The 51645-nt window shown below is 42.5% G+C and overlaps 6 protein-coding genes across 6 annotated transcripts; 2 read left to right on the top strand and 4 right to left on the bottom strand.

The window, feature by feature from the left end:
* Positions 1 to 4578: 4578 nt before the first annotated feature.
* LOC132593133 (olfactory receptor 5A2-like) lies at positions 4579 to 5502 on the top strand. The gene has a single exon (XM_060282198.2). It carries the CDS (start codon positions 4585 to 4587, stop codon positions 5500 to 5502), a length of 918 nt encoding a protein of 305 aa, XP_060138181.2. The 5' UTR covers positions 4579 to 4584.
* Positions 5503 to 13673: 8171 nt separating this feature from the next.
* LOC118094526 (olfactory receptor 10A4-like) lies at positions 13674 to 14660 on the top strand. The gene has a single exon (XM_060282134.2). The coding sequence runs from the start codon at positions 13674 to 13676 to the stop codon at positions 14658 to 14660; it is 987 nt and encodes a 328-aa protein (XP_060138117.2).
* Positions 14661 to 17562: 2902 nt separating this feature from the next.
* On the bottom strand, positions 17563 to 18435 carry LOC132593120 (olfactory receptor 6M1-like). Its single transcript, XM_060282133.2, has one exon. The coding sequence runs from the start codon at positions 18433 to 18435 to the stop codon at positions 17563 to 17565; it is 873 nt and encodes a 290-aa protein (XP_060138116.2).
* Positions 18436 to 23689: 5254 nt separating this feature from the next.
* On the bottom strand, positions 23690 to 30114 carry LOC132593119 (vomeronasal type-2 receptor 26-like). The gene is made up of 5 exons (XM_088655831.1): positions 29647 to 30114; positions 29013 to 29044; positions 28093 to 28282; positions 26232 to 26358; positions 23690 to 24597 (listed from the first exon to the last, which is right to left on the bottom strand). The coding sequence occupies exons 1-5, from the start codon at positions 30112 to 30114 to the stop codon at positions 23690 to 23692; spliced, it is 1725 nt and encodes a 574-aa protein (XP_088511957.1).
* A 4770-nt stretch (positions 30115 to 34884) lies between these two features.
* On the bottom strand, positions 34885 to 35832 carry LOC118094525 (olfactory receptor 10C1-like). Its single transcript, XM_035135040.3, has one exon. It carries the CDS (start codon positions 35815 to 35817, stop codon positions 34885 to 34887), a length of 933 nt encoding a protein of 310 aa, XP_034990931.1. The 5' UTR covers positions 35818 to 35832.
* Positions 35833 to 42328: 6496 nt separating this feature from the next.
* LOC132593118 (vomeronasal type-2 receptor 26-like) lies at positions 42329 to 51235 on the bottom strand. The gene is made up of 5 exons (XM_060282131.2): positions 50948 to 51235; positions 48874 to 49203; positions 45654 to 45881; positions 44698 to 44824; positions 42329 to 43227 (listed from the first exon to the last, which is right to left on the bottom strand). Exons 1-5 carry the CDS (start codon positions 51233 to 51235, stop codon positions 42329 to 42331), a joined length of 1872 nt encoding a protein of 623 aa, XP_060138114.2.
* Positions 51236 to 51645: the final 410 nt, after the last annotated feature.

Raw genomic sequence — 51645 nt, 5'->3', positions numbered from 1 at the left:
AAACTGCGGCCCTCCAGATGTTTTAGCCTACAACTCCCATGATCCCTAGCTAACAGGACCAGTAGTCAGGGATGATGGGGATTGTAGTTCAAAACATCTGGAGGGCCGAAGTTTGGGGATGTCTGGTTTAAAAGCTAGAGTGCTTTCTCTGAACAAATACTGAAATGAGTTTTTTCCCCCTCTTCCAGCATATTCTAGCCTTAAGACTCTTAAATAAACAATGAGCAACTTTTATTAGAGCAGTGTCAGTGAACAATCTTTCTCCCCCCCCCTTTATTTTTGGAGGACTGATGCTCATTCTAATCAGGTACATCAACTTCTGCCAAGATATACCACCTCAAAGAATCAGACATTTATGCTTCACATTCTGTACTGCTCTGCTGGAGAGAAAGTCTACCAAGCAAATCAATTCTTATCAGTGCCTGCATGCCCCCTTGATGCCTAAAAAAAGTGCACTGATGGAATGTTTTGACAAACCTGTTAATACTCTCCCGGGTATTCATCATAATCTGAAATTCTTCAGCATACTTAGCCTAGTGAATTCCAGTTATAAAATAAGGAGGAAAAAGAAAATCATACCTAAACTGTAGTAATACTTTCACGGAATTAACTTACTTCTGTGCAGATATGTTTAGGATTGCACAGTTAGTATACAAATACAATAGAACCCTTAGTAGGGGGTGTACAAATTTGTTAATTTAGGTTTCTCTTGTTCCATACTGAACAAAATTGGGACACTTTTTGGGTCCAAACTCCCATGGAAGCCAACTGATTTGTGCAAGAGCGCAAGACAAAAAAAGAAGAAGAAGAAAAACATTTTTTGGTCCAGCACTCTGGAGCAAGCCTGCTGACTCATATCAGAGCACTGGACCAAAAAGTGGGATTTTCTAGGATCTGATCAGAAGCTGGGATGGCTTCTGTTGTTCTGGGCTATCCTGTTCCAAATGGGTCTGTTGAGGGGTATGTTCTTGTTTTCCCAGGCTTTTAAAGTATTCACAAAACTTCACCACCATTTTGATGTACATTTTCCCCAATATACAATCCATATTTTTGCATTTAATTTTGCCTAATATACACATTTATACTAGGGCTTTGCAGGAACAGCCCCCTCCCCATTCACACTGTAGCCCTGATATTAGCTCCAATATCAGGGTGATTTGCCCTGAGCCTATCTGGGGGCCCTGCACCCCACCATAGATCCACCCCAATGCAATTTGGGTTGGGTAGGGCTAAGGTATTTTAAAGAGTATTTCAATCTGTAGAAAAAGTCAGGGGTGGTGCATGCCACCCAGGATGTGATGCTGCATGGTGGCTGTTGTGAGCAGCTTTCGTTGTTCAAGTAAGCTGCTCGCAAAGGAATAGCAGCCAGTACTGTGCAGAATTTGTTAAGCAGGCACCCACCTCCTGAGGATGTTGAGTGGAGGCACTGGTGCTGCAAAGGGTGGGCATTATGTCAGGCAGGAAGGGAAGCCATGGCACTGAACCTACTTTCTCCTGGGTAGGTCTTTGCCTTTTTTCACATGTTTTTGTGTCCTGGCCACCTCTCTTCCCTACAGGGCCGTCTTAAGCATAGCTGGCGCCCTGGTGCCGTGGTGCGAACTGTCCCTCCGGCGCTCCCCCCCTCCCGCTTCCAAGCGCAGCTGCCATGCTGGCAGAGCAGTGCAGCGCCCCCTAGCACCTTGCGCCACCCAGCCTTGCCTTAGGGCCGCCCTGCTTCCCTATCTGTTACATCACTCCCTGTCAGGCATGAATTGTTCTGAGCCAATCCAACTGTGCCTGTAGAAATCCATGTGTATTGGTACCCAGCTCATCAGAGGGGAGAGGCCCTCTGATTATGCCCAATTTGGCTAGGGCCTTGACCAAATCCAGCCTTAATTTTTACAGTTCCTAACTACTACTAATATTATACACTATTTCTATTTTTCCTTCAATAACTGATGCTCCTCTCAGTCTATCAGAAGGCCTTTGCACCATAAACACTTTTATAATGTTTTATACTTAGATGTTTTAATATATGTCTTATATTTTGTACATTGTCCACATTAATTTTTGTAAGCTGCTGTGAGTCCCAGATGTGGAGATAAAGGGGGTAAACATTAAAAAAAAGATATGTCTAGGAAGCAATCTCAAAGCATTAAAAATGCTAATAACTGAAATCCCAAATGTTTGATTAATCTTCAGGGAAATGGTTCCCCATCCAGAGGTTACTTAACTCTTCTTCCCTCCTCCACTTGGCTCAATCTGAAGGCACAGCCTTTGTGGGTTCCTTGTTGATGTAATGCTCTCCATGTAAAAATAGTGTTGTGGAACAATCCTGATGAAGTTTGCACATAGAATTGTGATTTGATGCAGAACCTATTTATTTTTCTTGATCATATCACTGAAAAACCCATCCATCAACTTTGTATAGAACACTACTTCCATGGTAGTTTGCAATGGGAAGGAGACACATGAAGTAGGTAAGGATAATTTGTGTTGTCTGATCAGTTATTTATGAAAGAGAAAGTATGAAAGAGAGATTCTAATATTGTGAAAGTACAATTGTTGGCAAGGACAGATGGGAGTTGTTTTCCAAGACATAGGGAAGGCATCATGTTTTGTTATTATATAATAATCCAGTGCTTTTTTCTCTGGGGGTACTCAAGGGTATATAGTACCAGCACCTTTCTCGCCACAAATTCTAAAAGTGTGACACTTTAAACAAAGCACTAAATATATTATTGTTTTAAGTAAGATATATTTCTATACTTACCGTGTTTCCCACATTTTAAGACACCTGGATCATAATAGGGCAATGGTTTTTGATATGAATTTTACAGATGCTGTACAATTGGCTGTGTTTATTTCTCCATTTAGAAATCATGTTTCTCTCTCTCTCAGGACTGATGCTGCATTAGCCAGATGCTGCCTGAGATCACAATTGGCTTTATTAAATGGCTGTTAAGTACTTCACTTTGATGCCCAGATCTCTTTGAGGTCCTAACAAATATACTCATGGCTACCGTAAGGTTTCTATCTTTCAGAACAAAGGCTAGGTGATAATAGGAAGTTGTCTTTCTCTATCTCCTTAATCTCCTCTTTCATATGCATAACATTTGATGCCTAGGAATGCAAGTGGTCTGGGTCTCTTGGCAAAACAAGACGGGATGGAATGTCAGTTTTTTAAAAAAACCGCCCGCGTGTCTGCGAGAGCTCTGCGCTTTCCTCGCTGCAGTTTTAATTTCAGTTTGCCTGCCTCGCTGCTGTCAAGAGGAAATCAACAGGCAAAAGGGAAAACAGCCTTTGCATTCACTGATAGCAAAGAGGCTACCGGCTGAGAACAGGCAATGTAGCAATTAAGGAACAATAGTAGCAATTAAAGAGCAATTGAGCCAGCAGGAAAGCAGGGTGAGATAAACTGCCCGTGCTTCCTTTACCCACAAAATTTAAACTTGTGTGCAGGGAGAAGGGCAGCGTTTAGCAGCCCATAAACAGCGAGAATGGAAAAGTCCTTAATCCCCAAGGCACGGACTGCGCCATCAGCAGCGATCCAGGTACAAAATCCTTAAAGGGGCAGCTCCACAGACAAGCAAGCGGCATAGAAAGAAAAAGAGAAAAGGCTGCTTTATGCCTTCGATAAAAGCAAGGAGACACGTGGGAGAAGAAGCCGTCAAGGAGGGGGGGAAGCGAGAGGTGGGCGCTGCGTGTGTGTGTGTGTGTGATAGAGGGGGGGGGGGGGAGAGACGCGCAAGCGGAGTCTCTCCCTGAAAGGGAAAACAGCCTTTGCTTTCACGAGGCAGTGCCTTCAAATTGCCCATCTTTTATTCCTCGAGCCTCCATCTCCTCCCCACCGCAAATGCCATTTTTGTCCTCTTCACCAAGTAGAGCTCACACAGCTTGGCTAAAAAAATATATTTTCGAATCCTTTTATTTTTTTAAAAAAAGGTCTCAGAAACAGCAGCCAGCAGCTATAGCTCTTCGGTGCATTTTTACAAGCTTTTAAAAGAAATACGCGTCTGTGGAGCGACAACAAAATGGGGAGAGGGTTTTAAGGGGGGGGGATTTGGCTGGCAGGAGTGGATTTATGAGACTAATGAACATTTAGTCAAGTCACCTCAACATTCTGGGCATCAATATTAGAGATATAATTCGAATTTTGCCTAAATAAAATTTTGATGGGAACGTAGATGGCACATTCAGATGGTAACACTAAGATTTGTTGTGGCAAAAATGAGAAGAAACCATTTGTGACAATGCAATGACATATACAGAAAAGAGCTAAATCCAGAAGCAATAGTAAATGTGGATTTTGTGGTGGTCTTTATTGCAGTCAACAAACTATATTTCTTCCTATGCAGTTTAGCCCAATTGGACACAAAGTGGTATAAATAATGTGTGAAACTCAGCAACAGGTTGTTCTTCAGAGCAAAGAGCCAGAAGGAGGTTGAACGTTGTTGTACTCTCCTCAACATATATGAGCCTAATGAACCCATTTTGTTGTTTACCTGCTTTGCACAATTCCTCTTGAATGTATTAATTTGTCTTCTTCCTCTCCCCCACCCTCTACATTTCTTTCTAGATCATAGGCCTGTTGTGAAAAGTGCAATGGAAAACCAGACCATTGTGGATGAGTTTATTCTTTTGGGGCTTTCTGATGATGCAACACTCCAAGTTTTCCTGTTTCTGGTTTTCTTGTCCATCTACCTAATAACCCTTGTAGGAAACATGCTCATCATGCTGGTGATAAGGACGAACCCTCAGTTACATACCCCAATGTATTTCTTTCTTACTAACTTATCCTTCCTTGACATCTGCTATTCCTCAGTAACAGTTCCCAAGATGCTTGAAAGCCTCCTAGCTAGTAAGAAGACAATTTCTCTCAATGGCTGCATCACTCAGATCTTTTGCTTCATTTTCATGTTTGGAACGGAGATCTTCTTACTCTCAGCAATGGCATATGACCGCTTTGCTGCCATATGCAACCCACTGAGGTACAGCACCCTTATCAGCCACCGTGTATGTGTCCAAATGGTGGTAGCTGCATGGATATCAGGCTTCTTGGATTCCCTTGTTAATACCCTCCTTTTAACTGGCTTGCACTTCTGCGGTCCCAGAAATATTAACCATTTCAGCTGTGAGTTGCCTTTGCTGCTGCAGCTGTCTTGCAGTAGTACCTTTGCCAATGAAATGGTGATTCTGACCTTCAGCATGGCACTAGGGTTTGCCTCCCTCCTTCTAATTGTAGCTTCCTATATGCGCATTATTAACACCATCCTCAAGATACGTTCGGCGGAAGGAAGGCAGAAGGCATTTTCTACTTGCGCTTCCCATCTCACTGTGGTCCTCCTGTTTTGTGGGACAGCATTCATTAGGTACATGAGACCTGCATCTGGGTACTCAGAGACATTAGACAAACTGGTGTCCATTCAGTACAGCATCCTCACCCCCATGTTCAACCCTATCATATACAGCCTAAAAAACAAAGAAGTGAAGATAGCTTTAAATAAGCTCCTAAGAAAGTGACCTTGGCCAAGACTTGACAGTGATGTAGATTTTCATACTATCGTGATTTTCATACTACCCTGATTTTTAAAATGAAATTATGTGACAAAAACCTATGCACACTTTTGTACATTTGAGGGGACTGGGAAGGGGGAGGTTTAGCAGAGCCAGAACAATTATTTTATTTATTTATTTCATTTATATACTGCATAATTGTAGAAAACAAACCTCAAAACGGTTTACGAAAAATGAATGATTTGCTAGTGAAACTATTGATGAATGCCTTCCCCCAAGCTAGGTGTTGAGTAATCCTGATCCGCTTGTTTGGAGGTTCTAGCAGGGGAGTACAGCTATCGTATACCCTTGACCGAAGAACGGTACACTCCTTCTATCTGGGAAGGTCGTCCTCTTCCACCGAGCGCGCAGCTTCGGGAGGGACGCACATGGAGCAGTGAGGGAGGAAGGGGACACCCGCCTAGCCAGCCAGATCAGCCAAATCAACCCTGGCGATCAATGGGGTGACAGATGTCGCAGCCAGATCGCCCTCACATCCAATTGTTCTCAGCAGAGAAAGGTGCTCTTTCTCCAGCTGAGGGAATTATTCGGTTTGAGGAACTTATTAACATCTTAATAGCAGAACTGTCCCACACGCACTCGCATAGGCCTCCAAAAAAAAGAAGCCCCGGTGATTGGACCGACAAAGAGACTTTAGCTATGAAAGCCGAAATCAGGAAACTTTACAGAGAATCCAGAGAATCGGGCAGTTCCCGCCTTCCTGACATCTATTTCTCTAGAACTCAACAACTAAGGGAGTCCATCCAGCTTGGCCGGTTAAGATATATCAGGAAAAGCTGGGAAATTTTACTCTCAGCCATACAATCTAGAGATCATAAAAATTTTTGGAAGGCCGTAGCAGATCCCCCACTGCAACAGAATGAGCAGCTAACCTTAATTCCATCGGGCACATGGATAGATCATTTCAAGTCAGTATTTTTTGACAACTGTATCCCACCGGACAGGCAAGATCAGAACACTCTCGCTTTCCTAGATGAGTGGCCTCCAGTATCCATGTCAGAAATTATAAATTTAATTGATCAGATGAAGATAGGGAAGGCCCCTGGCCCGGACGCCATTCCATCTAAACTGATTAAATCTAAACCGGAGTGATGGGCTCCGATATTGGCTGATCTGTTCACGTTGGTCGATAGTTCAGGAATTATGCCCAGTGCCTGGCAACAATCCATAATTATCCCTATTTTCAAAAAAGGTGACAAAAAGCTGCCGGCAAATTATCGGCCAATAAGTCTTCTCTCTATCATCGGGAAATTATACGCTAAGCATCTGTTAAACAGACTAACTACCTGGCTCGATGACAATAACATCTTAGGCCCTGAACAGGCTGGGTTCAGGCCAGGTAAATCGACCCTACGAAACTGCATGGTGCTGTCTCACCTAGTCGCTAAATCCATGCGATTCTATAAAGAACATCTACATGTGGCCTTCCTGGATATTCAAGCGGCATTTGACACCATCGACAGGAGGTTGCTTTGGGCCAAATTGGAGGCTATGGGCTTAGAACCCAGACTTCTTTACCTGATCAAAAAGCTTTATACCAATAACACCTGCTGCATAAAAATCAATTCTGGGAACGAAATCACAACACCAGTCAGTATCAACAGAGGAGTAAAACAGGGCTGCGTACTTGCTCCTACGCTTTTCAACCTTTTTCTCAATGATCTAGCCCCATTACTAAAGCAGCTGGATGCCCACACTCCAAAACTCCAGGCCATAAACATTCCCATCCTCCTGTACGCGGACGATATGGTTTTGCTCTCGCGGACCAGAATAGGCCTTAAGCGACTGGTAATTGCCTGCATCGAGTACATGTCCAAAATGAATTTATGCTTGAACTTTGAAAAAAGCAAAATCCTGGTGTTTGGTAACTCATGCAAGAGTTATAGCTGGGTTTTTGGAGGCAAACCCATCCAGCAGGTCTTTAAATTTAACTATCTAGGAATCACCTTTCACCACAGGCTCCTCTGGTCTCCACATCGAGGCGCGGCGGTGAACACCAGTAAGATATCCACGCAGGCAATTACGTGATTTTTTACAACAAGGGGCAACTCGCATATCCCTTCTGCGCTCAAGATCTTCAATGCCAAGACCATATCACAACTGCTCTACGGCATTCCAATCTGGATCCCGGGGTTCACCCAGACAGTAGAGCAAGTGCAATCAGCCTTCCTCTACAAGATTTTCTCTGTTCCAAGATGCGTCCCATATGCAGTTTTATGTTTAGAGGGAGCTCAACACAAGGTGGAATCTGTCGCCTGGGCAAGATTCCTTATATTCTGGCTAAAAATCTGCCTTGACCTTGACAGAGATCCCTTCCTCCAGGAAATGCTTTCGGACACCTTCCTCCCCCCAGGGATACAACACTTCAACAGGAAGGTACAGCAACTGGGGCTTTCAGTAGAACTCCTCCGCTCAATGTCCTTACAATCTGCCAAAGCCACAGTCCTAACTAGGTTGTGGGACATTGAGAGACAGGATCTTATAGCGGCAGCAGGAACAACATGTTCCCCCCTTCTTTTCCACCTCCCGTGGGCTCATGAAACAAAACCTAATTATCTTGACTTCCTACTGAACCCACAAGAAAGAAGGGCATTTTCGTTGGCCAGGTTCAACGCAAATCCATCGAACCTCCTGTGGGGAAGATTCTCGGGGTAGGGCAAAGGATGAGAGGATCTGTCCGTGTCATGACCCTCAGGTGGAAAGCCTTCTACATATGGTTTTTCATTGTAATCTTTACGCCGACCTTCGTCAACAATTCCTGGACCGGCTCGGCATCCCCAGAAGGAGACCAGAGCGGGAAATCTTACAATTCCTTTTGCTGGGGAAGGACCAGGCCCTCAGCATGATGGTGGCTCAATATCTTAATTTACTATTTTCTCGTCGCTGTACTCTGCAGTCGTCTGAATTATTAGAAGCCCCATTGTCGTGAGAGCGGATAGCGGATTACTCCCTTCTCTCTCTTAACACAGCGTTTGCCACAGTGACAGTTTTAATCTCTTATTATTTTGTCTGTGAGTTTGTTTGATGCCAATAAAGGTTTTACTTACTCTTACTCCTGATCCGCCTTGTCTGCTGCCTCCATCCACCTGCCCACTAGACCAACTTGGCACTGCGCCTTAGCTGCCAGGGCTCTATGTCCCCTCAAAAATCTGTGTCCAGGGGCATGGCTCACCTGCTCCCCCCCCATGCTATGTTTCTGGGTAGAGCAGCAGCAGTAGCAGCAGCTGGAAGTGGCTTGGAACTAGTCCAATTTTATGTCGCCTCAACTTGCAGTGGTACCACTGTATTCTGCTCTAGTCAGACCTCACCTGGAGTACTGTGTCCACTTCTGGGCACCACAGTTCAATAAGGATACTGACAAGTTGGAACATGTCCAGAGGAGGGCAACCAAAATGGTCAAAGGCTTGGAAACAATGCCGTATGAAGAACGGCTTAGGGTGCTGGGTATGTTTAGCCTGGAGAAGAGAAGTGTAAGGGGTGATATGATAGCCATGTTCAAATACATAAAAGGATGTCATTTAGAGGAAGGAGAAATATTGTTTTCTGCTGCTACAGAGAAGCGGACACAGAGCAATGGATTCAAACTACAAGAAAGAAGATTCCACCTAAACATTAGGAAGAACTTCCTGACAGTAAGAGCTGTTCGGCAGTGAAATTTGCTGCCAAGGAGTGTGGTGGAGTCTCCTTCTTTGGAGGTCTTTAAGCGAAGGCTTTTCAGCCATATGTCAGGAATGCTTTGATGGTGTTTCCTGCTTGGCAGGGGGGTTGGACTGGATGGCCCTTCTGGTCTCTTCCAACTCTATGATTCTATGCACCAGCATGCTTTACACCAGCTTTTTCCATCTAGGATTGTTCCTTTAATAATATCTGAATTCTTATACAATGGGAATTTTTGTCAACGTGCAAAACATTTATGAAATGCTGTTTGATTAATAATTCTATTGTAATAATTTCAATCATAATTTTTTAATTATTTATACACCGCCCATCTGGCTGGGTTTCCCCAGCCGCTCTGGGTGACTTCCAACACAGATAAAAGCATAATGAACATAATAGCATCAACAACTTCCTGATACAGGGCTGCCTTCAGATGTCTTCTAAAAGTTGTGTTTTTCTTTATCTGCTTGACATCTGACGGAAGGGTGTTCCATAGGGAGAGCACCACTGCCGAGAAGGCCCTCTGCCTGGATCCCTGTAACTTCACTTCTCACAGTGAGGGAACCACCAGAAGGCCCTCGGAAGTGGACCTCCGTGTCCAGGCTGAATGGTATATTGTTCCTATCACAATTCCTTTGAGACTGGTTAGCATTACAGGAACAACATAACAGGGGGAAAAAATAACCACCCCCTTTCCTTAACATGGCTATTTAGTTTTCCATTCTGTGGTCCCAATAAGGTCAATCACTTTTTTTGTGACGGTCCACCGGTGTTAAAAGTATTCTGTGCAGACACTTATCTGTTTGAGCTGTATGCTGTCACAGGGATTATTTTAACTGTACTATGCTCATTTATCCTCATCTTGGCTCCTATGTTCATATCATCACTACAATCTTACGAATGTCATCAGCCGAAGGCCTTTTCCACTTGCTCTTCACATCTTGTTGTGGTGATTTTGTTCTATGGCACAGCTGGGTTAACTTATTTCCCACCCAAATCCAAATATTCTCCAAACACCGAGAAGTTGTTGTCCTTATCGTACACCGTTGTCACTCCCATGCTGAATCCCATAATCTACAGTTTGAGAAACAAGGACGTGAAAGAAGCCATGAAGAGACTTTTGAGTAAAAAAACACTGCAATTGCAGCATAATCGCATGGAAGACTGGAAGGGTTCCAGGGATGAAGTTCAGTAGTAGTGCATCAGTTTTGCATGCAGAAGGGCACAGGTTGAGACTCCAACAATGACAAAAGGGGATAACAGAAACTCAGTGTCTGAAATCTTGGAGATCCACTCATAGACAATGTAGACAATATTGAACCAGATGAACTAGTGGTTTGACTGCATATGGCAACTTCCTATATTCCTCACTCACCTGCACGTACCCTACAAAGGTAACAGACTGAATTATTCCTTCAATCATTTCTTGTTGTTGCATTTTAACTTATCTCCCTGTTTTGAAAATATATTTTGAGAATGAGATATAAAGTTGTAAGTGACCCCTTCTGCTGTTCTGTGATTGAGAATCTTGACAGAAAGTGTCAATAATTCAGCCGTCCTGGGGGCCAGCTGTTAGACAGGTCCCACAGGCCAACAATGCTCTCACAAACGTGATGAACAACACACAAGTCAGTAAATAAGGCTAAACTGCTTTATTTACATATAAACAAACTGGGAGCTCTACATCATGGCTCCCTCTCTCTGGCATCACAGCCAGTAAAGAGAAAGAACAAAGGAACAACAGTTCCAAGAAAAATATCCTGTCTACATCCCTTCCACTCTGTAGGAATGAAAACACATACAGGCATATGATACACAATAACCCTATGACTGCAGGCGGGGAATGAATCCTAACAGAAAGTACTGTATTTATAGAAACAGATAAATGTTAGGGCTGGATCCACTAAATTCCTTAGCCTGCCATAAAGTCAGGCATAGCCAATGCCCTGCTGACATTGTTTAGTTCCAGTTCTCATCAGCCCCAGCCAACATGGCCAAAGGACATGGAGGATGACAGCTGCAGTTCAACATCTGGAGACAAGCCCTGCATAAGTGTACAGCTATTGTGAATGCAGCTCTCCACTCATTGGAGGGCTGCCAATAGGGAAGGAGGGAGCAGGATGCACAGGGAAGGAATTGGGGATGATATTTAGTTTAGTCTATTGTTATGGTTCTCGATGATGTGAAAAATGAAGACTTTGTGGTTGTTGTTTAAAATATTTTGTGCCAGTGTTTGTCAGCACTGCATATAAGAACATGTATGTGTTAGGTTGGTTGGTTTATGTATTTCCTATATATGAACTTCAGTGCTTAAGTTCTTTAGATTGTCTCAAGGTGTTGGATCCAAAGATTCTTGTCCTCTTATGAAACACACTTCTTCCAGTGGAATGATCTTCCTTGGAAGAAGCCCCTTCTGTTGGAGAAAAGCAGCCTTTCAATACAACCCATTATGGGTTGCTATCACAATGAAGTGATAGTTTCCTATAAAACTGATAATTTATACAGCACACTATCTATATATATAAAAAATGTAAAAGGTCCATATTTGTGTTTTATGACCTTTCTCCACAACCGCTTGACTGATTGCGTTGAAATTTGGACACATCGTCACATATGAATATCCGAGGGTTTGCATACAATTTGCGTAGACAGATGTCACACCTATGGCAGGTAAAGCAGGTAAAACCCACTGTTTCCGAACACAAAACTCAGACAGCCGGAGATGCTGGGAGCACAGGAGAGGTTGCACAACAGCGGCCTCTAGCGGTGGGTACACTGGTACTGCAAGTAGGAAAGCTTCCCTCTCCACAACATCTCGGCTTGGCTTTGCAGACTAGACTGAGTAGAGGTGGGAGCTCTCCTGGGTGGGGGATGGGGAAGGAGGGGGGAGGAGAGGTCATGGGTCGGGACAGGATGGGGCCAATCACAGGGATGAGCCACAGCAATGCGTGGCCAGGCCAGCTAGTGCCATGCTAAGAACATAAAATCATAGAGTTGTGGAGTTGGAAGGGACCCCAAGGGTCATCTAGGCCAACTACCTGGATTGCAGGGTCTCACGTTGCTTCCACATTGTGGTCTGAGCCTGTATCTTGGATACTATTGAGGTGGTGGGAATACAGCCCTCTAGTACTGATGACAAAATGCATAGCTGATGAAGATAGAAACGTATATCAGAATTAAAATTTATCTACACTGTTAATCTACTATTGTAGATAGGGGAAACAGCATATTACTTTAAACATGTTCTATTCCACCCACAAAATGTCAGTAGGGAAAACATCCCTGTTAACATAATTGTATCTGTGTTTTCTGAAAAGTAAAAATTGGTTTAATCAGATATTAATTAGCATTAACTACTCTAGGGAGAATGAAGAGGGGACAATCTAATCCCAGGTGTCACACAAGGAAATTAATATAATAAAACTTGGTCACCAAAGCACAAATCTTTCATAATCTGGGTGGCTCCAAAGCTCCTAAGATCCTGCAGGTAGGTAAATAATTTATTCATTTTTACTTAGCAAACCTTTGTCATGTAGCTGCTTTAATCAACAGGACATTTATTAGTTCAACTTTAGTGTATTCACATACATGTCTGGGGTGTTGTTTTTTTAAATCACCTATTCCAATTTAGGAATAAGAACAAAAGAAGAAGCTTGCTGGATCAAGCCAATCTAGTCTAGCATCCCATTTTGACTGTGGACATACTGTGATTCTAAACTTTATATGGTTTATAAAGTTAATTTAGAATTAATTAATTTATTTTATTATTATTATTATTATTAGTATTAATTTAGAATTCGCAAAGCTTCCTTTCCATTGCATAATGTATTCTGTCCACTTGTATTAGCCTGCATTCATCATTCTACATGATGAATGGAGAATTCACATAATTTCAGAGTAAACCTCCATAATTTCAGTCCACCTCCAGCTCCTCTCCAGTGCAGCACTTTTGCACTTTCAGCACCCCAGATAAATAGCATATCATCCTATATGATATGTTTCAAATTGATTTTTCCCAGCCACAGTTAAACATGTAACATATTCCATCTAACAGTTTGTCAATGAGAGAGTGAACAACTCTCCTACTCACACTATAGTATTTTATTTTATGTGAAGTTGCTACAAGAAATTGTTGTGTGGTGCAGGGTGTTGGAGAGGGAGAAAAGCATTGAGAACAAAATTAGCACATTAAAGAAAAAAACACTGATTAACAAAGTTATGGACAATTAGACAGAGTAAGTCAACCTTTAAAGACTGATGACAGTGCATTTCCCCTTATCTTGCCTTAAACTGCCCATATTTGACCTGTCCATCCTTTATTGCTTTCTATATCATCTACTAACAGAAAGGAACAAGTTCAATGGTTGAAGAGTGGTAGAGAGACACCACCATCTCTTTAGAAAATTGCTTATAGAAGAAGGAACACCCTGACAGCTTTATCTGACAGTGTTCAAGACATGATGACACAGATTGAGAAAAAGTTAATCACCCAAGACAATTGGACCAGTGTTACAGAATTCATCCTTATTGGCTTTTCCAATCACCCTGAGCTTCAGGTACCTCTTTTCACCCTCTTCCTTATCATCTATGGAATAACTTTGTCAGGAAATGTCCTCATTGTTCTTGTCACAACCTTGGACCTTACGCTTCAAAGCCCCATGTATTTCTTTCTCCGGAACCTTTCTTTCTTGGAGATCTGCTTCAATTTGGTCATTGTCCCAAAGATGCTGGTCAATTTCCTGATAGAGAACAAGACCATTTCCTATGCTGGCTGTGCCACACAAATGTATTTCTTCTTCTTCTTTGGTGCAGCTGAGTGCTGTCTTCTTGCTGCCATGGCATATGACCGTTACGTTGCCATCTGCAATCCCTTACGTTATCCAGACATTATGAACAGAAGGACCTGCTTTCAGTTAGCTGCTGCATCATGGTTCTCAGGCTTCCCTGTCTCTACTGTACAGACCACATGGATCTTCAGTTTGCCATTTTGTGGACCTAATAAAGTCAATCATTTCTTCTGCGACAGTCCCCCTGTGCTAGAGTTGGCTTGTGCTGATACTTACATGTTTGAAATTGAAGCTCTCACGGCCACTGTGCTCTTCATTATGTTTCCCTTCCTCTTGATTCTCCTCACATATGTTCGCATCATCACCACTATCCTGAGCATGCCTTCAGCAGAGGGACGACATAAAGCCTTCTCTACATGTTCATCTCATCTCGTAGTGGTTACTTTGTTTTACGGTACAGCTACATCTACCTATTTCCGGCCCAAATCCAGTTACTCACCAGATACAAAGAAGATCCTCTCCCTCTCCTATACAGTCATCACACCCATGTTAAATCCAATCATCTATAGCCTGAGAAACAAAGAGGTGAAAGGTGCTTTGAAAAGGACATTGTGCAGGAGAATATTTGCCCAGAACACAATATTATTTGTTGACCATTAACATAGATCTGGCATGTGCATGACTTGATGGCTATGATATAAAATGGTGATTTAGATGTATGAATGGGCTTTCTTTTATCAGCTTTATATCTTATATAAATTTATGTTATAATTATTTTCAAAGAATATCTTCATTTTTTAGGAAAATATATATCCAACCACTTGAAGAGTACAGGAATTACATGGGGAATAGAGCATGTAATGAACTTTTACTGTAAAATATTATTTTTTATTAATCAACTCGTTTTCTTGTTTACAATTATTTGCCAAGACTTGTTTCTTTCTTAATTTCTTTTGATTGAAGTCATTCGGTTGGATGATAGCATTGATGACAATAAGAGCCGATCCCATGAAACTGCTGTTACTCTGTGTGCAGTATAGATATTAGGGCTGTACATTCTACCACCTGTTCAGCATGGGATAATGCTTAATTCCTGTATCCCATATCTCATCAGAAGGAGTGACCCTACTATTAGGCAAAGAGAGGTGTCAACCTCAGGTATTGAATGCTGGGAGGCAGGGAATGGCAGTGGTAACTTAAGATAGTGGTAGCACGCTCAGAGAATATTGGCCCTACCAATTTCCAGACTATCTTCAAAGGCAGTCCCATGTAGAATGCATTGCCATTGTAAGTCCAGCTTGGAGGTTGGCACTGCATGAATAACCATGGCTAGCCTATCATTATCCAGAAATGACCACAGTTATCACATCAGCCAAACCCAGGCATAGGCCTTCCTAGCCACTGAGGTTACCTGTCCCTCAAGTGACGGAGATGTTTCCAGAAACACCTGCAAGCTACATACCTGTTCCTACTTGTTTTCTATTTTCTGGGAAAAAAAATTATATTCATTTGTTTGTGATGAATCCCCTTTGGTACATATCAAAGTATGCTGGATTTGTGTGGCGATACCCCAATCCCTCCCAGAATAAATAAAGACACAGGACACACTGCATAAGGTTAATGGGCGTAAAAGGCCACAACTTTATTGATTACGGGTGTAGAGAGGTATTGGCTTAGGCATTGGATCTAACCGTCTATATCCGACTCCAGCCCGCTCTGCTGGCAGTCTGTGAAGGGTTAACCACCGTTGGGTGAGCCCTGCGATGCAGATCAACTAGGAACTCACCCTGGGGCCACCACTAGGGGGCGTGCCTTAGGCCCTCACCTACCACGGCTTCAGACATGGCCACGCCCCTGGACTCCTTAAGGGGGTACCCTTCCACATTTTGGGGGAGGTGATGGCAGCAACCTCCCTCCCCACACCTGTAACCTTTCAGAGATAATCCAATGCCTACCGTCAAAAAACCAAAGTTGTGACGAGTTGCTACGAGGTAGGCAAAAACCACCAGGCCAGAGCCAATTTGCCAAGTGGGAAAATTCCTACCAGGCCCCTCAACAGCGACCAACCGAGGTCCATAGCAATGTCAAAAGGAGAGCCTTGCCTAAAGGGAGGGTGGGCGGGAAAACGAAGCAGCTGGGGGGTCCAGGAAAGAGAAGCAGACTCCGGGCCGCGCTCGCTTAAATCAGCGAGCCACGCCCCCTTGGAACGTCCGGATTGGACGCGCCAAGGGAGCACCCGCCCGGGAGCTAGCCAATGGGCCTCATGGCGCCCACAACCCCCCCTCCTTCTACAGCATGTTTACATGGGACTCTGGCTTGCTAAGAGGGCCTTTTCCAATGTGAACTGAGAGTGTGTTCGAGTACCCAGCTGCCATTTCCATACAGTTGTGCATTGAAATTTGGTTGGTTTGTTTCCAAGCAAACACACCAAGCTTGCTAATAACCTCATTGCCACCTCTCCCCATCCCCTAAACCTCCTAGTAAGATGTAGAAACATGGGTGTGGGTGGGTGTGAAAGTGCAAAGGATATCAAGTTGAAGAGTGCCTAATGCTTATAAAAAAGAATAATTTTAAAATGAAAAACAAATCAAATTAATATACTGTATGCATCATTAATAACATTCATAAAATCAGCTCCATTTCAGTTTAGAAACTCAGTGCAAGACTTGAAGTAGCTTAGAGGAAGTTACTTGTAAGGTAAAGGTAACGGGACCCCTGACCATTAGGTCCAGTCGTGACCGACTCTGGGGTTGTGGCGCTCATCTCATGTTATTGGCCGAGGGAGCAAGTGTACAGCTTCCAGGTCATGTGGCCAGCATGACAAAGCCGCTTCTAGTGAACCAGAGCAGCACACGGAAATGCCTTCCCGCTGTAGCGGTACCTATTTATCTACTTACACTTTGGTGTGCTTTCGAACTGTTAGGTGGGGAGGAGCTGGGACCGAGCAACAGGAGCTCACCCCGTCACAGGTATTCGAACCGCTGACCTTCTGATCGGCAAGCCCTAGGCTCTGTGGTTTAACCCACAGCGCCACCCATGTCCCAAGTTACTTGTAGACCCCCTTTAATTATTGCATCGGATAATGATAGGGAAGAAGAAAAAATGGCCAAGGAAATTGATAATTGCATATTCCACTATTGATTCTTTTGTTATGGGCATGTTGGAGAACAAGTCAATGATTCTTAATACTTGGGAGCTACTTTTTAGTTCACTCTGTCCTGTTCACTTCAGATTGAATATGATGATTACCAGTGTTCATACTTCCCATATATTTTGACACTGTTCTCTGCTCAAACAACAAATAACATGCATCTTTTGAGAGAACTTTTTTTTAAAAAAAAATTATTTTGTTGAGAAAAATCTGAATGCAAACGCATTTTATTGGATATTTCTATTTAGATTAAAAAGAAGCTGTAGACTGATGTGGCAATGAGATGGGTTGGATCACACACATGCTAAAGTTACATAGAGCGGGAATAGACTAATATGCCCATCCCTGGATGCAAATCCACCCGTCTGGTGCCTATGATGTTCCATTTTCACCGTTGCAGACATAATTTTCTCAGCGACTGAATTCACTGGAGAAATCAAGCTTCTTCTTAGCAATCTGCACTTTGAGGATTATTTTTTTCAGTGCTGCTTTCATATCCTTATTCCTCAACGTGTAGATCATAGGGTTGAGCATTGGAGTAACGACACTGTACACCACAGCTATGATTTTGTTCAGGTCAAAAGATGAACGAGTAGTTGGGCTTACATACATGAAGATCACTGTCCCATAATAAAGAGAGACGACAGTAAGATGGGAGGCACAAGTGGAGAAAGCCTTGCGGCGCCCATGTGAGGAAGGTATTCTCAATATGGTTATGCTAATGTATATATAGGAGACAACAGTGGACAGGAACGTGCTCAGAATCACCACAGCAGAAAGGAAGAATACAATCTTCTGTGTAAGAGATGTGTCTACGCAAGCCAGTTTTAGTAATGGTGGAATATCACAAAAGAAATGGTTTATCACGTTGGGCCCGCAAAAGGGTAAATTCACCACCACTATGGCAGCTACCATAGGGGCCAGACAGCCTCCTGCCCAGCAGGCAACCACGAGAAACACACACACTCTTTTATTCATGATTGTTGAATATCTGAGCGGATAGCATATGGCCACATATCGGTCATAGGCCATCACTGCAAGGAGGAAGCACTCAGCTGTCCCAAGAAAAAAGAAGAAGTAGGACTGTAGCAAACAGGCAGCAAAGGAAATTGTGTGCACCCCCATCAACAAGATAGACAGCAGCTTAGGGACTGTTGAAGATGTATAGCCAATGTCCAAGAAAGAGAGGTTTCCCAGAAAGAAGTACATGGGGGTTTGAAGGTGGCTGTCTGTCTTAACTGTTATGATTATGATTATGTTGCCAGTCATTGTAAGAAGGTACATAGCAAGGAAGAGAAAAAAGAGCACAATTTCCACCTTCCTAGTATTAGGGAAGCCCAGAATAATGAACGTTGTCACTATGGTATGGTTCAGAGGTTCCACAAACCAGTATTCTTGCATCTACAAACAACAAACAAACAAACAAACAAACAGTATTACAATGTCTTGTCTTCTTGTTTTTTAAAATCCCAAACTATTTTTTTTAATCCCAAACTATCACCAAACTATGCAAGACACTCTTGGCTTTGTCCCTATCCTCTTCTTTCATTAAGGTGCAAGCTTGTTCACAAACACAGAAAGGGTGTGGGTGGGTATTGATAAACTATTGAAAATATCTGAAGAAGTGTGCTTGCACACGAAAGCTCATACCAAAATATAAACTTAGTTGGTCATTAAGGTGCTACTGAAAGAATTTTTTTATTTTGTATTGAAAATATGAATTTGAAAATGGAAATAATAAAAAGTTAGAACAGATGCTGCAATCATAGAATTATAGAACCAATTTATAGACAAAATGTTCCAGCAGAATTTTGCAAAGTGCAAAATTTCATAGGGTTTATTTGGGTTTTTGTGTGGCTAAAACAGTTAAAGATTTCTTTTTTTTACAGCTGAAAACAACATTTCTGGATGTGGCATTTCTATGAGAAGCCATTGCACAGGATAAAAAAAAAACCAGGATCAAAAAATATTCTTATACGCAACTGCAGTCGCAAGAATATTAATAGCCACGTATTGGAAAAGACAAGATATACCAAAAATTGATGAGTGGCAGGAAAAATGATTTGGATATGTAGATTTAGCAAAATTAACCAATTCGATTAGAGGCGGCAGTAAACAGAATTTTGAACAAAATTGGGGGGGGGGGATTCGGAAATTATATGAAGCAACAATGTCCCACATTAAAATCCTGGATTCATTTCTAGAGACCAGTACTGCAGGTAAAGATTATAAAACAAAAGGAAACACAGGCGAAACATTGGGTGAGGGAAGCAGTAACCAATCAAAAGCTTAAAGAGACCAAGATCAAGGCAAGAGGAAGTACATGGAAAAGGAGGAAAATTTATCTGTTTAGGAGAAATATTAAGTGTTTTTTATTTGGATGTCATAGAGGAAAAGACTAGACAGGAAGGTTTAGTCAAATTATGTATTAGATATCAATTACTTTTCAGATGTAAATTTGGAAGTATGATATCTGTATGAATTTTTATATTTTGAGTTGATTTGTTTCAATTTGTTTTGTTATGATTTGATATGTTTTAATTAAAATCTCAATAAAGTTTTTTGTTTTGTTTTTAAAAAGAGAAGCCATTGCACAATGGTAGAGCACCTGCTTTACCAATTCCTGATCTCTCCAGGTGGTGCTGGGAAAGAATCCTTTCTGAAACTGATTGGCAGTGTATATAATACTTAGCTTGATAGATCAATAGTTTGACTCCATATAAGACAGCTTCCTATATTTCTCTAATGGAAGCATGGAGATAATATGAAGTTTAACCTAGTGCAAAATAGTAATACAGATGTGGAAATTATTTTTGAAAGTGGGTATACAATTCTTTTTGAAAGTGGGTATACAATTGTAATAAAATAAATTAATAAACTCTTCAGTAGCACTTCAGTATTATTGTATCTTCGTTGGCAAGAAGCATTTTCATTTCCATCTCCTCTCCAATAACTGAAGGCTGGGATACAAAATCTGTAGCTGAAATGTTATGCAAATAAATTGAAAGTCAAGGAGGAAGAATGTGTCCAAAGATACTTTTGTTGAATTGTTGACAGGTTTGTTTGTTATTAATAATATTCTCAGGCTGCAATTCAATGGCACGTTCAAGGCATGTATATTGAACTGAATAGGACTTTGCAAGTAAATCTGCATAGAATTGTGCCATAATTCTAAGCAAGTTTATTGAGACACCAGAATATTATCAGTAGAAGTGATGTGTTGCAATTTTTAAAAAAATGTATTTGGGGTGACATAATAAAACTAAAGATGTCTTTAGGAACAATCCTATGCACAAGAAACTGGCATAAAGTAAGCCAGGCATAAGTTAAACTGGTGTAGGTTTTACCAGATCCAAACTCTGTTCAGGAGATGGGCTCCTGCAGGCTGACCCTGCCTAAGACTTGCAGAGGGGTTTAGAATAGGGTTTAAGTTACACCACCCTATCTGCCGGCTTAACGTTTGCAAGGTTGCCATGTCATATGAGCCTGGGATCCAGCCTCATCCTCCTCACTGGTCCTGGAATGCCCTGGAATGCCCCCTTTTCACTATTTATGTTGACTTAAGATCTGCTGGGCTTGGCTCACCTGGGTAGATACAGCAGTGTATCTCCAGCTAAGCCAGGAATGGGGAGTTATGCTGTCATTGCCTTGCTATGCTAGGTAACCCTCAGCTCAGCCAGACAAGTGCTGGATTCTAACCCCACTCATCCCAGGATATATTACAATATAATTCTTCTCCTTGGTTCATAGATTTCAATAGGAGGAAGTTAACCATACACTTATTTTGGCTGGACTGCATCCTGAGTTTCTTAGCCTTAGGCAATTTGAATGCCTAACATTTACTGATATGTTTAGATTAATTTTATTATTTTAAATAAATAAATAAATAAGTCCATCTCACAGGACTATGAAGGACAAACATCTTGATGGAGTGGGGGGGGGGCGACAAAAGGAATAATGAAAAAAACAGTGTGTCTATGTTTACATTGCAATGTAACCGAAACAAATTTCAAGTATGTTGGGAAATGTACTTGGCCAATAATAAATGATGATGATGATGATAAAAATGAAATTAAACCCCAGATCTGAGTCATTGCAAACCAAATTAACACACTGAAACAAAAAATGCAACAGACTTACTGTATAGTACAGGCTTAAAATTGTCACATGGAGTTCAGGGCCTGTTTTTGTCCTTTGTGTCTATTGCCCAAAAAGAAATTCATAAGCAAGGACTATTGTAAATTAATTCAGATATGTTATAATAGTTGTTTACAACATGCAATGAAATAAACTATAGGAGAAATCATCATAAGCAGTGTACTTTTATTCCAAAGCAGTGATCACTGCCTGTGATATCAATTATTAGTAGGATTAGTATCTCCAAGACTGCATGTCTCTTGGGTTTTGAACAATTTAGCCTAGAGAGAATTAAATGTATTCATGTGTTTTTAAATGACGAGAAAACAATATCTAGGCAAGCAAGTAAAGGTTACCGGTATCTTTTCAAAAAAACCAAACAACCCAAAGTTTAACCCAATGTTTTCTTCCCAATCTATTCAGACGTCTCCTGTTGCTTTCAAACACCACTTTCCCCCTTTAATTGTCTCTCCATACTCATAGTCTCAAAATATAACAACAAAATACATTATTTATGAATAAAATAGATCTTAATTCAGGCAAGTAATAGTATAGGCTCAACAGTACAGTGGTACCTTGGTTCCCAAATGGTTTGGCTCCTGAACAAATTGGCTCCTGAATGCCGCAAACCCAGAAATAAGTGTGCCTGTTTGCAAATATTTTGGGGAAGCCAAACATCTGACTTCCGCGGCTTTCAGTTGAGTGCCGGAAGCTCCTGCAGCCAATTGGAAGCCGCGGCTTGGTTTTTGAATGGTTTTGGGAGTCGTGAACAGACTTCTGGAATGGATTAAGTTCGAGAACCAAGGTATAGGTTCAGCAGCAGATAAAGGAGTAGGAGACAAGAGTTCAGGAGCCAAACAAGACATTCAGAATTTGAGAGAAATAAGAGAGATGTCCCAACAAGCTTTTGAAGATGAAAACATGGTAGGCATCCTACTCTCACCTACGAAGGTTAAGCCTGATTCTCAGTGAAAAGACTGCACCATTCCCTTATGTTTCCTCTATAGTCCCTGTCATCTTCTTCTCAGCCAACCCTAGCAGCCAGTTGATGCCCTCCCCTCCTGTCACCCGTGCTTTTTTGGGGTTTTTTAAAAAAATGAATTTAAAGAGATTTTCAGCAGACTTCTAATAGCAAACTCCTAAGGCCTTCTCAGTACTGGTGCCCTCCCTATGGAACATCCCTTCAGATGTCAAGGAGATAAAGAACTACGTAACTTTTAGAAGACACCTGAAAGCAGCCCTGTATTGTGTTTTTTATGTTTGATATTTTACTATGTTTTATATATGCTGTAAGTCACCCAGAGTGGCTGGGGAAACCCAAGCAGATGAGTGGGGTATTAATAATAAGAGTAATAGTAATAATTATAATGTCTTAGAAGTAAGTAGAATTGGATTCAGTGTGGCTCACTCTTAGGTAAGTGGGGTTTCAATTGAAGCCTCAACTTGAAATCCTGTATTGCAATGTTTGTCGACATTGGTTATAAATCTGCTCTAATAGGATAACATTGTTAAACATAAGAAATGAATTAATTAAATTAAGGTGGTGTACTCAGAATAAACCCACGGAAATGAATGAACATGTTAGCCTTGTCTATTAACTTAAGGGGTCCACTCTAATTATAACTAGTATTGAATACCTTCAGTTTTCAGCAAAAGCAGTCCCTATTTCTGAAATTAAAGGGCCTGCCTTCACAGACACCTTTCTCATAAGGTAGATGACCAAGGTGCACATTTAATTGTCATCTCCTGTATCTTCTTCATCTCTACAGTGTGGTTTTAGGCTGATACAAAAGGAGATCCAACAATATCATAGATGTGGGTGGAAATCATATTTTGACATTGAATATCCCCCCCCCGGCAGTACCAAATAATGCCTATTGTCAATTAAGCAGATAGTCAGGAAGTATGGCACTGTAAATGAAATGAAATGTACTTGCTGTTCTCACAGTTTTTATTCTGAACACGTAATTATTCTCAGATAAGCACATAGGAGGTTATACGGGTCAGCACAAGCACTATATAGTTCACTTCTGGGCAATGTCTTGTTAACTTGCTGCTCATTGCTGGAAACAACTGGTATCACTGCAAAATAATTCTCTCTATGGTTCAATAAAACTAGGGTTGCAATACGTCCAGGAAAACATAGACATGTCCAACATGTCCTTCCATGTGGATTTTTACATTTTAAAGGAGATGTCAGGGAGGTTGGGGGCTCAGGTGGCTTGGGCAGCTAGGGCTTGGACTTGGGCTGCTCTGCATTTTGCAGCTGCTGCCAGCCTGAGCTGGGGAAAGAGGTGCACAGGTGGAGCAACAGACAAGTGCACCCGCACACCTCTTTCCCCAGCTCAGGCTGGCAGTGGCTCAGGCTGTTCTCTTTTTTGCTCTTCAAGATATGGCAACCCTAATGAAATTCTTTTTTCCTAAAGAATTGGTCCCTAGTGTTCATTTCTGGCTTCAAAATAATGATATACATTTTAGGGAGAAATATGCAACCCAGCAACCCAGCACTTGAGGCCAGAATGGAGAAGATCTCCACAGCCACCATGTATTTGCCTTTGGTACTTAGATAGGCTGGAATGAAAGATATCCAGACACTGCAGAAGACCAACATGCTGAAGGTGATAAACTTGGCTTCATTGAAACTGTCAGGCAGTTTCCTGGCTAGGAAGGCCACCGTGAAGCTGACACTGGCCTGAAAGCCCATGTAGCCCAGGACTGTGTAAAACATGGCATCTGAGCCTTCATTACATTGCAACACAATCTCCTCAGGCTGTGTGATCATATCAAGGTCCGGGAATGGGGGAGAAGTGAAGAGCCAGAAAGAACAAATGCCAACTTGAACAAGAGAGCCAAAAAGGATAAAATAGTTGGATAGTCTTTTGCCCACCCATTTCCTCATCTTGCTTCCAGGCCTCGTGGCCATAAATGCCACAACCACAATGATGGTCTTAGCCAGGACACAGGAAAGTGCAAGAGAGAATATGTTTCCAAAGGTAGCTTGTCGAAGAAGGCAGGTCACCTTGCTGGGTCGTCCAATGAACAGCAAGGAGCAAAGGAAGCAGAGCAAAAGGGAGATCAGCAGAAGGTAGGTAAGGTCCCGATTGTTGGCTTTGACAATGGGGGTATTCTGGTGTTTGATGAAGGTTCCAAGCACCAGAGCTGTGAAAAGTGCAAAAGAGACTGCCACAGAAGCCAAATTGATTCCTAAAATGTCATCATAGACTAGACAAGTTATGACTTTAGAAATACATCTGTTTTTATTGTTGTTTGGATGTTCATCCTCTGGACATTTTTCACACTTATCTGCATCTGTAAGAAATAAATATACTGTCTGAATAACAGGTACATACCTCTTTTAAATGTCTTATGTAATATGGCCAACCTGCTCCATGTGATTGCATGCTTCCTATTTTTTGGTGCCTCCTTGCTCTGAAAGCAACCCAAACCAAAACAGAGTGCTTTCTGATGAGTAAAACACTTTGCAAAGGTGGTGGAATGAATGCAGGTAGGGGGAGCCTGTTGCCTTCCAGGTTTTCTTAATTGATCTACAGCTTCAACCATTCCTGACCATTTACCATATAGTTACTGCTGATGGGAGTTGCAGTCCAACAACATATAGATTAATGGGTCAAAAACAGCACAGAGCTGTTGTAGAAGTATCACGCTTGAATAGGGTTGCCGTTTTTTTTTTTTAAAAAAAGCAAAAACCCAGACACATTTGTAGGTCGGCCATGGTGCGAGGTAGGAGGTTGGTGGGCAGGGGGTGATTGGCGGCAGTGGGGTGAGTGAGCGAGCGATCGGCAGTGGTGGGGTGAGCGGGCAATCAGTGATCTGCCTGCACGGGACATAACCCACAAGGTGACCTGGAGGGCTGAGCGCACTCCAAGCATGCATGTGATACACTGTTGGCCTCCCACAGCCCTGCCCACTCCCGTGCACCTTCCTGGTGCCCCTGCCCTCCCTCTCCAAGTTTCACACCTGCGCCCGACCCTCCTTCCTTGGCAGAGCTGGCAGCTGTGGCACTGTCAGGTGGCGCATTTATTTATTTTAATAGGTAAATAGGTAAAGAGATCAATAGGTAAAGAGATAAATAAATACCCTGTTTCTCATATTTTAAGACATACCTATAAAATAAGCCATAGCAGGATTTTTAAGCATTCAAGGAATATAAGCCATACCCCGAAAATAAGACATAGTGATAGGCGCAGCAGCAATGCTGGCCATGGCAGGAGGAGGAGGAAAAAAATAAGACATCCCTTGAAAATAAGCCATAGTGTGTTTTTTTGAGGAAAAAATAAATATAAGACGTGTCTTATAATATGAGAAACACGGGTAAACAGATTCCAAACCCGGACATTTTGGGTAAAATGATACACCTACATAGGTGTGCTGGTGCCCAAAAAGAGGAGATCCCAGACATATGACAACCCTACCCTTGCACAGGTAATATCCTACATTATCCAGTCATATACTTTACTGTCCATCTGACACTAAACTATTTTTTCCCCAATGGCAATTTTCTCTAAGATGAAAATGCACAAAATAATCTGTAGTCCCTTAAATTCCAAATCTTGTTCCTGCCACTCAGTTAAATGTTTATTTTAACTAACCTTGTACCAGTAAAATAAAATCCATGCATTTGTTTTCTGGAATTCATAACCCATATTTATCCCATCATGAAACCCTAAGTGCGTCTGGTTCCTAGGTGGCCACCAATCCAGCTGCGAACCAAACCCAGTTTTGCTGAGCTTCAGCAATATGTTGGCCTGATATGCTTTTAGATCAAACTGTGGGGCACTATCTGGTTTACCTGTGGGTTACAGATAGCACCTTGAGTATTAAATGAGAAGATGAAATAATTGAGAAAGGCATGACTATTTGAAAAGAGTACTAGATGTAGTTTCTTTCAAAAATTTGAAGGTAGAGATTTTTGAATCACGTACCTACTTGGTTTGAAATTGTCCCATCTGCACATTTGAAACAATCATAGCAGCAAGACTGTTCTCCTTCACGGACTTTTCTGTGATATCCAAGATGGCATATTTCACTACATAAAGAATGGGGTACTGTCTAACAAAAAATACAAGTGAATGAAGTTTAAATCAATATAATTGGATTTTGATTCAATGGTTTGAACTTTGTTTATCCACCCACCCCATAAATAGCCCTGGCATATATGGAAATAAAATTGCATATTCACGTCATCCACTTTGCCTTTAATGTATCTTTGTTGGTATTGCTGCAAGAGACTAACAGGGCTATTCCTCTAGGAATTCATTAATTTTGGAGGGGAACATGCAGGGAAAGTCATTGATCTATAAATACAATTTGATGTCTTGGACATACATGTCTATTGTGTGAGGTAAAGGGACCCCTGACCATTAGTTCCAGTTGTGACTGACTCTGGGGTTGCAGCGCTCATCTCACATTATTGGCCGAGGGAGACGGTGTACAGCTTCCAGGTCATGTGGCCAGCATGACAAAGCCACTTCTGGTGAACCAGAGCAGCACACGGAAACTCCATTTACCTTCCCGCTGTAGCGGTACCTATTTATCTACTTGCACTTTGACGTGTTTTCGAACTGCTAGATTGGCAGGAGCAGGGACCGAGCAACAGGAGCTCACCCTGTCACGGGGATTCGAACTGCCGGCCTTCTGATGGGCAAGCCCTAGGCTCTGTGGTTTAATCCACAGTGCCACCTGCGTCCCTTTTGATTCATGTAGGCAGCCCAAATGTCCAAATAGTTAACTAAATAGGACTGGTAATTATAAACACTGTGTTCAAATATCTCAAATTCCAAAGGGCTACAGTGGGAGAGTTGGTCAACACTTTAAGCTTTTCTTCTTGTTAAAAAGGGGTGGGGAACTCACATGCCACATCTTTAAAGGTAAGCTGACACTCATCTGAAAGTTGCCACATACATTCTGAAGTCAGTGCTATCACATTTTTCAGATGGAATGTAATCACACCTTCCCTAATTAATATACCATAGCTATTATAAACTTCTTCTATTCATTAAGTTGGCTAGCTTCTACTGCTTTACCAGAAAACCACAGGGCATTTTTAGTTGTTCCAAACAACCCAATATATTAAATGGTGAAGCAATGGCTGTGGGAAAGGCTTCTATATATTTTTTCCACCATCAGCAGACATTGTACCCTGAAGTGAGTTGCATCCTCTGTTTAGTTATACACTTCACAGGTTTTCCTGTGAGCCAGTGTGGTGTAGTGGTTAAGAGTGGTAGACTCGTAATCTGGGGAACCAGGTTCGCGTCTCCGCTCCTCCACATGCAGCTGCTGGGTGACCTTGGGCTAGTCACACTTCTCTGAAGTCTCTCAGCCCCACCCACTTCACAGAGTGTTTGTTGTGGGGGAGGAAGGGAAAGGAGATTGTTAGCTGCTTTGAGACTCCTTAGGGTAGTGATAAAGCGGGATATCAAATCCAAACTCTTCTTCTCTTCTTCTTCCAACAAAAGTGCTCTAACCCTTCCTGTTACACCATTACACAGACCTCAAAATATCAGGGAACAACTTAGGATGCTAAATATGATTGCATCAGCTTTCCTAATTTCAGAAGTTGACAAAAAGTTTAACCAAATTGCAAAAAATATATATGATAGGAAAATACCCAAAACTCATAGAAAGCCTTCCAGATCCTGTGGTAGAGCATACAATAATTTTCCCCTCAAGGGAACATGTACAGAAAATGTGCGGCAATCTTTAAAACAAAATGACAAGTTTCAAACATAGATGATTGGAAAAGAAAATGCAAGTCTGAAGGTATTACACATCTGGAGTACCTACCAGGTTGAATTTGTTGGGCCATATAATGTCACGTTCCTTCATGTAAACTCTTTGATCTGAGGAAGCATGAGAAACTACTGTTCCAACTTCTACTTTGGTGAAAGAATTGTTGGGGAAAGTAACCATGTTAAGAATATCATATCCAATGGATGATTCCAAGTTTTCATTGAAATATATTTCATCTCCAGCACTGTTGTTAAAATGGATTTTTCTCAAAAAAGTGTGAAACTAGATGAAAATGTAGAACTTCAGAATTTACCAAATAGAGAAAATGTTTGCAAGCATGTTCCTGGCAAGGCGATGCATAAATTTCAGTGTTTATAATGATTAAGTTGTTATGCCGAAATGCATGTTTGATGGCAGGGGGGAACTGTCTAACTATTATTGAGTTGTATTCTTCCCTAAATTGCAAAGATGACACAATTTTTCAGTGCTGCTATGCATCAAATTCCCCCTCCCTTTTTAATTGTGTATTCATAAATCAATTAATTAAAAAACACACACCCCAGAATGAGTGCAACATTTTTCCTTGGGTGTTAAATAAATCTACTCTACTAGCATTTTCCAGGTGAAACCTAGTATTCTTCCTCACTAGTGCTCCACACCATTGACTCTTCCTTCCAGGAAATAAAATGAAAATAGAGACACAGAGCTTTGGAAAACACAAGGAGGGAAGAGGGAGAAGGAGCAGAATAATAGAAAGAGATGACCAATGAAAGTATGTCCTACTGAGTTCCTCAATTGTCTCAATTGTGTAATGACCAATGAAGATGACCAATGAAAGTATGTGAAGATGAAGAGATGACCAATGAAAGTATGTCCTACTGAGTTCCTCAATTGTCTCAATTGTGTAATAGTTATGTATACTGAATTTTTTAATAGATCGTGAGACATGAACTTTTTAACTTATCTGCACTTACCTTTCCTCTGTGCTGTCCAGGCACAGTCTGCACTTTAGAGGCAGAATTAAGAGGAAGTATCACATAAAAAATAATAATAATTTCCCACACATACCACAAGGTCCTAAGTTAATAATGAATAATACCTTATGCAGAACTGTATGGTCTCTGTTTGGTTATTTTTAACAAAAAGGAGCATCGGGAAAATACATGGAAGGTTTCATAAGGTGTACAGGGCAGCCTACACAACATAACATGAGTGCACAATTGAGTGTCTAATTTTTTAGCCCATCTGTAAAATGCAAAGACAAGATCCACCTAACATTACCTCCCATTGTTCCATTCTCCAAAGGTCCAATCTGAGTGCTTCTCCCATCAACATCCTTCTAGAAGAGTACATGACATGTAAAGAATGTGCCAAAGCATAGATGGCATTATAGATAGCATAGCTCTCACCAGACATGCTCATTTCAAATATAGTATTTGGAAGATGCTCCAGCATTTCCTCCCCAGAACAGAGATTGATATTTACTTCAGCCGCAAATGATTTTGAAATTGAACACTGAAACATAGCATACCAGAGTTGTTGGATAAAAATGTCATTTTGGTGCTGGTAAGGATCGAAGTTCTGGAGAAAGCTCCAGAATCCTGGTACCTGCTTCCTGTGGATTGCCATGGACAAGGAACCATGGAAGATTTTGAAATCCCACTCTTTAAGAAAAAAGGTTGAGGTCAAGTCCCACTGAGCTGGGATGATCCAAACTTTCTCCAAGGGTGTCTTCTTGAATGGTTGATGTAGATATAACGTTAACTGAAAAACTTGCATGGCATAAGTGTCTCCATATGCAATGATAACATTGGCTGTGGTCACGCTAAGGGCAAACAAATCCTCTTTTTTATAATAAAACTTATATCCATATTCATCCATTCCACTGAAAGCGACTTGTGGTGCCTTTTCTGTGAAAGCTATGCAGATGTAATTCCTACTGAACACTGATTTCAAGCGTAGCACAAACTCAGCTCCATTGTCATCATTGGAGACAATGAGTCCAACCCATGTCCACCCAAAATACCTTATCAAGTGCACTATTCCTTCATCCTGAGAGACTTCATTTGGAACCATTTGGTATAAAAAAGGGAACTGAGGTTTATCCTTTAGTGCTGGGTGAACTGAACTGTAACTGAGCTATGTAAGAAAGAACATAATTATTTTTTTTCATTTTCATTTTTTTGCAGTTCTGAAAAAGACACAAGAGCCTAACCACACACAAAAGTAGTCCCAGGAAGACAGGTTCTTTCTTAGTATAATTTTGAGATTTTCACAGAAAAACATTCTTCTGAAAAGCAGATAAGAAGGACCTGCCAGACTCCCTTTTAACTTTCTCTTCTTATCGTTCTACTTGTCTGCTAATCTTCCTTTATAGTATGAATGGGGAGACACTAAGTAAAGAGATAAGAGCAAACATGAAAAAATGGAGGCCAATGACTCATCTGCTCCAGCAATCTCTGCTGTGATGCCGTCTGAATTATCAATAGGGTATGGTGGAATTTAAAAACTGCTACTTTTCACATGAAGATTATAATTTCTATCCAGATTTTTATTTCAAAGCTGCTCTAATGTGCAGCAGCTCCTTAAACATATTTGAATCATTATCTCTTTCCATTCAATATGTTAAAAATTTCTCGAAGAAAAAATATAAATATTAACAAATTATGAAATAACAGAAAATGTCTATTTCCCCCTCATTCTGAGGACATGCAGATGAAGAGTGGCTCAATGAAGATTGTTTTCCAGCTGAAAGCCTTCAGACAGTGTTTGTCACTGCCATATCTCAAATTTTATATAGAAAAGGGATGGGACTGAAAATATAAATTTTCAAAAGGAAGAATAGAATGGTGGTGATGGTCTGGTAACACCACCAGTTGTAATATCAAGTTAATACTCTTGACATTGGTGGACGTATCTACACCTGAAACAACATTGCTTCTCAGGGTTGCGTTCCTAGTTGACCTAAGAAGTGTTTTTGCAGTCCCCTAGGAAGAGATGGGAAGATGGATCTGCATGAAACACCATGTGGAACAGAAAGATTGTTTCCTCTGCAGGTTCTATTTATGCTTGGAATTAACCAAGTCCCCATACTTCAACCCAGCTACTGTGCCCTTACGTTTATTTCCCCAGCCTAAAAAGGGTTTCTCTGCTTCCTTTATAGCAGGGAAGCTCATTCATTTCATATCACAGAAATAGTGGCAGAAAAAGGCTTCAGGTGTTTTCACCTGCATAAAGTTGCTGTTAGACAGCATCAGCATCCGTGTGTGCATATGAAATAACAGAAAATGGCTATTTCCCCCTCAATCTGAGGACATGTAGAACTCAACTGGGAACTCAGCTTGTCCATGCTGAACAAACAAGTAAATCAAATATTTGGTATAAGGTAAAGGGTAAAGGGACCCCTGACCATTAGGTCTAGTTGTGACTGACTCTGGGGTTGTGGCACTCATCTTGCATTATTGCCTAGGGAGCCGGCGTACAGCTTCCAGGTCATGTGGCCAGCATGACTAAGCTGCTTCTGGCGAACCAGAGCAGCGCACGGAAACGCCGTTTACCTTCCCGCTTGGAGCGGTACCTATTTATCTACTTGCACTTTGACGTGCTTTCGAACTGCTAGGTTGGCATTATTCGGTATACATTGCAACTTTTTATGTCTCTCAAAACTTGATAGACCCACACACTCCACACAAAAAGGGAGAAAAGGGAAAACCATAAGAGGCCAAGAAGAAAAACCAGCACTGAAACTATCAGGTCTAGATAGCAGCACATGGTATTTGCATTGACCTTCAACCCTCACACAGATTCAATGAGAGCCCCCCCCCCGGTCCTTGGATGAATATGATTTAATGTCCCCTACACACATTCCCACCTGGGGAATCTTATAAAGGCCTAAGATGGTGGCTATCTGCATGGAAGTGTCGGATCCTAGCCCTCCAACAATTGCTGAAATCTGGGGTTTCTTCCCACACTTGAAATTAGGGAAACTTTCTTTTTGTGAAGTCAAAAGGCTCAGGATGCTATCAAAGCTCATCATTTCAAAGTTGAAATTGTCATAGATGTGGAACCCCAAGGTAACATTGGGTAAGAGTTTTGGATTCTTGTTGATCTCATCAACAGCAAAAAGGATAGCAAACACATGTTGGAAGCGCTTCAAGAGGGGCCTAAAAGGAAATAATTAAAGGATTATTTGATCATTGTTATAGCTGTTGCAAACACATTTGAAATACAGCAGAAATAAGAAAAACAGAAAAAAACGGGAAAAAACATCACTTGGCCTAACTTTCTATTGGCTAAAATCTTGCCAGCTAGAAGAGAATGGTTTTCAGTTACTTTGCCTGAAAGTTTTTTTTTTAAAAGCTAACCCACAGGACACAGCTACATTAGTTTTAAAAAATCATTTTAAATGTGTTATAACAATGTGACACCATATGACGGTGTAGAGTTTGGCCTTTCAGCAATGTGATTTCCCATTATGAGGTTCAAAACGTGTTTTCCTGAAATAGTTTTTTGATGTGTCTAGATCCAGCCTCAGTGCCAGGATTCAGGGTCTGAAGAATAAACCATTTTAAGGAAAATCGTTGCTCAGCTACAGAGCAGCCATAAAGCCACTGTGCCTTTATATCCTGCCTTGGGTTCAACCAATTGAAGAGAAGATAAATTTTAGTTCATGAAAACTTAGGCCAGAATAAATGTTAGACTTTAAGTGAATTAGGACTCTTTGCAGCTGCTGCAACAACAAGCAAAGGTAAATATTCCTCTGGAAGTTATGTGGTGAACATGAGTTGAAATGCAATCTGGATGCTTTGACATCAGTCACTTTGCAGTGTGTACAATTATCACAATGTGTCTGCACTCTTCCACACTAGTTAGCATGAACTATCCAATCTTGGGGGAGGGTAGATTTAAGAGATTATTTCTCAACACCTTATTACCCCTTAGATTTAGTTACTTGGCACTGTTACTGTGATGTTCATGTTTGAATCCTCCAGATTGCTCCATAACCTAATACAGTACAGAGTTATCGCATCACATTTCCTTGCATACCCTTAGGCAAATTCTCAAAGGACTCTTCTTTTGGTGTGGGAGTATGAAGAGATAAAAGTTACTCAATGCTGTTACTACGGCGTCAAACTTGGAATCTACATATTTGCCCTACATTCAAATAAAGCACAGACTTACTGAAACACATTTTTCTTGAAACACATGGGTATAATCGTGAAGTTCTCATGTGAATAAAAACTAGCATGCAATGATAAAATTCCTCCAATGACATGCTTTTTAGGCTTATAATAATCTAAGTAACAATTGTTGTCTCCTCCATGGCGCCCCTTGAAGTTGTCACTGATAGCCTGTGGCAGCAACAGAAGGAGCAAAAGCAAGAACAACATTTTGGATCACAGCAGTTTAGTCAATGACTCAATCATTCATCCATTGATGTGTACAAAGAGCTGAAATTATACTCCATGTCATAGACCTGAGCATCTGATCTGACATTATTCACCCACATTTTGGTGGAGCCCTTTCATGCTCATGCTTGCATTTCAAGGGCAAAGAGCATTTATAACAGATGTCATAGCCTTAATAACTATATTATTTTCAATTGATATTCTGTCTATTATTTACAATTCAGAAGTTGCACTGAGATATCCCTGGAGCTTTGAAATTAAGAAAACCTCAATCACCACATTTGTGATAATTATAAGGGAGTTAATCATTTTTAAAACCTTTCACTTTTGGAGGTCTCTGTGCTGCACAACAGTTGGTGATGATTTTAAAAAAATATAACCAGAAATTTACTAAAGGCCATTTATAATTGTCTGTGGATTTCTAGCAGGTGTTTTCACTGTATTCTTTTTGGCACTTGCTAAAAATAATAATAATGCTTGATGGTTGGACAGGGAAGCTGAGATTTAACTCTGTATTTTCATCACAGACCACACTGTTGCCAGACTGCAAAAGACTGAAGGCAGTCCTGAGCACAAACTCTAAATAAATGTTAACATTATTTAAAATAAATAGGGAATAATGTCTCTATGGAAAAATGTGATTATATTGAAACAGCCACTGAAGTAGTGGTGTATGTTTGTTTTGGGGCGGATGTGATGGCAATGCATCCTAAGATCAAGAACTCTGTGGTTCCAATTTATCCATCTCTCTATATTAGCCAAGAACCTGTTAATTCACAACTGATGTTATCCAATAGTAACAGACAATGCATGGATGCATAATTAAACACATACTTTGTGTAATGGAAACTTTTATATAGGGTGAGAGATCAAAATTCAGAGAACTTCAGGAAAATCATTTTCAGTGAAGCAGCTTTCTTGCATTTGGGAAACATTCACACAACTACATATGGAAAGTTATACTGTAAACAGCTTTTGGGGTTTCTATGGCAATTGAAATATTCTTAAAGTACCTTTAGTCTTCTACTCGTGTGCATTAGGTGGGGTCAGAGGAGCAACATTCTTTTTCTAAATTGTTAGTAAAAATGGATTTGCTGTCAAAGGAATATTGCAATATTTATGTATTAGTCACATTTACACACCACTTTCCCTCTGAAGAGCATAAATCGACTTACATACCGGTATGGTTCCCAGATGGTCCTCCATGAAGACAGTGTTCATGTTCTTTACTTCAGAGCAAAATTATCTTCCAAGTCTATTGTCACTGTACTCTTGTTGTTGTACATATTTATGTTCCATAGTTAGTAATAAAAGAAATAATATGATCATGCAATTAAATACTATAGAAATTACTATGATGAACTCTATCAAGAGCCTTTAATTTTTGCACAGGCTGACAGTGTCTCATAGTCAACTCTCTGCTTTTAAAACAAGGATATCAGTTTGATGGGATTAGTTTCAACACTGTCTTCCTGAGAGCTCCTTTCACTTCTTTGTTCCTCAGACTGTAGATAATTGGATTCAGTATGGGAGTAATAACAGAATAGAAGAGCGAGAGAAGCTTATCCACATTCAGAGAGTAGCTAGATTTGGGGCGTATGTATATAAAAATGGCTGTCCCATAAAACAAGGAGACAACCACAAGGTGTGAGGAGCAGGTGGAGAAGGCCTTCTGGCGGCTCTGGGCTGATTGCATCCTCAAGATAGTAGAAATGATGTGGAAATAAGACATAAGGATCAACATGAAAGGCATCAGGATTACAAATGCAGCAGCTACAATGATTTGGATTTCGTTCCAGTATGTGTCCCCACACACTAGTTTTAGAACTGGCTGGATTTCACAAAAGAAATGGTTGATGACCTTGGAGTCACAGAAAGGAAGGTTGAAAATGAAGGTGGTATGACCCACAGCCACCAGACAGCCACAAGCCCAAGAAAAGGCAGCGAAATGAACACATGCTCTCTTTCTCATAATTACCGGGTAGCGCAGTGGATTGCATATAGCGATGTAGCGATCATAAGCCATGATGGCTAGGAGACAGCACTCAGTGGCACCGAAGAAGAGGAAAAAATACATTTGAGTGGCACATGCACGCAAAGAGATGGTTTTGTCAAGAGCGACAATGTTCTCAAGCAACTTGGGGATTGTGACTGAAGTATAGCAGATCTCCAGGAAAGACAGGTTCCTGAGGAAGAAGTACATGGGAGTGTGGAGGGCAGCATCAACACTAATGATGACAATGATGATGACATTGCCAAAGACAGTGACAAGGTAGATGCACAGGAACACTACAAAGAAAAGGAGTTTGAAATCTGGAACATTAGAAAAACCTAGTAAAATAAATGCATTCACTGAGGTGCTATTTTCCATTGTTTCTTCTTTGATATCTTTTGTCCATGCAGTAGATATGGAAGAAAAGGAGGGGAACATGAATGAGAAAAAATATGGAAATGGAATTATTTGCATTTTTCAAATTATTCTAGAGATACTTAGGAAACTATAATTCACAATAAAGAATATCTCACTTGCCTATGAATTTTGCTCTTTAACAGAAGAATCAATTACTGCAAACAGGGCATTTTAACCACCACTTTTCTACTCTTGAGGCCAACTCCTTTGTGAATTTCATTAGTTGGCCTAGTTTTCCTGCTAATGATATTGCTGGCAAATCAGTGATTTGTTTTAGTTAGTTAAAAAGGGAGCTACAATTAATAGATTGTTCCAATTAAATCTTCTTTGAGGATTCTGTTGGACCATTATTCATTATGTAAGGAGACTCTGCCTCCTTTAGTTCACTTGCCAACACCCCCCCCACCAAAACACTCTACTTGCTGAAATCTCTGCCCCAGCTTCTCCCTTCTATTCTGCAACTCAGTTTTGCACCTGTATTTTCAGCTTCACCTCTCCCCTCTCATTTTCTACAGCCTGCCTCTTGCAGCTCCATGGAAAACACCTTGCACTTTCCTCTTCCCACACATTGCAACTACTAAGCATACTTCTCCCCTTGCACCCAGTTATGAAGCCAACATCCACTCAAATTCTGATTTCACCTTCAAACCCAATTCCCACGTTTCTTACTCCCTCCTTTTCTTTTCTTTTTGTCACCCTCATTATCACCTTCAACCTTTTACCCCTTTGAAATATACTCGGAGTCAAGAGTGAATTTCATGCTCTTTATTCAGCTCATAGTCATCAAGGAGGAGAAGAGAAGACGAATGGCTCTTTTCCCAAAACCATCTGCTTATATACATTATTTACACAATGGGCCTTGCGTGATTGGCTACTTCAGGGCTACACCTGTGGGCCAATTATATTGTGGATTGACTTCTGCCTGCAGCCTGATTGGCTGCTCCTACAGGCCAATCAGGTAGCAGATTCACTTCTGCCAGCCGCCTGATTGGCTGCTCCAGCAGGCCAATCAGGTTGCGGATTCACTTCCACCTGGAGTTGGATTGGGTAGCTCCCGCTGATTCTGAATCCTATTGTTCTAGGATTCAGCTCAGTACATAACACCCCTCCCCTCTAAGTTCCAGTCCTGCCCGGGAAGTTGCATTCGTAGTCCCCAAGGTCTGCTGGCCGCCTCCGTGTGCGTTGTGGCCTGGGGTGTTCCTTGGTCAGGGGTTCTGGTTCTGGCTCGTGTTCCGAGGCTGCTGGCTGTGCCGGGGCTGTCTGGTCTGGCGCCACTGAACCACTAGGTTGTAGCTCTGGTTCCGGTGTCCTTCCAGCCTCGGGGCGCCCCTCTGTGCCTACTGCTTCTGCTTCCCCTGCCCACCCCTCTCGCTCTACAAGCCTCACTGCCCTGCTGTCCCCTTGGGACCCCTCTGTCCCGCTCTCCTCCCGGGTTCCTCCTGGGAATCGTCGCCGTAGCTGGTCGCAGTGGCGGCGCCAACATTGCCCCCCTTCCGTTAGTACCTCGTACGACACGGGACCGGTCACCTTGGTGACTGTGGCGGGTACCCATGCTGGGCCTGCCCCAAAATTCTTTGCATACACTGGGTCCTGGGCCACAAATGTCTGGGGGTTCCTGCCTTTCCCCACCACTACCTCATCCTGAGCTCTGTCGGGGTGAAGTCGGTCCAGTCTAGTTGCAAGGCGCCGGCCCATTAGTAATTCAGCTGGGCTCTGGCCCGTCGTTGTGCTTGGGGTGCTGTGCTGTGCTAGAAGAAATGCGGCAAGGCGGTATTCCCAGTCCCCTTGTGTCATGCGGCGGAGGCTGTCCTTGGTGGTCCGCACCATGCGCTCCGCTTGGCCATTGGTGGCAGGGTGGAATGGTGCTGAGCGGATGTGGCGGATGGCGTTCTGCGCTGTGAAGGTCTGGAACTCCTCTGACGTGAATGCGGTTCCATTGTCCGAGACGAGGGTGTCAGGGAGCCCGTGGGTCGCAAACAGCTTACGTAGTACCCGGATGGCTGCCGCCGTAGAAGTGGATGGTACCAGTGCGACCTCCAGCCATTTGGTGTAGGAATCCACCACTATGAAGAATGTTTTTCCCTGGAAGGGGCCAGCGAAGTCCACGTGCAAGCGTGACCATGGATGTCGGGCGGACTCCCAGGGCTGGACTGGGGCCCTTGGGGGATCCGGGCGGGATTCTTGGCAGGTCTGGCAGTGTTGGACCCAGGCCTCTATCTCTCTGTCAATCCCCGGCCACCACACATAACTCCTGGCAAGGGCCTTCATCCTCACTACCCCTGGGTGTGTCTCGTGTAGGGCTGTGAGGACCCTTTTGCGGAGGGGCTGGGGAACAACAACCCTGCTTCCCCATAACAGGCACCCCTTGTGGGCCGACAGTTCATGTTTGCGGTTTGTGTAGCCAGCGAATTCTGGCCCGGGGCTGCTGCTGGGCCATCCTCGCCACACCCAGTCCAGGACCCGGGAGATGACCCTATCTTTTGTGGAATGGTGCGCAACTTCTTGTGCCTGAATGGGTCGGTCGGGAAGCAGCTCCAGGGTCATAACCTCTTGCGCAGGCGCTGGGTCGGGGCCTGTTTCTGGTAGTGGTAGCCTGCTGAGGGCGTCTGCGTGGCCCATCGCCTTCCCAGGGCGGTGGATTAGTGCATACTGGTAGCCGGCAAGGAAAATTGACCACCTGAGGACACGTGGAGACAACACTTGGGGGGTCTGCTTCTCAGGGGCAAACAGGCCAAGCAACGGCTTGTGGTCAGTCACTATGGTAAAGGGCCGCCCGTACAAGAAATCATGGAATTTTTTTACGCCCTTCACGATTGCCAGACCCTCCTTGTCAATCTGTGAGTAGTTTCGTTCGGCTGCAGCAAGCGTCTGGGAGAAGTATGCCACCGGCACCTCTCTTCCATCCGGGAGTTGGTGTCCCAGGACAGCGCCGATGCCATAGGGAGAGGTGTCGCATGCCAGCACCACTGGCAGCCTCTCGTCGAAGTGTGCTAAGACCGAGTTCGAGACGAGCAAGTCCTTGACTGCCTGGAATGCGGCCCTTTGTCGCTGGCCCCACACCCAAGGGGCACTTTTATCTAGGAGTCTGTGTAGGGGCTCCGCTACCGCTGCCTTATGGGGAAGGAAGGCATGGTAAAAGTTCAATAGTCCCAAGAATGACTGAAGTTCGGGCTTGCTCTTGGGCGCTGGGGCCTCACAAATGGCCCGTACCTTGTCACCGGTTGGATGGACCCCTTCTGCGTCCACCTTAAATCCCAGAAAGTCCACCTGCGGCACTCCCAGTAAACACTTTTCCCGCTTCACCTTGAGGCCCGCCGTCTGGAAACGGTGCAGGACGGAGCGGAGGCGGTCCTCAAATTCCTCTGGTGTGGGCCCGGCGATCAGTACATCATCGAAGAAGGGGGTGACGCCAGGAATCCCTTTAAGGAGAGAGTCCATTAGATTCTGGAATATGCCTGGTGCCACGCTAACGCCAAATTGCAGCCGCTTAACTCTGAATGCCCCTCTGTGCGTCACAATCGTCTGAGCCTCTGCTGTGGCTTCGTCCACAGGCAACTGTTGATACGCTTGGGCCAAGTCCAGTTTGCCAAAGATTTTTGACCCAGCCAGGGTGGCGAGGACATGGCTGACCACTGGCACTGGGTATGCATGGGCCGTGAGAGCCTTGTTTATGGTGCATTTGTAGTCTGCACAGATGCGGACCGAACCGTTAGGCTTGACGGGTGTGACAATTGGAGTTTCCCAGGGGGCGTTGGGCACCGGCTCCAGCACTCCTTGCTCCACGAGCCGGTCCAATTCCTCGTCTATGCGGGGTTTCAGGGCGAACGGGACCCGGCGGGCCTTGTGCCTGATGGGTCGTACAGCGGGGTCTAGCTGTAGGGCAATGGGGGGTCCTGTATATCGTCCCAATGCCCCATCGAAAACCCCTGGAAACTCTTTGCATATGGCGTCCACGTCCACTTGTAAGCTAGTGCGGTTCACCCCGGTAACGGCTAGCCCCAGAGGTCCAAACCATGCCAGTCCCAGTAAGCTAACGTAGGGGCCCTTAACTACCAGCAAGTCCAATTGTTGCTTTCGCCCTCGATATTGCACCCTGAAGGTCCCCACCCCCATAGTAGGGACCTTACGTTTCTGGAAGTCCCGGAGGGTGAATGGGGCCGGCCTTAGTTTGGGACCCCCATTAGGGCACAGTTCCCTTAATGTTCGGGCCGAGATTATGGATAGAGTTGAACCCGTGTCCAGCTCCATGCGGCATGGGGCTCCCTCTATCTGTACCTCTATATAAATTTTCTCTGTGCTGGGATGGGGCAACTGGAATACCTGGTAGTCCGTGATCTCCGTCGAGTTGCCTTGGTGCATGGTGCCGTGTGACCTGGGGCTCCTGGGTCGGTCATCTGATGCTTGTCGACGGGTGAGTCGAGCCCGACACACCCGGGCGATGTGTCCCAATTTTCTGCACTGCCTGCACTCTGCGATGCGGAAACGACAGGTCCTCCTCTCGTGGTTCTCCCCGCAGCTTGCACAGTTCCCTCCTTCTCGTCGAGGCTGCTGTGGTGTGTGTGCTGCTTGAGTGCGCCGCTGTACTCGGTGTACTTCCTCCCTGTCAGATTCGGATTCGTCGGTGAGGTCTTCGTGGTAGACCCTTGGTTGGGATGGCGGGGCCGGTCGTGCCTCTTGCGTTGACCTCTCGGCGGCTTCGGTTGCCAGGGCTTCCTCCAGAGCAATCTGGAACGTGAGGTCTTTTTTGGCGTAGAGGCGTCGTTGCAACATCTCGTCCCTCAGGCCACCGACGAGGCGGTCACGAAGCATGTTCTCCAATTCTGAGAAGTTGCATAACCGGGCGGCTTGGCGGAGGGAGGTCACAAACCCAGTTATGGTTTCCCCCGGGGCTTGCCGCTTTGCGTAGAAGGCATTTCGGCAAGCTACCACCGAGGGCTGTGGTGAGAAGTGCTCCTTCAGCCGTTCCATTATTGTTTTGTAAGAGACGGTAGCGACATCTCTAGGTGCAAGGAGAGCCCGGGCGATTTCAAACGTCTCCTCTCCACAGACGCTGAAGAATGTCGCCCTCTTCATGGCATCGTTGGTGACTTCTTTCGCTTGCAGGAGGAAGTTGAAACGGGCGGTGTACCCTTCCCAGTCTCCTGATGCTGGTTTGAATGGCGAGAAGCTGCTGTCGGTTGCCATTCTGGGTTCCTTGGGTCCTGGAGCTGAAGCCTGGATGCACGGTGCGATGCAGCGGTGCAGCAGGTGGCGGTGCTGCGGTGCAGTGCGTGGTGGCGGTCAGCTCAGCAGGATCCCACCTTCGTCGCCAGTGAAATATACTCGGAGTCAAGAGTGAATTTCATGCTCTTTATTCAGCTCATAGTCATCAAGGAGGAGAAGAGAAGACGAATGGCTCTTTTCCCAAAACCATCTGCTTATATACATTATTTACACAATGGGCCTTGCGTGATTGGCTACTTCAGGGCTACACCTGTGGGCCAATTATATTGTGGATTGACTTCTGCCTGCAGCCTGATTGGCTGCTCCTACAGGCCAATCAGGTAGCAGATTCACTTCTGCCAGCCGCCTGATTGGCTGCTCCAGCAGGCCAATCAGGTTGCGGATTCACTTCCACCTGGAGTTGGATTGGGTAGCTCCCGCTGATTCTGAATCCTATTGTTCTAGGATTCAGCTCAGTACATAACACCCTTCCTCCTTTTTTCACTACAAAAATCCTGAATGGAGTTAGGATTGCAGCCTCACCCTGCAATCCTGTATTGAAATGTTTGTTTATGTTGGTTATTAATCTGCTCTAATACTATAATATTGTTGGATACCTTTTATTTTCCTCAGAAAGGAAAAGAGAGCCTAAGAAATAAGTTTATTAAATTAATGGTGCTGTACTCAGAGTAAACCCATGGAAATTAATGAACATGTTAGTCTTGTCTATTAACTTAAGGGGTCCGCTCTGAATACCACCCTATCTGCTTCAGTTTTCAGCAAAAGCAGTCCTTATTCCTGGAATTAAAGGGGCCTGCCTTCACAAGCACTTTTCTCATGAGGTAGATGACAAAGGAAGATGCAACTATTTAATTGTCACCTTCTGTATTCTCTCCATCTCTGCACTGTGGTTTTAGGCTAATACAAAATATAGTAGATGTGGGTGGAGATCGTATATGAACATTGAATATCTCCCTCCACAGCACCAAATCTTCCCTATTGGATCCAGTCATACAATCCATTTAATGAGACAAATATTTAGTCAATTTTGCCAATTAAGAAGATAGCCAGGAAGTATGGCACTGAAAATGAAATGAATTACATTTTGGTGCTTTCACAGTTTATTATTTTCAGATAGGAACATAGGGTGTCATGGACATTATGCAACTTAGCACATACAATATAGAGTCCACTTCTGGGCTATGTCTTGCTGACTTGCTGCTCATTGCTGGAATCTCTGCAAAATAATATTCTCTGTGGTTTAATGAAATTATTTTTTCTTAAAGAATTGGTCCCTAGTGTTCATTTCTGGTTTCAAAATAATGATGTACATTTTAGGGACAAATATACATCCCAGCAACCCAGCACCCGAGGCCAGGATGGAGAAGATCTCCACAGCCACCATGTATTTGCCTTTGGTACTCAGATAGGCTGGAATGAAAGATATCCAGACACTGCAGAAGACCAACATGCTGAAGGTGATAAACTTGGCTTCATTGAAACTGTCAGGCAGTTTCCTGGCTAGGAAGGCCACTGTGAAGCTGACACTGGCCTGAAAGCCTATGTAGCCCATGATAGTGTAAAACATGGAGCCTGTGCCTTCATTACATTGTACAACGATCTCCTTAGGCTGTGTAGTCATATCAAGATCAGGGAAAGGTGGAGAGGTAACTAGCCAGAAGGCACAGATACCAATTTGAATAAGAGAGCAAAGAAAGATAATGTAGTTTGAGAGCCTTTTGCCCACCCATTTCCTCATCTTGCTTCCGGGCCTTGTTGCCATGAATGCCAGAACCACAGTAATAGTTTTAGCCAGCATGCAAGAAAGTGCAAGAGAAAATATGTTTCCAAATGCAGCTTGTCGAAGAAGGCAGGCCACCTTGCTGGGTCGTCCGATGAACAGCAAGGAGCAAAGGAAGCAGAGCAAAAGGGAGATCAGCAGAAGGTAGGTAAGGTCCCGATTGTTGGCTTTGACAATGGGGGTATTCTGGTGTCTAATAAATGTTCCAAGTACCAGGGCTGCAAGAAGAGCAAGAGAAAGTGCAGCAGAAGCCAAACTGATGCCTAAAAATTCATTGTAGACCAGGAAGCTTGTGGCTTTAGGAATACATTTGTTCTTATTCTTGTTGGGATATTCATGTTCCGGACATTTTTCACACTTACTTGCATCTGTAGGAAGCAATGAGACTTTCAGTATGACAGGTTTGTATAACTTGCAGAGGCATCACATAGTTCCTATGGTTTAGTTCCTACAGTCATACCTCGGTTTAAGTACGCTTCGGTTTGAGTACTTTCAGTTTAAGTACTCTGCGGACCCATCTGGAATGGATTAATCCAGTTTCCATTACTTTCAATGGGAAAGTTCGCTTCAGGTTAAGTACGCTTCAGGTTAAGTACAGACTTCCGGAACCAATTGTGTCCTTAAACCACTGTATTTTGTTTCTGGCTTCATCTGCAAACTAGGCAAACTAAAAAAGAATGACTGGTGATAGTTGAAACAAAATATTAAAAAAAATCCTTCCAGTACCTGCCATATCAATTGCCCCAAGCCCTGCAGACTTTGGGAGTAAATAAACTTCTGTTGCTATTGTTGTAGTGTTTATTGCTTTTGAGTTTGTTGATGATGTGCGCTGGGTTTGGAAAAGCCCACATTCCAAAACAAATAGGGCCAATTCTGGCTTGGGGTGAGTTGGATTGATAGAACCCTGGTTTGCCCCAAGTGAGTTGTGCTACCTGGAGCAATCTGTTGCTGTGAGGTGGCAAGCTGCAGGCATCTCCTTCCACAAGGAATGCAAAGACACATTTTGCAGGATTGACTCCCAACTCTCCATCCCCTAATAATGCCCTTCCAGTCCTCCTCACAGTCCATCCAAGGCTGCATTACCACAGCAACTGCCTGGTCCTTCCATCATCCAAAGCTTGGCTGCAAATGAAGTCAGTAATGCAGGTGGAGCTGAGCCCTGGCTGGGGAGAAGTGAGTGGGGAGCCACAACCACCATAGCACAAGCTCAGCCTAGGCCCAGCTGTGAAGGCTGCATTGAAGTATTTGGTAGGCCAAGGTGGTTGCTGTGGGAACAACATCTTGGGAAAGGGAGATAAGGAGGCCTAGTGGTCAGGTATGTACGTAGCGGAAGAATCAGTATTCAACCTTGCAGGAAATTCCTTTGTAAACACCTTGCAGGGAATACATGTTCAATGGATTGCCCTGTACCTCACAGGATTGAACCCTTGGGTTATAGAAATGCTTAGCAAATATTGATTTACCCCCTATTTGATTCAGGGCCAGATTCAGGTAAAAGCACGTGCTCTCTGGATAGGTTAAGTTCAGGTCAGCCCAATCTCAGTCCGCAGATCAGGATCCCACATTGGATTTTGGGGGGAGTGGGGGCAGTGTGCACAGTTGTTGCTGTTGTTATAATTTCTTACTTTTACATCACCATTAGCTCCCAGGACAGACTACAGCAAATTTAAAGTAAATATTAAAAAACACTTTTTAAAAAAATACAGTCAAAGGAATAAGGTAGCCCTTGAAAATATATATCTAAAAGGCCATGATAAAGAGATGTGCTCCCAGCATACATTGGAATTATATAAAGAAAGTCCCAAATAGTAGATGACATATAATGGAAAATCCCATACCTGTCTGGTTTGAAATGGTCCCTTCTGGACACTGGAAACAGTCATGGCAACAAGGTGGTTCTCCATCACGGACTTTTTTGTGGTATCCAGGATGGCATCTTTCAGTGCACATAGAAGGAGGCAATGTCTAATCATAAATGCAAGGTAACACAGCTTAATTTAATTCATCTGAAGTTATTGATTTTTCACTGGTTTTCTGTTGTATTTTAATTTCAGTGATGTGCGTAAGTGTGACAAATTTCAGTAATATTCTATTTTTTTTTTACAATGTATCCTATTTGGAGATTTTGGCTTTTTTAAAAAAAACAGTTTATAAATGCTTTAGAAATCAAATAAAAATAAAAGAAGATATCGGCTTCTGGGCATTGGCATTGCTAACATGTTGTTTGAATTGCGGTAAATGTTTGAGGGTTTGGGGCCATTAAAAACTTGCCATGCCATGCCATATCATTAAAAGCATTGAAACTATTTCTTTAAAAAAATTTTTTTTGCCACAATCACTTACGTATTATCTTTAGAATATTTTATATAAGTCTATATTACATTTCTTTGAGAAGCATTTTTGAGTATTTCTAAGTTTGAGATCATTTTACATTTTTACTGTAATTCTCCTCATTTTTTATCCTTGCCTGAGATCAGTTTCAAAAAACCTTCAATGACCCATATTTTTTTTACAATAACTTATTTCCAATATGTCACAATTGGAGAAACTCCAGCTATGCTGGCATATTACTATTTATTAGAATTCTCCAGAATTAAACAATTCCATATTTCCCATATTAGTACAATAGATTTTAACAAACAAAAACGAAAGACCCAGAAGCCACTGAATTATGCTCTCAATGGTCTCTTGGACAAACAACATGTAAGCAACTTTTAATATACAGTCATAACTACTTAGCATAGATTGGAAAAGAAGAAGCAATAGTGAAGATAATTAAATGTGGAGTACCAACCTGGTTGAATTTGCTGGGCCATGTAATAGTATGTTCCTCAATGTTAACTGGCTGGTCTGAGGAAACCTGGGAATTTATCCTACCAACTTTCACTTTCCTGAAAGTGTTATTTGGGAAAGTAACCATGTTAACAATGTCATATCCCATGGACAATTCCATGTTTTCATTTAAAAATATCTCCTCCCCAGAACTGTTGTTGAAACGGACTTTCCTCAAATGCGAATGGAGCTAGACAGAAAGACAAAACCTCAAGATTTACAAAAGAGAGTGATGTTTTGCAAGCATGTTTCTGGTACAACAGTTTGATACATTGCTGTCCTCATGTCAGTGGTTTTCAAACAGTGAGCCATAGCACCCTGGGGTGACTTGAATGGTGGTCAGGGGCGCTGTGGGCAACACTGTCCTCGGTCCCTTTTTTTCTTCGCTCCCTCCTCGGATGCTCTCTCGCATCTCTGATTCCGAAAGGCTTTCACAACTTTTTGTCGCAGCAGCCCTGGCTACAAGCTCCCAAGGTGAATAGTGCCTCGGGGGCTGGCCAGGGGGTGCTTCCCTGGCCCCTGTGGGGCAGTGCGAGGAGGCACCTCTCTTTGGGGTGGGGGGAGGCAGCAGTGTCTGCCCAGAGGACTCGCAAGGAGAGGGGAGAGGAGATTGATGGAACACTCCACAAGGGAGGGTGCTTGAAAAGGGGCGAGGGGCTGCCGGCTCTGCAGGCAAGGGGTGACATAACTGGGATCCTGAGCCCCACAGGCATCCCACAGAAAGAATGTAGTTGGTCAAGGGAGCCATGGACCCAAAAATGTTTAAAACCTCTTACTTATGCTGTTGACATTTTTGTGTCCCTGGAAGAAATTCATGCTATGTATATGTATTAGAATTGGAAGGCCCTAATTTCTTAATTATTGGGGTGCCTTTCTAGATTTCTAACATTACTCTCATTTTCAGTGCTATGTGTACCCACCACTTTGCAGTGAAAGAAAGAAAAATAATAGGCTAGGGAGAAAGTCTTCAAAAAAGAGCAAAAAATTCCAACATACCACACAATAAAAACAAAGCTAATCTAAATAAAAATAATAATAAAGGAAGCAAAAAAGAGAAAGAGGAGGGAAAAAATACAAAGCCCTGTTTTAGAGGTAGATCTTAATCCTTGTTTCACACAAAAGGGGACAGATCCTCCTAGCTCCCACCTGGGAGCTTCCTTTTCTTTTCCCAGCCTGGGAGTCTTATGTGTAAAATGGGTGACTAAAATTAGCTGTCCCTAATCAGATACAAGCTGAGGCTCCAATACTTTGGCCACCTCATGAGAAGAGAAGAATCCTTGGAAAAGACCCTGATGTTGGGAAAGATTGAGGGCACTAGGAGAAGGGGACGACAGAGGACAAGATGGTTGGACAGTGTTCTCGAAGCTATGAACATGAGTTTGACCAAACTGCGGGAGGCAGTGGAAGACAGGCGTGCCTGGCGTGCTATGGTCCATGGGGTCACAAAGAGTCGGACACGACTAAACAACAACAATCAGATTCAGATACAAATTATTTAATAAAGGAGGACCACATCATATTAATCAAATGTCAGTTCACTTGCTTGCTTAATTTCACAGATAACTGAATAAGTTGCAGCACATCTTCTTGAATTGATCACACCAAGATTTCCATGGCACCAGTGATTTTCAAAGTACCCCAACAACATTTGAAGGGCAAACGTTTGGCAAAGGCTGATGCAAAGGATCAGTATTCAGTCTTAGAGGACCATAGAACTGTGACAAAGCCTAATATTATTCAATGGAATGTGAAGGTAGAAATATTCAGTAATAAATTATAACAAGGTAAACATATCTTGAAGCCTTTTCCAAAAGCAGAGATTATTTTACATTGGCAGATCATGGATGTTAGTGTTGAGTATAAATCCAATCAAATTCTTATAGGGAATCTCAGAACCACTTAATAATAATCAATGCTTCTATCAGTACTTTCTTTCAGGGTTCCATTCAACTTAAAGCAAATTGTAGCCGACTGTCCATAGTAGCTAATTGTAACCAATCTTAACTAATAATTTATGTTGAGTGTCCAATCTTTCCCACAATGTTGCAGGATAAAGTAAAATGATGTGTCCACAAAATTGTTTTTCACTTTTTTTATTTAGTTAGAGATCTGTAAATAATATGTTTTCCTCTAGAAATATATGCTCTGCTTAAAATCCTTTTTCACTGAAAGGAAGCTTCAATGAAGTATATGTCAGGCTTCTTGCAAAGCCACTTGGACCAGTGAAGGGTTTATCAGTGTTTCCATAATACTATTATTAAAATTCCACTGTTTTAATCTTTTGGCACAATCAGATTCTCAAATTCAGTGGTACCTCAACTTACGAACGACTCTACAACCGAATTTTTCGACTTACGAATGGGGCAAATGGCCACACGCTTACGAATTTCTCGACATCCAAACGGAAACCGTGGCGGTTTTAGATAGGGTTTTTTCGACTTACGAATTTTTAGATGGGGTTGCTTCAACTTACGAATATTTCCATTTCCAATGCATTCCTATGAGAAATCACGTTTCCAATGGCGCTTTTCGACTTATGAATTTTTCGACCTACAAAGGTGCCTTTGAGATGGATTAAATTTGTAAGTCGAGGCACCACTGTAGCTAAAAAATAACTCGCAGTTAAAGTAGTGCCACTAAATATAAAACATTACCTCCCATGGTTCTACTGTCTGAAGGTCCAATCTTGCTGTTCGTCCCACCAATGGCTTTCTGGAGGAGTAAATATCATGTAAAGCATGTGCCAAGGCATAGATTCCATTATAGATAGTGTAGCTCTCACCAGACATATCCAACTCAAACATTGTCTCTGGAAGACTTCCTAGCATTTCCTCCCCAGTACAGTTTTTGATATTTATTTCTATCATAACAGAATATTTGATGGAACAGTGAAACATGGAATACCAGACTACCTGGATAAAAGCATCATTCTGGTGCCTGTAAGGATTAAAGATCTGGAGAAAGTTCCGGAATCCTGGCACCTCATTTCCATGCATTGCCATGGACAGGGAACCATGGAATAATTTGAAATTCCAGTTTGTATGAAGAAAAGGTGAGGTCAAATCAAAGTGGGCTGAAATGACCCAGACATTCTCTAATGGCCTCTTCTTGAATGGTTCATGTATAGTCAATATGAACTGTAAAGGTTGCATAAGAGAAGTTTTCCCATATGCAATAATTACATTGGCTTTAGTCATATTAAGAACTGCCAGAGTATCATTTTCATAAAACATCTGGTTTGTAGTTTCATTCACCCTCTTAACGCTGAGACCAGGTGCTATTTTTGTGAAAGCAACACAAATGCCATTCCTACTAAATAGTGATTTCAAGCTTTCCAAGACCTCAGAATAAGTATTGTCATAGGAAACAATGAGTCCAACCCATGTCCATCTGAAATATCTGATCAAATGCACTATTCCTTCATAGTGAGAAGCTTCAGCGGGGACCAGTTGGTAGAAAAAGGGGAACCGAGTTTTATCCCTTAGTGCTGGGTCAACTGAACTATAACTGAGCTGTTGAGAAAGAACATAAAGTGTGAAAAAGACTTTAAAACCTGGTTGCAGTTTAATTTTGTCACATAAAAGTAGTCACAGGTGAACTGGCCTCTACCTTCAAAGAATTCTGAAGTTTTCCCTTGGCCCAGAAGAATCCTAATAAAATAAATAGCTAAGAAGGCACTGCTAACCACTTTTCTGTTCAATCTCTTCCTATCACTGCTTAGCTCCTTCTTCCAGCAGTTGTGAGAGGGAGGCAAACAATGTCATCCAGTATTCAGAGAGATAAAATAAAGTTGAGAAATGCAGGTCATGTACTCCATACCAGAGTTACTAACATTTATTTGGCCTATGATCCACATTGACCTCTGCAGCAGGAGTGCAAACTTGGCCCTGCAACCATTGGTCCCTGGGGTCGTGGGTGCCACACAGTGTGCATGGTCCTGGCATCTAAATTTGTAGCTGCTCAACCGCTTTGTGGGGAAATCTGTGGGTGCTTGGGCACTCAGGACCCCAAGGAGTTGGCACCTATGCTCTGCAAGGTTGGGGGGGGGGGACAAGAGAGTGGGGAAAAACCTGGTAGTCTGGAAAGGGGCCCAGGGCCTGACCCTGTTGCATTTTTTTTGTCTTTTGTTTTTAGTACCATTATTTATTTGTTAATTTCCTATTCCATTTTTCATTTGTATACCAGTCAGAACATGTTTGGGCTTTTTTGCACATCAATACAAATCCCTTGTAAAAAAAATGCTAAAGAACGCACTTAGTGGTTTACTTTAATCATCTCATTATTATGTATTTTACCACCCTAATGGCCTTTTTTTTTGTCATGCCGTGTTTCATGATTTATGTATATATAATTTTGTAACAAGAAAAGAAAAGCATTTTTTCTGTTTCAACAGGGAATTAATGTTTGATCGTGTTACTGTTTTAAACTGTTATTTAAAAAACAAAAACCTATTGTAAGATTGTTATCATTCTAAGTTGCGACATTTTTTATAAAGGTTTTCTTGATTTACAAAGATATGTACAATGTCTCTCAAAACATTTTTTACAAATCAGTTTCATTTGTTGAGACATTGGGAAGAAAAGGGGAAAAGAGGTAGATGGGTGGGGTGTGGGGTCAGGTGACGATGTTTCTGTTTTGCTTAATATATGTAGGGGGGTTGTCAGCATCACTTGTGTAGGTTCTCTGCTTTTCACTTGTGTTCCTTTGGTGGTGAGAGATGTTGGGGGTGGCCTAGGGTATGGTTGTTCATTTGTGATTGGCTGTGGTGGTCTTTGTCTCATGTGTAAGTGGGGTGGGTGGGTGCATTTTAAAATTAAAATAAATAAATTAGAAAGCGATCTGTATTATATATTCATCAAAATATTCCTTATAAACCTTCCAATTTCCAGTTTCTATGCATACTATACGTACTCCAGTGTCTTTATCCCTTATGCACACAGAGTTATTTCCATCCAAATTATTATTATTTCTTTCTTTGGGGGGGGGGCTCTTTTATTTGGTATTCTTGTGCAAACACGTGTGAGAGGAAGAAGGAAAGAGAGAGGAAGTGAAATCACACCTTCATGTCTCTGTGAAGCATCTGTTGATCTATTGCAAGAGATGTCTATCATACAAGAGGTCAAGTGGTCTGTCCTGTCCTAAAAACAGCAAGACTCTGAAAAAGTGTGCAAAGGTACTTCATCTGGAACACACAATTTTAGTGCGCTTATCTCCCCAATGTGGGCTTTTCCAATCAAATGTTTGACAGATCCTTACCTGTGGCAGCTTATAGAGGCCTAAAATAGCGGCTAACTGCATATGAGCATCAGAGGATAGCCCACCAACAACTGCTGACATTTGATATTGCTTTCCACACCTGAAATTAGGAAATCTTTCTTTTTGAGATGATGGCCTTGTGAGGATGATATCATAGTTCATTTTTTCATCTAAGAAATTATCATAGATGTGATACCCAATGGTAATATTTGGCAAGAGTTTTGGATTCTTGTTGATCTCATTGACAGCAAAATTGATGGCGAAGGCATGCTGGAAGTTCTTCAACATCGGCCTAAAATGAGAACCATTTACTTAGATTTTTTTGGGGGGGTACATCTTTTAGCTGCTTCATTTGCATTCTCAAGACTCTCATAGGAAACATGATTCAAACCCACAAGAAAGCAAAAGCATAAAAATCAAACTTTAGAGTTCATCAGAATAACTCACTATTGGCTGATTTCTGGGGAGCCAGAATAGAAGGAATTTTTCTCTTATGTTGCCTGGTAGTCACCATGAAATGACCAGTTAAAGGCTTTACATGACCTCCAGAGAAAGAGAATTGCTCAGTTAAGGTGCATCCATAGAAACATGGCTTTGCGCTCTCTCTCTCTCTCTCTCTCTCTCTCTCTCTCTCTCTCTCTCTCTCTCTCTCTCTCTCTCTCTCTCACACACACACACACACACACACACACACACAC

This window comes from Zootoca vivipara, chromosome 12 (genome assembly GCF_965207765.1).
Source record: "Zootoca vivipara chromosome 12, rZooViv2.hap1.1, whole genome shotgun sequence".
NCBI classification, from domain to species: Eukaryota; Metazoa; Chordata; class Lepidosauria; order Squamata; family Lacertidae; genus Zootoca; species Zootoca vivipara.
The sequence above is the reverse complement of the archived record's forward strand: the minus strand, read 5'-3'. Positions and strand labels throughout refer to the sequence as shown.

What these genes read in the sequence shown, in the direction of transcription:
- LOC132593133 (XM_060282198.2), top strand. Translation starts at nt 4,585, where the DNA reads ATGGAAAACCAGACCATTGTGGATGAGTTTATTCTTTTGGGGCTTTCT.
- LOC118094526 (XM_060282134.2), top strand. Translation starts at nt 13,674, where the DNA reads ATGACACAGATTGAGAAAAAGTTAATCACCCAAGACAATTGGACCAGT.
- LOC132593120 (XM_060282133.2), bottom strand. Translation starts at nt 18,435, where the DNA reads ATGTACCTTCTTACAATGACTGGCAACATAATCATAATCATAACAGTT.
- LOC132593119 (XM_088655831.1), bottom strand. Translation starts at nt 30,114, where the DNA reads ATGGTTCCAAATGAAGTCTCTCAGGATGAAGGAATAGTGCACTTGATA. An exon ending in GGCCCAACAAATTCAACCTG is followed by an intron (nt 26,359 to 28,092) that starts GTAGGTACTCCA and finishes ATTTTTTGTTAG; the next exon opens with ACAGTACCCCATTCTTTATG. An exon ending in GACAATTTCAAACCAAGTAG is followed by an intron (nt 24,598 to 26,231) that starts GTACGTGATTCA and finishes TATTTCTTACAG; the next exon opens with ATGCAGATAAGTGTGAAAAA.
- LOC118094525 (XM_035135040.3), bottom strand. Translation starts at nt 35,817, where the DNA reads ATGGAAAATAGCACCTCAGTGAATGCATTTATTTTACTAGGTTTTTCT.
- LOC132593118 (XM_060282131.2), bottom strand. Translation starts at nt 51,235, where the DNA reads ATGTTGAAGAACTTCCAGCATGCCTTCGCCATCAATTTTGCTGTCAAT. An exon ending in TTAATATGACTAAAGCCAAT is followed by an intron (nt 45,882 to 48,873) that starts GTAATTATTGCA and finishes CTTTCTGTCTAG; the next exon opens with CTCCATTCGCATTTGAGGAA. An exon ending in GACCATTTCAAACCAGACAG is followed by an intron (nt 43,228 to 44,697) that starts GTATGGGATTTT and finishes TGCTTCCTACAG; the next exon opens with ATGCAAGTAAGTGTGAAAAA.